Raw genomic sequence first — 72,089 nt, forward strand, 5'->3', positions numbered from 1 at the left:
GGAGCTCTCTGAACACTGTCTGAAAATGAAATTGGATGTTAAGGATATTGCCTATAAAGGAATCATCTGAATTTTGTCACTGGACTTATGTGACTTAATTAATTTTTTTGGCAAGGTGTTAGCTGATGTAGAATCATTTGTAATGTTGATGTTTTTGTTTTCACAAGCCTATAAAAACCTACAATCCAGGTAGCTTAAATCGCTTAAATCAAAGGCATTAGGCATCCCCTTCTGAGGATGGTGTGTATGTTAAATGTCTATACTCATACACTAGATCAAATTTCATAATTAGCAAGATCCAATATGTTTTGGGAAATATACTCACTTAGAAGGGTGTACAGAAGCTTGCAAAAATATATTCCTTGTCTATATGTTTAAAGACTGCCACAGTGAGCAAAAAACTCCAAATATGGAAGTTTAAAGGAAATCCTGTCTCTACTCTTCCCTGTTAAGACCAGCCTGTTCACAGTATGGCCAGAACAGCCAGCATGCCTGAGGTGGCTGATGTTCACAGGTGAGTGTCACTGGCAGGAAACCTTCAGGTGAACAGGGATACTTGAGCCCCACTCTTGATGTGAGGAGGGACCCAAGTACTCCAATTACTACTGTTGAGAGAAAAAATAGGGTACAACAAACAGCATTTCGCTGGTCCCTGAGGGGTGCTCCTTGCAAGGATATTCTCAATTCTTATTGATGTCTTCATAAAGCTGATGTCTTTATAATGCTTCAGGAGTCTCAGAGGATGTTGGGAAAATTGCCTTGCTTCCACTTTCTGGAACTGGTAACACTGTATTCCTTGGCAAAAAGCATTTTTATTTCTTTTCTTCTTTTTTTAATCTCTTATGGACAGAAACAAATGCTCATATGAGATCCTAGGGAATCACAGCCCTTAACATCTATAATTTCTGTGGATTGCTAACACTGTTTACACTTACAACAAGGATGGGAATTTTGGAGAGAAGGCTCAGCTAGCACCATGCAAGAGCAGCAAAAAATTATACAAATCTGCTCTGCGAGCGTCCTGTAAAGCACTAAGAGTTGTTGATACTAAGAGCCTTGCTGACTGCTGGCTCCAGGACACTCAGCTCTGCCTTTGTGCAACATGGCTCTTTTTGGTGTAGTTGCTGGTGTTTTTTCATTTGGGCTTTTTTATTTTCTCAGGATAGATTCTTTCCCAAGTTCTCTAAAATAATTTCTTCTAGCTCTCTAAAATGGTCTGAAAAGCACTAGCCAAAGACAGTGTAAAGAAGACAGTGGAAGCACAGTAGTTCTGCATGCTGTTTAGTAAAATGAGGAAAGACAGCTCTGTTGCTAGAGTGCTCACAGCATTTGAAAAAGTCTTCTCAAAGTACCTTAGTCTCAAGAGATATACCCCTAGGCTACTGTGAACTAGTACCGTACCTGATCCACCTTTATCATGGATCTCTGTATTACAGACATGAATATTTTAAAATTGTCGCTCCTCAAGAAATTGAGCACAGCCTGTCCCAGCGTTTATCAGATCACAGCAATAGCATGTGTTTGCTGGATGCAATATAATTCTAGGTTTTAAATTAAGTATACCCACTGTGGGAGATAACCCATAGCAACAACAGCTTTTGATAGGGAATGGTGTTTGCCTTTGGAAAATTACAGACTTTGTTCAGCTTTTTTTCAAATCACATTGTGAAAATAGTAAACATTCCCATTTAAAAATACCTTCACTCCTTTACTGCCTAACTCATTCTCACTGTACTCTTTTTTGTTGGATATCGATTGTATACTTTATATAGAAAGCTGTGCTCTTCAGGAGAGGAAGCAATTTGCAATTACATATTCGTCATAAGAAAAATATTAGAGTGATAATGGTTCCTATATTTAAATTGTGAAATAATTTGTTTGTGAGATTAAAAAAATCCCCATAACAATGCCAAAGGCAGAACATTTCCAAAGAATCTCTCTAATAACCCGACTGTAAAACTGAGGGATGCTAACACTTGACAGTTATCGTTATCTCAGGCTGGGTGTATAGAACCTTGGTTAACTATAAGGAATAACGACAACTCCAAACATGTGCGCTCTCTTTCCAATTCTCTCCATGCTGTTGAGGGTTGAATATTTGTAGTGAGACTCTTTCCCTTTCTCATATAGTTACACTTAAAATACTCCAGGACACAGTTTGGAACGTGTAACATTTCAGAACCTGCATTTGCCTTGTGCAGTGGGCAGTGGTGGTGCTACAGGCTCAACCCCAATCACATCCCACACTGTCTTCTGCTGCCAGAGAACCAAAGTTTTCTCTCATGTCTCTAGAGAACTATGTTGCCTTCTTTATTCTTCCATCAAGTGCACTGTTTCTTACAAAAATGCAACATCTATTTTGGATAACAATATTAAAAATGAATAAAGATATAGCATTTGAAGTTCTTCTGGTTTTCCCAGCATTAATAGTAGCAGATGGTGGAAATCAATTTGTTATTAATTTACTTTCATGTCAAACACTCAATATAATTAAGCAAAGTGTCATCTAAATTCTGATTACTTACTTTCAAATTAAAATGATATGTAAAACAGACTCCTAATTATCACGCTAATACCTATGAAATGCTGTTTTCAGTTTCCAAGCTTCATAGGCCTTTTAGTATAAGACTTCAAAGTCTCCTGGGAGGAATTATGGGTAGGAAGGTCAGGACTTAAAGCTAGATTTGTTTAATACTATCCTTCATGTGGGAGTGCTCATTTCAGTTGTTAATTCCCTTTGCTAAATTTCACACATGCAACAAAGCATGACTATCAGTGTTATATTTGGGTACCATTTGCTCCAGCTGCATACACATAAAAAAAAAAGTGGTATTCTCCCTGATACTTATAGAAATTACCCAAGTGCATCACAAACGTGATTTAAAACCTTAACACAGTACATATCTCTACTTATATTTAGAAAAAAACTTACTTGTGTTAGTGTTAATTAAAGCCAAATTAGAAGAAGAGAAAAACAAATCTGACTGAGGAAAACATCATCATGCATGCCATTTGCTTTGTAATTGTGCACATACCTAATTACCCTTCCATAGAGATGAAACATCAGAGAGGACTCTCAAGCCCTTTTCCTTATTATCTATTTAGTACAACAGTTTTCCTCTACAAGCTATCGCATCCAACCTTGTTTTCAATGTTTCAAGTTACTCAAAATTCCTCTTCTTTTTTTCCCCCTGGGGAAAACTCTGTTTAATCTTTTGCAGACTGACCATGAAAATGTTTCCAGATACTCACCCAGCCTTTTTCACTCCTACAAGTCATCCAGTCCCTCCTATGTCTGCTGCAGGACTTCAAAATAGGATTATTATATGTGGTTTACAGCCTGCAAACTGGATATAGGATTAGCCATTTTAGCTTGATCCTACCCGATAAACTGTGAAATAGTAACAGGAGAAGAAACCTTTTTCCAAGCTTTAATTTTCCACATAAGAAATGTACCTTTAGAAATATTGTTGCCTCAAGTAACAGGAGAAAATCACAATTGCTGTGAGTGGGAGGGAGGATGATCCATGCAAAAATTCTTTCTCGTTAACATTTCTCACAAAGGTTTGAAAATCAGCCTCAGATGAAGAACAAGGAAGAAAATCAAGGATCAGTGCAAGGATCAGCAAGGCTATCACTATACTTCATTAGCAGAAAATACATGTGCTTCTGTAGCATAGCAAAAAGCAACCCACAGGCAGAAGCTCTTTTCAACAAGAGGAAGAAATAAGGAGATGCCACGTTTTAAGAAAACCAACCATATAGGGCTTTGACCTGCCTGCAGTGGGAGGCTGAGAGCAACCTATGTAGATGGTACAGAAGCAGCTCTGGAAAAATTTTCTCGAATATCTCACACAGTGTTGGGTGATTTGCTTTTATACAGCTGGTACCTGGGACTCCTGACAGTCCTACATTCAAAAAAATCAAAAGAACTTAGCTTCTACTTTGGAGATTAAATAATTTCATTTTTGTCATTAGCAAAGTTACAACCTCAGTGTACTGTGGTAAAAGCTATGCCGGAGGCTACCAAGAGTCCACCACACATCCTGTATATTGTAGTGCAGCTTATACAGGGGCAGATCAGCAGATGGAAGGCTCAGAGCACATCACATCCAGGCATCTTCGCTATCTCCTTCCAGGCTTTTATAAATGACTCTCAGCAAAACAAACCAAGTTTATTTTAAACCAATCTATAGTCAAACAAAAATAAAACAGAGCCTGCATTTCTTCAGTACCATGAAAATGATTCACATAAGGACAATGCTTTTTATTAGAGATGTTAACATTAAATATAAAAAATATATGATGGACTCGGGAATGGGACCAAAATACCTCTCTGTCAGAGCAATAGATTTCTAGGCAATGAAGACCAGTATTACATCTCCAACTTGCCTTTGTTTGGGAAGGCACTTGCACAAAGAGATCAAACTGATCACAGTACTCAGAAGTGGAGAAGAACATCAGGTCAAAGGTATTACTTAAATGACATAGAATGACTGAAATCAATGACTACTTGAAATCAAATGACATTGAAAAGATGGATATGCTTTTGAGAGCTAGATGTGGTTGTGCAAATTCACGTTATGTGTGAGAAGCTGTATAAGTATTGTGATACAGTGGCCCTGCCAACCCATGAATGGTTCTCAAATATCTGACCATTGAATACAAACTGGATGAAAATACAATATATATTCTTCACGTCCACTGTTTGTCAACAAGATAGAAATGGAAACAGACATATGACATCATACTTTAATTGAAAACATAACGGTACTTGCCTTGAAGGAACTCTGTTGTTTAGTAAATATAGGAATATCTCAATATCTTGTGATAAAAGTTCCATTATGTAGCTGCTGAAAAAGAAAACATGACAGAAAAAAATAATGTCTCTGTGAGATAAGAAGCATCCTTGTTTGTTCATGTTGTCTTTTGTCTGTACCATTCATTCTAGGGGTTGAGGAGATTGATAAAAAAATCCAGGCAAAACTTGTTGTAGCAATTTAGGAAATAACAAAATGTGCTAGTCCACTCTGTGCTTTGGCTGTGCTAACAGCTCTCTAGCACAAAGCTGGTAGGACAGAAGTGTTTGCTCAGAAATTCAGTGCAAAACCGGTCATCTTAAGCTGAGTTCTGGATACTAAACTTCGCCTTCGGTCTTGTGGGTTAATATGTATCCCTGGCTCCACAGTAGGGCTGGACTGACGTGGTGGGGGAAGATGGAAAGAAGAAATAAGTCACCTTCCACTGCATTCCTCTTTCTACAGAAAGAAGGGGATGAGAAGGATGAATGGTGGCCCAAAATACAGATAACTGAAGCACCAGAACTTAGAACTGCAAATGACCAAACTTGATCAGATTTGCAGGATTGTCAGCAAGTGTCACGCATTGAGGCATGGTCTTAAACACATATTTGCTCAGACATAAAAATCTTTCATTGTCTGGAATAAATTATTGTCTGTGAAGAAAGAAAAATGCGAAATCTCATTATAGAAACATAATAATGTAAATCTCTAAGTAGGGCAGGAGCAGGGGAAATAATACACCATAGGAAAAATGGGGGAATAATATATGAAGAAAAGGTCATGGTCAAGGTTTTATTCAGTGTCTTGCCTTTTAAAATTATGAATGGAATTTAAAATTATTTATAAGCATACACAGTTTTGTTGAAAGGGTTTAAGGAGAAAACAGGTTTGAGGAAAAAATTTGGGGGAAGAAAATTAGAAGGAATGTGTGATAAGAGAAGACATGTCACAAGTAACAGAGAGCAGACAGGGCAAAACATGAGGATTTCAGTGGGATAATATTACGAGTGAGAGCAACTCATGTCCACACCAACTGGGATTCAGCACCTTTGCAAGGTATGCCACCTCTGGTTTACAACGCTTAACCTGAATTCATAGGCCAAAGAAATGAAAACTTTATCAGATACCTTCTTGTCAAATGAGATATAAATCAATGGAGCCTTCCCAAAATGTAAACACTAAACCAGATTATCTCTGGCTCCAATGTTCAAGAGGATTTTTGCGCTTTAATATGATTCTCCTTTTATGGCTATTATGGATATAAGTACTAAATGATTGCCATATTATTAAATTCTGTCAGTTAATCTATTTTGTAGCTGTGTATAATATTTTGTTTACTACTAAATCTTATTTAGAATTCAGTCATATTTAGAAAGAAGCAGATCACTTAGCAAAACAACAGCTAAAATATTTATGTCTCTTAGACACAAAAATAATTTCTAAAGTTTTGAAAGGACAAAATATATACAAGCTAAAAGCAGAAGGATGTCTGTGTACTGAAAAGTAAAATATTCATGTAATAATGTGCTTGTAAGAATCAAGGTAAAACTTAAAGTAACTGAAAAGAAATGAAAGAAAGGGAACTACTATATGAGAAAATTATTTGAATAAACCAATAGGCTGTTAATACAGATAGCATCCTAAAATATAGGCTGATGTTTTCACTTGGACATGAACAGTGACGTGAAATAGCAGTAAAAACCCTATTAGTCATTTTTATGTTTATCAGAGCTTCTTCCAACATATTGTCAAATTGCATCTAATGATCTCTTTTGAAAAAGGAATAGTTCTGGACAAATAGAAATAACAGAATGTGGAATGATATCGATGAAGAAAACAGAAAAAAATCCCCACCAGGTATTTTACAAAGATACATGAAGATGAGCTATTTTTAATATCTGGAAAGATTTGGATGCAATTATCTATGATAAAATAGAGAAGGTATATCCTATTTCTATGCCATAAAAACAAACCCACAAATACAACAGAAAGGGAAAAATCTGCCTAAGAGGCCTGGGATCCTTTTTTGTCTATTTCATCGACACCCACCTAAAATTTATTCAAGTTGTTTTTAAGCTGCAGTCCTGAAAAAGGTTGAACAAATTTCCAACATTCAGAAGATGATTTTTATAATGTATTAGGGCTACAATAAATTGATTCATGTCACAGTTTACTGGGCATAGTGAACAGTTTGTAAAGTAAAGAATAAAATTCCACTTTCTTTATCACAGTTCAGAAGAGCAAACCCTGAGAAGATGCAGACAATCAAAGATTTGCTCCAAGAGAAGTATAACAATTTATATCAGCCTTGGACAACTCTTGTAATGCTTTTCATGTCTTGAGAGAGGTTATATTTATTCTAGGAATTCTCTGAATCCCTGGGAGTGTTCAAGGCCAAGTTGGATGGGGCTCTGAGCAACCTGGTCTAGTGCAAGTTGTCCCTGCCCATGGCAGGGGGTTTGGAACTGGATGATCTTTAATGTCCTTCCAAACCTAAGCCATTCTATGATTCTGTGATTAAATTAAAGAAAATATAATTTTCCTGTATGAGATGGAAATAGCAAGAAGGAAAACATATTCTATTCACAGATCTCAGGGAAAAAAAGGATCGTGTTTAAAAAAAAGATAATGTTTAAAACATTTTCTTAGCATTTTCTAGAACATCAACATCTTTTATACAGTACAAGAAAATCTGTGTTTACTTCCTAACAGATGTTACATATTCAAAAGAGAATCAGAAAATATTGTTTTGATATTAATTTTTATACAGAAAGTTACAAATATACAAGAGAAATCATAACTCTATTTCTATTCATATTGATGACTTTTATCAGGAATTTGGAAAAGGTTGTGATAAAAATTCCATTGGTGTACGTCTGGAAAAATACAACAGAATTATTAGAGATTATATCATTTAAATATGACCAGAAGCTGGCTCTATGGTTTTAGAGCTTACCTGCTAATATTGTAGTTAGTTTTTTACTGTCTTATAAAGTAGGAATGTTGGTTTATTATAATTAAATTAGTAATTCCTTCTACTAAAAACTCTATAAAGATTACTAATGTTTGATGCAGGCTGTAATAAAGTCCAAGTAAATAACACTTTTTTTTTTGGCTCCAACATGAATGCATCTTTTTTAGTTTTCCCCAAGGCTAAAGGTTTATCCTTTTTTTGCCATCCTTATTATTACACCCTGGTGTTCAAAAGGTAGAACAGTCCTCAGGGTAATACCACCACCTATTAAGTTCATGGCATGTGCAGACTGGTACAGACCCTCCCCCAGGGCTCATGCTTTTCCCTGATACTCATCTAAGGTTGTCCTGCCGCAGTGACCTTGGGCTCACTGCAGGCTCAGGGAGGGAGAACTCCCTCGCTGGAGACTGTGGTGGAAAAACTTCTCATTAAGAATAAAGTTTTGCCATCTGTCACAAGCCTCGTGTAAACAGCTGAACAAAATGCCTTGGCTTCTCCAGATCTTAAGCACTTCCAGTACAAGTCAGGTAATGACTAATGACAGTCAGGGAAAAAAATAGGCAAAGGCCCATGGAAAATGGAATAATTTAAAGCCAGTCTTACAAAGAGCTAAACAAAAACCAAAAAAGTGTGCAAGCAGAAGTCATGTCAGCAGCTCCCCTTTTCCTTGCTTTCTTGCTATATATATTTTTGGGTGACTTGGTAGCATTATCAAGCACATGTGCTGTACCATGTATAGACTGGGAATAATACACAGTTTCCAAGCTCCCTGTAGCTGGTTTCTGCATGAGGCATGTGTGCAACTCTTCAGTGCACATCTGTCAATTTCTGTAGCACTCATTTTTTCTTTCCTTTTTTTTTGTTTGTTTTTGTTTGTTTTTTGTTTGTTTGTTTTAGTAAAAACAGAACTAATTTATACAATTTAAGGAACATGTTAGAGTTTGAGAAATGTAAATGTAGTGCAAACACGCTCAGGTAGGTGACAGAGTCATTTGGCCCCCGGTACCTGGACTGTACGCTGTTTCCTGAGCACCTCAAAGTCTTTCTATGGGCTGGCTCTCAGGGCTGGCTCTCAGGTGGGAAGTGAGCTAATGGTGCAGAGACACAGTGGGCCAAGGGGGCAGGGTTACAGCACCCTAGGGCACCTGGAGTGGGGAAAAGGCAGAGGAGGTTGTACTGCACTGGGCAGGGGGTGAGGTGAAGGGGGAGAGGGACGGAGCAGGGCTCATTATGGATATCAACAAGAAAGGCCATAAACTAAAGAGCTTAATAAAATAGCAGATTTTGTAAGATAAGAAAAGAAGAGGAATAAATATAGTGAGTACACCTCATATCCCTTCAGATGCTGGGCATTCTTGTGCTTGTGCAGCATTGGATGGATTTCCCCAAGGAACCCTGTCCATGGAGAGACATTCTCCCACTCTCCCCCTTTTGATAATTTGAGCTAATATAGGAGTTTCTCATGAGAAAATTACTCTATTCCCAGAGGACTCTCACAGAACTTTTTGCTGTTAGATAAAGGCAAGGCCACGTAGGAGGCAAAATTTGCAGTACAGTGTGGGAACTGCCCACAGATAGCTCTGTGACCGTGATGCAGCTGAGGTGGCTCCACAGCCAGGGGACCTGTGCAGCCTGGCACAGCCCAAGGACCCTTCTGGGCAGGCAGCCCAGCACCCACCTGCGCCTGCCTGGGGTAACAGTGACAGGGGTCACTCGCTCCTCCAAAGGCAGCTCTCTCCCAGGCAGGAGAGCTGTGCTCCACTCCCTGATCCAAACAGAAGTTACCCTTCTCAACCATTTTGTAAGTTACAGATTATCTGGTGTGGCTGTGTGTGGGACAGCAAGCTCCCTCCTAATGCAGCTCCTCACACTAAAAAATGGGCTGCTCAAGCCCTGTGCATAAGGCCCAGCAGAACAGGGATATTCAGGATTGCTGGCTCCTTGAACACTGCAGAAGTTAAGGCAACAGGGAAGTGAATAGGAAAGTGGAAAAGGAGGTGAGAAGGAGAAAAGTTTCTGGTATGTAACGAGAGACTAGAAAAAGGATCATAAAATATCTCAAGTTGGAAGAGACCCATAAGGTTCATTTAGTCCAACTCTCTGCTCTTCGCATGACTACCTAAAATTACACATATGACTAAGAGCATCGTCCAGATGCTCCTTGAACTCTTACAGGCTTAGTACTGTACCACTTCCTTGGGGAGCCTGTTCCAATGACCAGTCACCATCACAGTGAAGAATCTGAACTTCCCCTGACACAGCTTCATTCCATTTCCTCATGTTCCATCTCTAGTCGCCAGAGAGAAGAGATCAGCACCTTCCCCTCCATTGCCACCTTTGAGGAGGTTGTAGACTACAATGAAGCCACCCCTCAGCCTTCTTTTCACAGAACTGAGCAAAGCAAGTGATCTCAGCCACTCCTTGAAGGCTTGCCATCAAGACCTTTCATCATCTTGGTTGCCCTAGTTGGACACACTCTAATAGTCTGATGTCCTTCTTACATTGTAGCACCCAAAGCTGCACACAGGACTTGAGTGAGGCTGCACAAGTGCAGAGCAGAGCAGGACAAACACCTCCCTTGACTAGCTGGTGATGCTTTGCCTGATGCACCCTGGGACAATGTTGGCTCTCCTGGCTAGGACCCCAGTGGCCAGGGCACAGTGTTGACTCACATTCAACTTGCCATCAACCAAAATTAACAGATCTCTTTCTGTGTGGCTGCTCTCCAGCCTGTCTGCCCCACAATTTGTTTGTATAACAAGGATTACACTGTTCCAGATGAAGAATCTGGCACGTGCTCTTTTTAAAATTCATACAGTTGGTTGCCCAGTTCTCTAGTCCATCCAGATCTCTCTATAAGGCATCTCTGCTCTTGAAGGATTCAACTTCAGCAAGCTTACTTAGTTTACATTTGGTTCCTGTAGCAATAAACAGCACTGGCCCTAAAACTGAGCCCTGGGGAACTCCACTGGTGACTGGCCACCAGCCTGATGTAACACCATTTAGTACAACTCTTTGAGCCTGATCCATCAGCCAATTGCTCACTCAATGTGTTACAGACTTGTCCACATTTTGTACAGAAGGAGAAGAAGAGTTGAATAGACTCAGAATTCAATGTCTGTTGAAAATATGATCACCTGTTCGAGCAAATATGCAACTTACGCTATGGTTTAGGCTGGATGGAGTCTCTGAAGGTCCAGCTCCTGCTACTGAAAGAAACACTACTGAAAGGATAAATTGCAAAAGCAGGAAAACATTTCATAAAGGAGGTGACTGAGGGAGCAAATGGATGCAGCAGTTTGTTTAACAGTTTGTGCAGAAGGACACAGCAACTCTGCTCCGAACCACATCCATGTCCTCAGCAATGGTGGTGATGCATGGCAGGATATAGTCCCCAGCAGACACTGGAGCAATTTCCCTGTAACAGATCCATAGAATCACAGAACAGCTGAGTTTGGAAGGGACATCTGAAATTTGTCTTGTCCAACCTTGTAAGCAGGGCCAGAGGCCACGACCCAGAAAGAGCTCCAGGAGGATGCAGCTCTCCACATCTTGGCCTGTAGGGAATGTCTAGGGCCTCTCACTGAGGCTGGGGCAGCAGGAGACGGTCTTCTAGCCTGTAGTAGATGTGTCCTCATTGAAGATCTGTGTCACCAAGTTAAGAAGCTGCAGGAGTAGGTCAGCACACTGCAGCACCAGGGGTGATGAGAAAGAGAGGGACTGGATCTTCTCGGAGACACTGGAGCTTCAAGAGTCTGAAGTAAGACACGAGGTCAAGAGTCTGAAGTAAGACACGTGGAAGAGTGTGGGACTGAAAGTGGGTGGATGAAAGTTTCTTCACCTGTTTCTCTGATGCACAATACAAGTTTTGCTGTAGCTGATAATAGGGATGAAGGACTATTTGGATGGAAGAAATGGGAGAGTTGGGGAAGGAACTATGAAGAAAGTTGCAATTTACCTTGCCAATATTCCTTTGTGAAATGAGATTTTTTCATGCCCTCAAAATGATGTAAAAATTCACTCTAGTCCTGTGCAAGTTTGGTTTTGTTGACAGTTTATGCAGCATGAAAGGTAAGCATCTATTGTCTGAGTATTATTATTGCTGAGTGTGCAGAAGTTTGATTCTCATGAGTGAATTTCAGTGTGCACTGCAGGCTTTTGGTAGGTGCCCCTTCTGCCTGGTTCTTTCATGCAAAGCTATTTGCAGAATGTCCTGTAAGGCTCACTGGTGCAGAGATTGCTTTTGCCCTCATTCTCTAGACATGCTTGCTTCAGTATTTTACTTCTTTAAATGTTCTGTTTATGACTGGAAACAAATAAAAATTAAAACAAAATAACTTGTCTTAAAACACTTTAGCACATGAGAGTTAAAACTCATGTGCTTGGAAATGCCAGATTGAGTTATGTTGTATATGTTTTTCCAAATGGTTAAACTAATGTAGCTTTTCATATTTTCTCCATTTCATGGTGTTTTCCTTATGCAAACTAATTTTAATTTTTTTCCATTTTATCCACTATGTCAATTTTAACTATCAAAATACTAACTCAAAGTCCAAAGAGCATGTTTTTTAGAATTGTTATTTAGAAGAAGGAAGTTGAACTCTAGATTTAGGTGCAAAGCAGCTCTCACTACCTTAAATCTGAAGAGGTATTACAAGTTCCTGTTCAGTACACTGCAATTTCCTAATCTGGAATACTTTGATTGATTTACCTTTGGGATTTTTTTTTGCTTGTGTTCAGTCAATTTTTTTACTTTCTGAATTTCTTTCCCATCAACTATTATTCAGCCTTATATCTCTGTAGGAAACATCTTTCTTATTAACAATGTTTTCTTAATGGTAGTGTGGTATGAAGTCTTCTTCTGAGCCGCTTATATAAGCTGAGTCATATTAAACAGAAAGCATATTTCCCCCTTTCAAAATAAAGTTGTTTTTATTTCTCCTCTGTCGCCTGTGGCATTTGTCCAAGTTGTGTCCTGCTGTGGGTGACAGGGGAAAAACAATAGAGTCACCTGTGATGCCAGCTCCAACTTAAATGGCACAGGGCGCTTTGTGGCCACTGCATCAGGACGGGTTCAAGCCTTTCTTACAACGTCATCTATAACCTGTGGTAAAGCAGTTTATCAAATACTCCAGAGAAGTTGTTGTCTACTAAGGAAACTTGATACACCAATACACACCAATAGCAAAAGGAAAAAAAAACACACACCCCTCCTCCCCCAAATTTTTTAAAAAGCCCTGTATTTTGACAGAAATTAGAGAGTTTTTTGTTACCTTTCCTAGAAGAGGAAGTATGACCCAACACAAGCAGGTTGCTGTATGAGTATTGAATATGCTGTGGCATGTTCCTCTTTCCCCTGCAGCTCTGAGACTCAGCAGATGTTTGTCTTTGAGAACCTAGCACTGGAAATGGGGATTTCCTCATACAAATTTGTAATGCTGTTTGTGCTTTCTCCTAGCTGAAACCCATGACAGCTCCAGATGGGAAGGTTAGAAGGTTATTAATTTTCCTACCTGTGCTCACCAAGGTACCAGGTGTGAGACAGTGAAAAAGAACAGGGAAATGTGGCATTATCATACAGTTAAAAAAAGTTGCCAGATCCCTGACTCACAGCCTCATCTAATACTGGGAATCTGTTTGACTGCTGAAGGCTTTGGATCAGGCTTATCCTTCCGGAGATTACTAAATATCATATAATTTGTGGAACAACCTTTCATGATCAAATCCATTATAAATATATATGCAGTGGATGTGGTTCCATACATACATATATATGTGTCTGTGTGTATATATATGTGTGTGTGTACAAATAAAATAATCCATTGACCATAATTCAACATGTTAAGCTTGGGTTTTTAAAAATGAAGAAATGTGTCAGGAGATTATTACCCAATTTATTTTTGGGTTTGGAAGATATTATTCTGTGGTATGAAACAATATCCTATAGAAGCCATACCAAATCTACATACAGAATGCAAGTGTAAAATATGATTTTAAGTATTCCAGATGGCATTTCCACATACTCTTTCTTTTGTGTGTGTGTGTGTTTATACACGTACGCCCTCTGGAATGAATGCCTATTATCATGTCTCTTTTTAGAGCTTCTGCTTCAAAAACATAATGCATAATCAATTGGATTATGTGACAAGCTGTTTCATCCTTTTTCTCTCTTTTTTTTTTTTCCCTAAGCAATTTTCTAGGTCATGTTTGCGTTAGGTCTTCCTTTTAAAAAAAAAAAAAAGAAAATCAGAGAGATTTTCTGTGGAATTTCTTTCAGCCAGCAATTACAGTCATTGTTTGGAGAACTAATTTTGAATGATATTTCTAAATAATTAATTTATTTTTTCTTTAGAAAATCAGAAACCCATTTTGGCAGTGGGGATGTAAGCTATTCATAAAATAATTAGAACACAGCCTTCAAGAAAAATGGAAATAGCTATAGTTAAGATTTGTTCAGTTCAACTTCTTTCACCAGCATCATTCAGATTTCGGTCTTCAGTGAGATGAATTAAAGGAGAACTTGTTTCTAAAAACTTATTCTAAACATTTTAAATTAAACCTATTCAAGTGACAATATCTGCTTTTTTCATCCCAGCGAGCCCATAAGTATTCCTCATGCACTGAAATGCCTTCCAAAGAAGATCTCACAGCTGGCAAAAAGGAAGAGGCTGGATCTGTACTCAAGATGTCAAAGGCAAGAGAGTTGTTCCTAGCCTCTCTATGTTGTATGGGGTATCCTCTGTGAAGCTTGGAAGTAATTTAAACTCTATGGGTTTGGTCACTATTGTTTATTATTTATTTTCACAGTGCTCCTGCTCTGATCCCACAGATGAAACCTTGGCCCCAAGCAAGCCATCAGAAGTGCCCCAGTGCTGGAATCTGATTTCCAAGTTTCAATTCAAGCCTCTCAATCCAAGCTGGAGGCAATGGATGCTGTGGGTGGTTTGCCCCTCTCCTGGCTGCTATTCTTTGTCTTCCACAACAGGCACTTCATCACTGAAGATATATGGTGCTTGAGAGATTTGGGGTTGTTCCGCCTGGAGAAGAGATGTCTCTGGGTTCACCTTAGAGCAGCCTCCCTGTACCTAAAGGGGGATTTCTACAGAAAAGAGAGGGAGGGACTATGTATCAAGGAGTGTAGGACGAGGGGCAATGGCTTCAAACTGAAAGAGAGTAGGTTTAGGTTAGATATTAGGAAGAAATTCTTTACTGTGATGGTGGTGAGGTACAGAAACAGGTTTCCCTGAGAAGCTGTGGCTGCCCCATCCCTGTAAATGTTCAAATCCTGGTTGGATGGGGCCCTGACCAACCCGGTCTAGTGAAAGGTGTCCCTGACCATGGGTATTGGAAGTAGATGAGTTTTAAAGTCCCTTCCAACCCAAACCATTGTATGAGTCTGTGATTTTATTATGAATTCTGGTCTATGAAAAAATTGTCACCCAGAAAATGAATATAATAATACCCCTCTGCCTAACAGTTATCTTATAAAGAAAAACGTAACTCGTAAATTTTTTCCTGAGACCTTCAGGTTCTGTGGCCGTAGAAGAAGACTACTAGGAAAAAGATAATTCTGGGCTAAGACTACTATACCGCCATGATATAACTAATGAGGAGAAATTAAAATACTGAATAGCTGTCTCTTTCTCCAGACACTATTTGTCCAGGTTGATATTGGAGGCAAGCAACCTACAGTAAAAATAGCAAGCAGTAACTTGTATATGAGGCAACTGCATTAGGAATTACTTCATAAGGCAAGTATACAATGAAGACACATAAAGATAGGCTAAGGTCAAAAACTTACAAGAACAAGGCCTCCCAACCTTTGAGTACTTGGCTTTGCTCATTTAGCAACTTTTGAACATTCTTCTATAGAATAAACCTCCATATAACTTTAAACCTAACATGCGATTGCTGCTTTTCATAGTATCATGTATGATGACTCCTGTCTATTAATATATGTTCCTCTACATCAAGACCCACCCAATAACAGAAAGCATAAAACTTTGATTTGACCTTGCAAAGACTAGAGTTCTTCTCAACATGTATTCAATTAACAATACATGCAATATATATCCAATACCATATTTTCCTCAGAAAACAAGAAAAGAAAGATGAGGCTAAACATGCTGTACAATAATTTGGAAACATTCTGCAGGAAAAGAAAACACATTTGCAACGTTATTATATTTTCATCTCAATGTTTAGACATAAATAAATACATTAAATACTATATATAACTTTTTGACTGGTGTATTTTTTCAGTCTCTATCATAAAGCTGTAAGCATAACTGAGTTGAGTAAGGAGCATGTGAAGAGCACTAAGCCACCTCTGCCTGCAAAACCTGTCTCGCAGAGATGAGTTTGCCATCAAAATTACTATTTTGCTACTATTTTACTATTAGAACAAACTTATTCCAATAATGGAATAACTGAAGTTACTCCAACATCTAACTAACTGGCAAATTTATTTTAAGTTCAAGAAACCTTTTGTCAGTGTAAGTACAAACTCCCTTATGGGAGTTTGTTGATGTAACTCCATTGGCAGAACCAAACTGGGACATGTAAAAGATGTGAATAAAGCTATGGAGTGACTTTTGAAGTCTGCTTAGGCACCACAGCAACTATTTCTGATGTTCAATGAACTGAGCTCTTCCTATGCCTCAAAAATTACACCAAAGGTGGCAAAAAGCAGATTATTTTTACGAATATTTCTGAAAAGTGAAGAAGTTATTTTCTAGGACTATGAAGGAAAACAGCAAGGACAGATTTTAATTCAGTAAGGACATTAGCTATGAATGAAGACTGGCTGTTGCTGACTAGTCCTTTTTCATCCTTGTAACATCACTGACCATCACCATTAATTCCTTATAAAGCACATTTCTAAAAGGCATATTGGTTCTGTTATAATTATCCAATATTCTGAACTTCTCATATACTATCCTCAAGATATTTCAGTTTTCAAGAGAATTCACAAAAAAACTTTCTTGGGTTAGACCCAAGGCTCAGGGTCTCAGTCTTGGTCAGACTTGGTCAAGGAGGACTTGGTCAGACATAATACTTACAAAAAGTAAGAAATGAGGCTTGTCTGGGCTGATCTGTCCTGACACAAATCCAGCTTCCTGTGCTTTTTGGCCATGCTGCCATGGTGCTGTTGCAGCACTCCTCATGGTACTTTCAAGTCCATAATCCGTGTTGATTTATCCCAGTTCTCGCAGTGCTGGGCAGTATTGGAGTGACACAAGGTTGTAGTGACAGACCTTTATTTGGAGAAAGGAGGCAATCAGTGGCAATACTTGGCACTAGCAACCCTCTACAAAGTGCTCTCTCAAATTGGCTGGGAAAGCACCATCCTCGAGGTGGTGGCCTAAGAATGAGAGGACCAGCTCCACAAAACCCTGCAGGATGGAGGCACAGTGCCCTTGCATCCTCCGGCATAATGTGCACCTCAAACCTCTCCAACAGGACAGCAGCAGCAGTGTGTTATCTATCAGTTGAGTTTAACTTTTTGTATCACAGAGGAATCCCTCACTCAATCCATCTCGGAAAAGCCTACACTTATGCCTACAATCACAGTCAGAGCCAGCTTTGTTCCCATAGCAACAGAGGCAACTCCTCTAACATGACCCAGCTTTTTGGCAGTGCCCTACCTCCTTCTGCCGGAGCCCTGACTCCAACCTTGGCAGGGCATGCTGAGAAGAGGGTTGCTGTGCAACCTGACTGCTGTACAGCCATCCTTGGCACCTCAGGACAGCACTCCTCAGTTAAAGCATGCTTTGATTACTAGATTCATGCATTTTTCTGGAAGGAGTCATTTGTTCCCTTAGCAGCTAACATTTCTGGCTGTATCTTGTGTGTGATCAGGCACAGCTTCCTTCCTCTCATACCCTCTGGAAAAAACTGTGCCTAGCTGGAACATTTTTGTGTCAGGTTACAGTGCTGCTGACAGCCAGCATTCAAGAACACACAGGCACATGGGGAGATGAAGGCCTGGCAGGAAAGTTTCAGGGCCCAAAATGTTCCCTATGATATGCAGAGTGTTTCCTCTGGACGCCTGCTTGTTTTCTGCTTTGTCTTTCTGATCCCTGCCTCATTCCCTACACAGCCCCGTAGAGCTGACTTCTACCTCTAGCCCAGGCTTTCCAGCTTTTCAGTTCAGTTTCAATTATTTCAGGATATCCCAGGTGCGATTTGCGGACGGGAAGCACATCTCTGTTTCTCTGCCTTTCCACACTTTCATTGCAGAGTTCTCCATTTATACGTCTGCCTGGCCTCTACTCCAGGGCCCTCTGCATGTGTGGCACAGAGCATCTGGAGGCAGAGTGGAGGTCTTGAAGGTCCTACTGAGACTCCTACGCAGCCTGTGGGGCAGCAGGTTGCACCTGTAGCTACTGAGAACTGGCAAAACCCTTGAGCCTATGAAGCCAAATGGCTGATGCAGTTCAAGCACATCCTTTCTTGAAAAACAGAGGCATTGAAACATATTCAGATCACCTCGTCTGGGCCCTGGCCATTGCTCAGTTGCAAATTCTCCTGCTTTCTGTGACACTAATTTTAGGACATCATATACATGGTAATAAACACACCCCGAGGTCAGTGACTTAATTTAAGCATGACTCCTTATCAGAAGGTGGCTTCACAGGTGACTGAAACAGTCTAGAAATGGCTAACAACTACATGATCTCTGATACTCAGCTCAGCTCTTTCCTAGTACCTGTGGAATCAACTTGGTGAATGGTCTAGAGGCTAAGTCCTGTGAGGGGCACCTGCGGGAACTAGGGTTGTTTAGTCTGGAGGAGACTCAGGGGTGCCTTTATCACTTTCTACAACTACCTGAAAGGAGGTTGTAGGAGGTGGAGATTGGCCTCTTCTCCCAGGCAACTAGTGACAGGATGAGAGGACACAGTCTTAAGCTGTGCCAGGAGAGGTTCAGGTTGGATATCAGGAGGAATTTCTTCACAGAGTGATTATATATTGGAATGAGCTAGCCAGGGAAGTGGTGGAGTCATCATCCCTGGAGGTGTTTAAGGAAAGACTGGACATGGCACTTAGTCCCATGGTCTAGTTGACAAGGTGGTGTTCGGTCACAGGTTGGACTCCATGGCCTCGGTCTTTTCCATCCCGATTCTGTGATTCTGCAACTTCTATACACACAAACACAATCCCCCTCCCTCCAGCCAAACAGAAAAGTTTTAAACCTTTTACACCTCTGAGCGCTTGGCAAAAGGTGCAATAAAGATTAAAACTAAGACCTCCCCCCAAAACACGCCAAGCATCCCACACTGATCCGCCCGGAGCTGCTCAGGCCGCTCCTCCCCCGGGCCCGCCCCTCGCGGGGTCGTTGCCAAGGGAGCCGCGCGGGGTCGCGCACGCGGCGGTGGCCAAGATGGCGGCGCCCGTGTCGCTCTGTCATGTCGCCTGCTGCGCCAACCGGGCAGGTGGCGGGGCCCTGTCTTGGGGCCGTGGCGGCCTCTTCGCCTTCGGCAGCTGCCACGACGTCGTCCTCTACGACCCAGCGGTTAGTTGATGGGGCTGTGGAGCGAGTGGGGCCGGGGTCGGGGCCGGGGCCGTGCCCGGTTTCAGTCGCTCACGTCGGTGCTCTCTGTGTCTCGTAGGCGAGGCGGGTGGCCGCCACCCTCCGGGGCCACGCCGGCAGGGTGAACTGCGTGCGCTGGGTCCGCCGGCGGGACCACAGTGAGTAGCCCTCGTCCCTTCGGGTGTGGGATGCCGCGGGCGGCTCGGAGCTGGTTCCCCTCGGGGCCGGGCAGCTGCTGTCCTCGTAGAGGAGGGTCGGGCCGGCAACAGAGGGGCTGCGCTGTAAACTGAAGGAAATGGGGAGTTGCAGCGCATCCTCTCGCCTTAAACTAGGCTTTTCAGTAGGTATTTCACAGAATAACAAAGTCAGTTAGGTTGGAGGAGACCTTTCAGATCACTGAGTCCAACCTATGACCAAACACTATCATGTCAGTGAGACCATGGCACTGAGTGCCATGTCCAGTCTTTCATTAAACACCTCCAGGAACGGTGACTCCACCATCTCCCTGGGCAGCCCATTCCAATGTCTAATCACCCTTTCTGTGAGAAATTCTTCCTAATGCCCAACCTAAACCTCCCCTGATGCAGCTTAACACTGTATCCTCTCATCCTGCACTAGCTGCCTGGGAGAAGAGACTGATCCCCACCTGGCTACAGTCTTCTTTCAGGTGGTTGCAGAGAGAGCTAAGGTCCCTCCTGAGCCTTCTCTTCTCCAGGCTAAAAAATCCGAACCCCAGCTCCCTCAGCTGCTCCTCATAAAGTTGTGCTCCAGATCCTTCACCAGCTCCATTGCCCTTCTCTGGACTTGCTCCAGCACCTCAATGTCCTTCTGGAATTGAGGGACATAGAAGTGGACATAGTACTCGAGGTGTGGCCTCAGTTTGACATCATTCCTCACAGGAATGTGACTTGCCAAACCCAGGTGAGCTTCCCAGTGAGTGTGGGGATTCGGTTGGGCTGTCTGCTTCCAGCCTCACAGCCAAGGGGATGATTGCCCAGGGCTGCGGTGTTCCTGAGAGATTGGTGGCTGTGCTGCTTGAGCTGCCACCAGGCTCTTTAGTAAGGATTTGGAATCTTGCCTGTTTTAACTTTGTAAACTGATTCTCAATGGCTTATGAGCAATCTCTGACTATACAGCTCTAAGTTGCATAGAGTTCATATCCACGAAAAACTATGATCTTTAGATGGATAGGAGTCTTTGAGACACTTAGGAGGCTTTTGTTTGATAGTAATTCCAAGATTTAGCGTTGCTTAGTACAGACTGTTCAAAGGCACTTATTCTTGCCCTTAGGCATTTATGGAAAATTACTGACAAAGAGAAATGGGGCCATTGATTAGACTGTTAATGTAATGTGCAGGTTGCCTTTTTGGAGGAGATGTACTGAGGTGAAAACATTAGTGTTTAATGGTGATAAGACCTGCCATCCTTCAACTGATTGCACTAAAACACATTCTTCTTAAAACTGATTAAAAAAAATTATTTTCAGGGAATGTGGGAGTTAAATTTTCATGTGGGACCTTTGAATTCTGTTTGATTAGATTTCTCTTGCTGTATTTTCCTATCCTCCAAAAAGACCAAACAAAAGCCCAAAATATTAATTTACAGTGTTGGATCTGAGATTCTTTTGGAAAGATATTTTTATCACATTCATCCAGAACTTTAAATATTCCTGTGACTTTTCTCTTTATGCTGTGTTAGGTAATGTATTTGCTCTTAAGCTGTTCTGCCCAGTGCAATTCCTATTAGCCATACTTTATTTTGATGGAAACTTTGGTTACCAGTGATATTTTCTGACTTGTAACAAATGTAACTGCTTATGTTTGTTGTCTGTTGTTACAAAGGTAAGGGTTCTCAAAACTTACCAAAACGTATTTTTTAGCTTCTGAAACAGAGTTAATTTCTGGTGGATCTGATAAACAACTTATTCTTTGGGATTGGAATGGTGTAGAAACATGGAATAATCAGGTAAGCTAGAATAACCCCTTTTCAAAGCTCCCTCTTCACTAGTTTCTCACATATCTCAATTTATCTGTTTTGTCTGTATTTCTGGTTCATACCTCATTGTTTTACTTTGACTGTTGAATCCCGTGTGTGTATCCTTGTAATTGTTGGTATTATGTCGTGCTATGTTTTACTATAAATGTTGTTTCCTCTTTTCTATAGTTCATCTTTTTCCAGTCAGAAAATTAAGTGACTAATCAGTCATCAGGTGGATTTGTTTAGCATGTCTGAAAGATCTTGATTGTCTCTTCTTTACTCATCAGCTTTTCTGATGTCATGTGGCTCTTTTTTTTAAACCACCTTAAAATCTTCAAACTATGAGATCCATTCTGAGTTGACATTTTCTGTACCCTCCTTCCTCATTTCCTTATATCCATTTCTAGTGATTTCCAGTCAATCTGTGCAACAGTGTAATGTTTGTTTGTAGGTAGTCTTAGAAGGATGGTATACAAGTTGGGGTAGGTGCTTAACAAAAATAAAATTAAAAAATGCATGGAACAATTGAGTTTTGTCAGAGAAATTGAGAAAAGAAAGGAGACATGCTAACTTATTATTCATACTGTAAAATAAAAGGCAAAAGATGGAGTATTGTGTAATAGAGCCTTCAGAATGAACTGAAATTTAGATTAAAAAAACCCTCTATGGTCTAACTTTTAAAATCCTGGTTATTAGGCATTGTTTTGTGAATGGCTGTGTAGGTAACTCGTTTCACTGGCTGTCTCAAACTAGATTAGGCTTGGCACTTTAAAGTGCATGAGAATGCATAGTAGGAGGAAATGCATAGTAGGGAGAATGTAATTGATGTGGGAATGTTCTTGGAAGTAGGTTATTTCTGATCCTGATCCATTGTAACTATTTATGCATTTATTTAAGATAACATACAGACTTCTTTATTAACTTTTTATGCTGATGTGGTGCACAGCCTTATGGCAATCATTGCAAAAGAATATGGCTAAATATACACATTTTAAGGACAGTTCTAGACTAGTGTAAACTCTTAAAAACAGACAAAATTCTATATCAGACCGATCAAAAATTCTTGCTGGGGCCTACCAAGCTATATTTTGGAAAGAGATGTCAGATATGTTTGTGATAAAATTTGTATAAATGCTGGATGATTGCTAGTTGCAGAATTAAAGTCATTTTGGTCTTTATCAGGAACAGATTGCAAATTGAATCACCTGTATTTATTCATTTAGAAAGTAGATGCTTAAGTCTAGACTTAGAGGTTTTGTTTTTCATGTTGTCATTTTGAAGGAATAAAAAGCTGTTTTGATTTGTGAGAACACACTAAACATTGCTGCTAGAGCTGCTGTATTGCTACTATTTCATTATGTTCTCTGTTCTCCTTCACCAAGGTTCTCCAGACTTTTGTGAGATGTTCCTTAGGGTAAGGGACAATAGAAGTAGAAAAAGGAAGGAAAACTGCTCTTCCTAACTTCTGTGCTGTTTCAAACTTTCCTCAAGGAGTGATGATGCTTTTATAGTGTACACAGCAACATTTAATTCTGTTCAGCTTTGAGCAAAATCAAGTTAATGTTCATTATGTTCTGTATCCTTTCTCTGGGTTTCTTAGAATATGCTATAGCTTAAGCATAGTTTGCAGATGCTCTGCCATTGCAGATACACAACTCATTTTCAGTATTAAATTCTCTCAGATAAGTTACTGGAATTTAAAAATTTGTAAAATTTTCTTCTCTTCAGCCTATCAAAAGCATTCCCCTCAAAGGCCACACGGAAGCCGTTTGTGCTGTGGATGCTGTCTACCAGTCAGATGAACCTGACCTAAACCTGCTAATAGCTTCTGCAGCTTCTGACTCCACTGTGAGAATCTGGTCTCGGCATGGTTCAGAAGGTAACATTTTTGTAACATTAGGGACAACATACTGGCTGAATAAAAGTGATGAATGCTTATCCATTTAAGTAATAGACTAAATACTAACATCTTTTAATGCAACTATGTTGATTTCTCTTAGACTTTGGTACATCAAAGCACTGTATTGCTATTTTAAAGCCTTGGATCAGATTTCTTCTGCAGAATGATTTACCTTTATTTTTCATCAGTTGGCTAAATACTTTTTTTTAATATGTATTCAGAATCTGATGATATGAGCTGTATGTGCATGTGAAGTAAAATTATGTAGTACAATTATTAATGCTGGCATTTAGAAAGGTGTTACTTGTTTGTTACTATTGAATTGAGTCCAATGAAGTTTGGAATAACAGGATCTTGACCTTTTTGTGAACTAGACTCTTGCATGGACACATGGGAAAAGAGCTTTTTAAAATACATAAGAAATAATTAGGGTAGATAATTTAGATTTAAAGTGTTATTTGCTAGTTGAGTTGTAGTGACTGCATCTCTTAAGGTACTTTCTTTCTTATCTGGTGTATTTGAAGATTTCGCATTCCCTTACCTGCGTAAGAGAGATAGGTGGGAGGTGCCAATCTTCAGTCCCATGTACTAGAAGACATTTCTCATGTTCCCAGAAAACACTGTGAAATCCTGTCCTTTCCATTTTGTATTGCTGTTTTGGGTTCCAGAGATGGAGGGACAATTCTTTGGCTGTAGAGAGGTTCTTTTGCTATCCTGTTGTTTATTTTGATCTGGATGGCTTACCAGTTTAGCCATTTCTAGATCTCAGAGGTGTTTGCAGGTTTTTCTTCTAGCTGCTCTTCTAGCAAATGGATTCAGTTGTAGCTGCCTGTGTAGTGAATGTTGTTGCCACAGGATATATTTTGCAATATTTATTGCTTCTGATGTGTTATCACAGTGAAGCTGTATAGATCTAATATGCAGTGGAGAATAGTGACTTATCTTCTAACTGATTCTGGATGTATTTCTATGGCCCCACAGAAGATAATGTTATTATTTAGGCTTCTAAAAAGTGTAGAAAATTTTTAGCTCCTTAAAAGAAAAATGGATGGGAAATTTTAACTATATAATGTATTAGGAAAGGACAGTGCAGCTGTAATACTTACAGTGAATAAGATCAACACTGTCTGTTCCTGTTTTCTAGCTAAATGCATTGAAATTCTGCAGTTTGGAAATGGATTTGTTATGGATGTCTGCTTATCCTTCTTGCCTGGCAGCAATGGTAAGTACAGCTGCACATCTTGAATATCAATGCAGGAAACATAAAATCTAAGAAATCCCCCAAACAAATTTTCACTTGACTGACTCCAGACTCTTATGCCGCAGTTTTTGTTTTCTATGGAATAACCTAAGCTGATGTTTGTATTTAAAGATTTTTCAATGAACTCTTCTTAGTAATTAGAAAAACACTGACTGATTACAGTGTCTTCAAAATGACACTGAAATGGAGTTTTTAGTTGAACTGTTGAAACGGAGAGCTTTAAAGGAGGTAACGATGCTGTATGTGAATAGGATAGGATGATCATAGAATATGCTGAGTTGGAAGGGACCCATCAGGATCATTAAGTCCAGCTCCTGGCCCTGCACAGGACCATTCCCAAGAGTCACGCCATGTGCCTGAGAGTGTTGTGCGAACGCTTCTTGAACTCTGTCAGTCTTGGTGCTGTGACCACTTCTTAGGGGAGCCTGTTCCAGTTGTCAACCATCCTCTGAGAGAGAAACCTTTTCCCAGTATTCAACCTAAACCTCCCCGACTCAGCTTCGTGCCATTTCCTCGAGTCCTGTCACTGGTCGCGAGAGCGAAGAGATCAGTGTCTGCCCCTTCTCTTCCCCTCACAAGGAAGTTGTAGACTGCAATGAAGTCTCCCCTCAGTCTTCTCTTCTCCAGGCTGAACAGACCAAGTGACTTCAGCCACTTCTCGTATGGCTTCCCCTCTGGACCCTTCACCATCTTTGTTGCCCTCCTTTGGATGCTCTCTAAAAGTTTAATGTCTTTTTTGTATTGTGGTGCCCAAAACTGCACATAGGACTCAAGGTGAGGCTGCACCAGTAGTTGCACTTACTCCTTATGGTGCTACTGTGTGTGTTTGTTCTTGAATTGAAGGGCAAGAGCCAGAAAAAGAACTCTCAGGCCTGCATTGAAAATTACAGATTAACAAGCAGTGCTTATCACCTGTTCAGTCTTAAATGTAAAAAACCCTGAGATGCTGAACTAGTTTAACCTGACTGTTCAGTATGGTTTATATAGTTTTCTATTAACATAAATGCCCAGATTTTGTAGCCTGCCACAGGCACATTCTTATGTTGCAAATATGTAGAAGCTTTTTTTTTTTTTTTTTAAGCTACATGTATCCTCAAGCCAGATACACAAGTTAAGTTTTTGTTTAAGTATCATTACCGTCTTTCATGTGGATGGAGATGTGCTGGGGTCCCAAGAGAAAAAGTACTAAATTTTCTTACTGTATCTAGAGTTTTCAACTATTTGCTGAATGCATTTCACACTGATATGTTGTTTTGATAATATGCCTCCAGAGTAGTTATTGACCAGCTTATTTTATTCTTTGACTTGTGATAATTCTGGGAGATATGAAAGCTCTATCAAGATATGTTGTCCCATTTGAAAATACCATTCTCTGTTTTCAGGGTGTGTCTGATACCAAAAGCATCGTCTGCACCAGTAAAGAGCTTTTAAACCTCACTCTCTTTTTCTCCTGTGAATGTGCTAACAGATGGTTCTTGAAATGAAGTTAAAAGGCTTGAGGATAAATTCAAATCATTACCTCCAATATGAATTTTGTTAGAAGTGAAGCATCTGTGGTGCCAGCTTAATGAGTATATCATTCATATTGCAAAGCAATGGATTATGTCTTCATTTATGATACTGTACAGATAAGAAATAGTCACTAACACTCTAGAGTAGTGCATCTGTTTAATGTTGTATATAAGAGAAGTGACTATTCACTTTGGAAACACCTTAAATTAAGATTTATCATATTAATTCTTAAAACTAAATGCTTTTGAAACTGAAATTGCATAGGGTACTTGGAGCTTCTTTAAATGGTGGAATAGTAAGCATTTTCTTTTGCTGTGAAAAGCTCTCAGAGTCCCCCAAACACAATTCTGCTGAAAGTTATGTTAAGAGCTTGATGGTCCTTTACTATGGACTCTTTCCATCCCCATTCAAATTAGTTATCCTAAGTAACACAGTGCTCATAACATGAGAAAGAGTACTTTACTTTTCTGAAGAACTGAAATTATTTTTGAATGAGAAGTTATTTGCATAGGTTTTGTATGGAATTAGAAAAAAAATTCCTATACTTTGGTGTTTTTCGTGCCAATGAACTGTGTTGCTGTAATTGTCACAGAATAGTTTAGATTTGGAACCACAAATGTACTATTAGAAATGTTTCTTGGAGAAATCTATAGAGGGGCTTTTCATACAGCATAGCCATGTTCTCTGTTTTCTCCCTAAACCTGACATAATCATCCATATAACAGAACTGCTTTTATTCAGAGGAGTATGTTAATTCTGAAATCTAAATAAAGTAGCTTAAAATATGTTATTAAAAATATCTCTACTGATCATTTTCTCAGAAATGTTAATCTGTAGTGGCAATTTGGAATTTTTATGAACTTCAGGGAAAAACGATCTATGAAAACTTCAGGAGTTGCTCTGAAATCTTTATGAAGGCTGTGTTGTCAACTGTATTAAGATGTAAAAAAATCTTTTCTCTTGAGGAAAATCTTCATTTCTTAAGTCAGGAATTAAATACAGAATTATTTTTCTGAAAATCGTAAACTACACTTCTAAACTGGAAGCATTTGCAGTAACCTCTAATTTCACCAAGCAAAGAAATTTAAAGCTTACATTGAAATTTGATTCGTCCACAATGGATGCTTTAGCTTTCAGAAGGCATTGATGTTCATGATGCCTAGTATTTTAACTGATTGTCCTCAAAAATAAATTATTAAAAAAAAATTGACCCATTTTTGTGAAGAAGTCAAATGGGGAAAGCTGATAGACTTCTCATGAAAATCTGACCAGTCATTTGCAGCTGGAATACAGCTTAAGCACTTTACTGGCAGCCTCTTAGTTGAGTTTCTGTGCATTTGTTTCTGAGTCTTGAAGAAGAGCTTTGTGCTGTTTTGGTTGGTTGTCTGCAGAACTCTGCTTCTAAAATGCTGGGAATAGGATTTACTATTTTACAAATCTTGATCAGCTCTTTTGTCATGTTCTGTGTTTCTTCCTACCACTTGGATAAGTGCCATGATGTAGCTTGGCCTTTGACAGTAAATAATTGTCTCCTCAGAACTGAATTACAACAGGTGGAAAAAAGAGCAAGTGAACTTGAAAAAGCTTTGCTGATCCAACTTACTTTTCTTATTTCCTTTGTAGGACTTTTATCTCAGTCAGATTCTAATAACCTAGAACATTTATATAAGAAACTGTATTCTGGTCTGTTTTTACCAGTTACACATTTCCTGATAGAACTTTTTGAGTGAAACTATTTGCATTTGTCTGCTACAGCAACTAGATCATAACTCTGTCCTTGTTTTTATTAAAGTTTCATTCCATGGAGTAAATATATGGTTAGAGTAATGGACTGTTTCCAAGAACATCCATTGTATTGTATTTTGCGGAAGAAAACCTCATTCTTGCCCAATTTCTGTGGACCCGACAACCAGGTCTTCTTTCACAACAGCTCATTGCCTCCAGTTCAAAGGGGGATTTTTTTTTAGCCCTATGTAAAATGAGAGGGAGATGGAGGTAAAATGAGAGTTAGATGTTGGAAAAAAGCAGCAAATGATGGAGGTACAAGAATGTGAAATGCAACTTAAAAGTGCAAGAGGAACAGCAAATAACTAGGCACAGGTTTGGTACAAGCAGAAAGAGGAAATTAGCATACAGCATAAAAGTATTACGAATATTCAAGTTGATTTTGGTCTATCCACAGTAAAGGAAATAGTTGATTTTAGTGAAATTTAGTATGTTGTTTTCTACCCCGTCTTGAGAAATGCGAATGTCTAGCCCTGAGAACTTATTTCTTCATAATTTTATAAAGAATTCATTTTCTTTTGCTATTTCAGTCCCTAGCAGTAGTACTTCATCCTTAGGTCCTAAAAAAAAAGTAGAGTAAGGATTACCTGTTTTCCCCCATCATCTTCTATGGGAGAGATGAACTAATACACTGCCTAACTTCTCTTCTTTTACCCTTAGACGTAACTTTGCCTGGTGTGATTCAATAGACTTATGGGGTTTATGCATTTTCTAGGATAGCTGGTGGAAGTAAACTACTACTCAAGACTTGAGTATGTTTATAATAATGTTCTTTGCTTTCATATTCTTGGTTACAGATAGTGGTGATCTGTCTTCCTTTTTTGGTGTGTCTTTTTATTTGGTATATAATAATTGTACTAATTTCATCTAAACTTACCTCAGTTGATTTAGGAACTTGAACTGCACTAGTTTTGAGTCATTTTGTTTTGCTCCTTGCTTCCTCTTTATTTAGAGCAAATACCTGTTGATATCAATAAAATATAATTAATTAAAAACCTTGAACTTCCTACAGATATGGGAGCGTGAGGCGAACTACTCTTTTTGGCATCTTAAGTATTTGCAAGATATTATTTGCATGCTGAAATAACTTCTGAGTTTTGTGTTCTTGAGATACTAGCCTATTTCAAATAGTGTTAGGCATGTAGTGTAAAAAACATTAAAAAATGGTATCACACTTGCCTGTCTGTACATGGTAATATATTTCTTAATACTATATTAATTTTTAAATTAGCTTTATATTTTTTTCATATCTTAGAATATTAGATTTTATAAAAAATGAAGACTTTCTTTTCCTTTCCAGTACCAGTTCTGGCTTGCGGTGGTGACGACTGCAAAATAAGTTTGTTCATTCAGCAGAATGATCAGGTAATTGCAGTTTTTGTCTCTTGCTCAGAACATTACTTATTTCTTCTGCTTCTTTTAATATGTGCTATAGATTAAGTTCTTCATTAAGTACTATCTGTGTCTAGATAGCCCTCACATACAACTGCCCCTTTTCAAATAGTTCATCCATTTTTCTAGGTAATGGTGAAATGCACATACAGAATATTGAAGTTGGATTCAGTGTATGAAAGTGTTAGGTTTTCTTGACTTTTTTTCCCTGTGTGAAGATAGCCTGTGTTTCTATTCCCACTGATACAAAATAGCTGCAACTGTCCTTCTATATTAAGTATCCATGCATTGAGTGGTTCATATGGAAATGATATTACTTTCAGTCTATAAATTCTTATAATAAAACTGTTATTATTTATATCTGAGGAATTTTGTGGGTTTTTTTGTTAAGTATTTTATGCTAAGTATAATTTTATGCTAAATATGCTCTTGATGATTGAATGCGTTTGAACATCAAAAACCTTATTTTTAGGAGTATCTGATCTTCTAAAAGCACACAAATTTTTCATGTATTATTTGGAAGCTGGCAACTTTAATTTTTCATACAGATGAATGTTCCTTTGGAGCAGTAGAAAAACATTATGTCCTCCCTTGCATCTGTTAGATTCTAAAGCATGTGTTGAATGACTGTTTTCCAAAACAGAAGTCAATGTCACTTTTTTTTTCTCTCTCACTCCTTTAAAAAACCCCTCAAACCACAAGCACTGCCCCAATGCACCAGGGAAGCTAAGAAACCCCCATTGAAACTGGCATGTGTAGTCTTCTGGATCTGTGCAGGCCCAGTCCCCTTGGAGATTAAAGAATAGACACTCCTTTTTTCTTTTTTTTTTTTTTTTGAGAAAGATTAAAGCTACTTTATAGATAATTTTGCCAGCTCGTGTTGCCATATACAACAATAAGATATTTTGGTTACTGTTTTTATCAATAAAATAAGTACTTCCTTGTTTGTCTGCTATGTTCAGTGATTTCGTGACTGCTAAGCGGAAAAGAAGGGTGCTGTCTAAGATTTTAATTTATTTTTTTTTTTCTTATTTAGCTCGTGAGTTAATTTAGTGAATCTGTGGGAATTAGCAATGGCAGAATGCCACATGATTCTCAGTGTGCTAAAGAAAGACTTATCTCAGGGGCTGTGCAGTTGATTTTTCTCATTCAGAGTCTGTAACTTGTTTTCTTGTATGATTCAGATTAACAAATTGTATAGATTTGACTGCCAAAAATGTTCAGAGATACATGACTTATTTTGCCAATTGTTGGCCAAACTTTTGAGTACAGCAACAGTCTTAGCCATTCTTAAATGCAGTCAGTCTGTGGAGGATAAAGAAAGGTAACTTGTTTATTCAAGTTTCATCTTCATCTTCATGAGCAAGTTTGTGGTGTTTTCTTTTTTTTGGAAGTAGAAAACTTTATTTATACAAGGGATGAGCAATTTTGTCTTATTTTACATGTGTTATTTTTCACACCTTCAATTTTAGAAAGTGTTTTCACCAGCTGTTCTGGCAGAGTTGGTGTTCAGAGTATCTCTTGAATGAGGTGGGACTTCTTGTTGGTGCCTGTCTTAACTTTCCAGAACATCTCTTTTAACTAAGTGGACTGTGTAGGTCTCAAAGAGAAGAGACTAAATCTGATTCCTTGTAAAAGTGCTTGTGTGGTGCATTGCCAACAGAATTAAAACATCCTCGCATGTTTTAATTCTCTGACATAAATTCCTTCCTAGCTGCTAAAGGCAGGTTCTCCTCTTTAGTTAGATTCTCTCAGATCTGCTAGCACCTTTTTATATGGCTTCTGTAGTAGTCTTAAAGGTATTTGAAGGAAGTGTTACCATTGTCCTGCCATTTTTTACTAGAACTTAGCATAGGAGAGTCATTAGAATCTAAACTCTGTTACTCTGTCAGTGTTAAGGATCTGTGGCTCTGTCCTGTTAATTATGACTCTTGTAAACCAGTTACTTTAGTTAACACCCTAGAAAAAATTGCATGAATCCAGAGGTAGAATGTACATTCATGACGGGGCATTCTAATGAAACTTAAAGGGCACTGTTAGGTGCTGAGGGAGGATGAGGCATCTTCAGGTAGCTAATTCAGGCTACCTTTTGGTAAACTCATTAATTTTACAGTTGAAACATATTTATTCATTAACAACTGCTTGATTTTTGAAGTTGAATGGACAGGCTTTAAATCTTTTTAAGATTCCCTACCCATAGATTCCTTCCTGTGTTAAGTAGTAGAGAGAAAAATAAACTATTTACTTTTCTGACTTGTTGAAAGAGGGTATTGATTTATGAAAGTATGCCGGGAAAAATCTTTCAGAAACCATTATATGTCTTCCTGCTTGAGGTATAACATCTATGGATGTGGCCTATGGAGGGGAAATAAGTAAACCAGGGGATCAAAATAGAGCTTTAAACCCAAACATTTCTATATTCAGCTTGGTTTCTCCAAGAAGATGGTGCAGTGCATGTTTGACTAGGTTTCACCCAAATAATTTGACCTAATTGAAAAGTGGAGTAAGAGACTCAAAGACAATTTAGGCTCTTTCTAATCTGATGAGATATACAGATGCAAGAGGGATATCACATTTAGCATCTGCTGCAGAAAAAATGAGAAGACTTGAACCTCTGTTGCCAAATTTGTCAAACAGTGCTACTAGCCTGGTCCTGAAGAAGATGTACCCCAAGTGGGGGCAGAATTAGTTGTTCAGAGTGTGCTGAGCATGTCCACAGACAAACTGGCTTCATTAGTTTTGCTACCTACAGAACAGCTTTATTCTTTGCTTAAAAGAAAAGAGAACAGATTGTTGCTTAGCAGCAATGTTCAGAGATTAGTTAAGAGGCATGGAAAAGCCTGTGAAGTAGGTGAGTCAGACCATGAGGTTTTGTTAAATTTAACTGTTGGTACTCTAACTTCTTATGTAACCAGTGAAGACCAAGTGGAAAACTGAAATAGAGGAGAAATAGAAACAAAATCTGTAAAAAAGAGAAGAGTGACAGCTCAAAATACTGGTAAATATAACCTAGACAATAATAAAAACTTTGACTGAGTCACTTAAAAATAATGACCACAGGCATTTGCAAGGAACTTTATATTGGTTCGGTTTTAGAACAGAATACATCTGACAAACTGAATATGTGATACTAAGAAACACAGTCTTCAAAGAAAAGGGCAAAGACAATACAAGAAACCGTAGCAGAAGGCATAACAGCAACACTACTGGTTACTCAGATTCAGTGGACAATTTTTATTTTTATGGGAAGCAATATCTTGAAAACTTTGGGTGATTCATAGAATATCTCAAATTGGAAGGGACCCATAAGGATCATTAAGTCCATCTCCTTGCTCCTCACAAGACTACCTAAAATTAAATTGTATGAATTGGAATGGTCACAGTCATGCTTCGTGGCGTCTTCCTTCTGTACACGGTACAGGACCTTGTGTTCACTGCTGTTTTCCAACCACTGTACTGACGCTGTTCAGATAGGTGCAAAGTTGAGGATGATGTGATAGGAATGGGAAAGACAGCATCATGAGTTTTTCATTTAAGGGAGTGAACGTATTTACAGAGGTATGGGGGTATCCCTCCTCAGCAATGGGACCACATACACAATCTGGTGCTAGTATTACTGCTGATGAGTGAATATGAGGTAATGAAATTCAGAAACCTCCACCTTAAACCAGGTGAATTGCCACCAAGTTCAAGGGGACTCTGCAGTGTAAGCATGTAAAAATAAAAATTAATAGGCTTATAGCTGACTGGTTAAGAGTACTTGACTTAAAGCTAAGTAGTGCATAAAAGCCCATTTGGGAAATGACTTAGAAACCTGGGGTGGTATTAATAATCTCAAAGTAATTAGTTTTACTCTTTAAAGAAAGAACAAATGGCTGCTTTTTGTAATAGTTCTTTTTGATGTGAGATGATGAGGGTGATTAGAGAAAAAACATACCACAACACCTTGAAATTAAAAAAAAGGAAAATTATTAGATGTGTGTCTAGATTAATGTTAAAGTCAAGTTTTAGGAGATAGGCACACTGTTTAACATTAACAGAACCATAAAAGAGAAGTATTTTAGCAACAGTTCAGCCTGAACCAGTCTTTCATTTGGAAAAAACCTTACCAACTTACCTTGGTGAATATAAAATACAGAGCATTATGTCAAAGATGGTGTAAATGAATAAATAAATACATGTTTTATCTACTGTCTGAAATATGAATTGCTAAATTTTTTTTTTAATGTATTGTCAGAAACATGTAGTCTTGAGGAAAAATCTTAGGTTGCTGTTTGATCTTGCTTCCTGGGGTGTTCCTACCTTTACTTACACATAATATGTTGGGTGCTTAACATAAATATTGATCTGGAATGCCACATCCAGAAGTACCAGTGAGTCCAGAAGTGACTAGCTAAATGAGGCTTAGGTGGCTATGAGAACACATTCTTAAGACCAAAACTTTCTGATTTGGAAGTATCTGATCAGCTGTTCTAGCCTGGTATTTCATATATAGATTGTTCTGTAATTTTAGGGGCATTTTACAAAGGCATGTAGTGAAGGGCCAGTGGGTTTAAACCGAAAGAGGGTAGGTTTGGAGTAGATACTAGAAAGAAGTTCTTTGCTGTGAGGGTGGTGAGGCACTGGAGCAGATTGCCCAGAGTTGTGGATACCTCATCCCCGAAGTGTTCAAGGACAGGTTGGATGGGGCTTTCAGCAACCTGGTCTAATGGAAGGTGTCCCTGTCCATGGCAGGGGCTTTGGAACTAGATGATCTTTATTGTCTCTTCCAAAGCAAACCATTCTATGATTCTGTGGCTGCAAATGTAGAACAAGGAGAAGCCAATGACAATGATGGGAAGGTGATTTTGGAGAGTATCAGAAACTTTGGGTGAATGAGAGAGGCACCAATTTCTGAGTATGGTTTTTTCATACTGCAGATTTTTCCTTTGGCTGAGTTACTGTTGATTACCATCAACTCTGTAGCAGAAGAGAGAGTTTTTGAGAAAGAGCAGACATGCAATGAGAAAGGCTCTTGTTTTTGCTCCTAGATAGGGAGAAAGAGCTCAGTTGCAGAGTTGTGCTGATAGCAGAGGCTGTAATTTAATCTTAGCTCTTATTAGGCCTAGGTAAGGGATTTAGCAGAATATAAATGCCAGAAATAATGTGATATTTATTCATACTAAACTACACTAGTGTTTTAACAGTAAGGTTATTTCAGACATTTTAAGTCAACTTGAGATAAAAAAGTGTCATGAAAGTGTCAAAGAGCTGTTTCTGGGCAAAGAAAAATAGAAATGGTTTAAATGCTAAGTAAACAGTAAACACTTAATTGAATCAAAATAAAATGGTAACATTATAAGAGAAATTATTTGTCAGGTCATACTGGCATTATGTTATTCTTTGTGTACCACAGTAAACCTGATAAAGATAAAAAAAAAAATTTATCTTTATCATAGGGAGACTATAACCTCTTGAGGGTGTGCACCTTAAGTTCACATTCTTTCCTGCTCATGTATGGGTAATACCATAATGTAACGTGTTTATCTAATGGTGGCAAAACCAAAACGGCTTATGAGAATCTATCTGTAAACAAAAATGTTTAGTAGCAGCTGAATTTTTTCCAGTTTCAAGTAGTGGAGCTGTAAATATAAAAGACTTGAAAAACCAAAGCTTGTTGGTGATATGTGCATAGTAATTAAGTGCATTTCTGTGATATAACAAGAATTCTTGTTCAGTTTCAGAAAACATTAATACTCCCTGGACATGAAGATTGGATAAGAGGTGTTGAGTGGGCAGTCTGTGGTTAGTATGAAAGATGAATAAAGTGGAATACTGGTTTAATGACAGTACTACTTGTATTACCCCTCCAGCAGATGACTTTGATGCATTGTAGCACCTCAGCTCTTGCAGTTGTGATGTTTGGTTTCCTGAGGTGGTGGTACTAATATTAAAAATCAAGATGGAACTTTGTGTCATGTGAAGATGTAAACATTTTTCTTGCTTGCTTCAAGTATGTTTACCTGACTGGTACCTAAATGCAAACAAATTGGAGTTTTAGCAGTAAACAGATATCTGTATCTGAGTGAGGAAGAGTTGGCTGCTTTTTCAGTGGGGAGAGTAGGGGGAAATAGTCCTTTTCTCTTTTCTTCTCCTGCTTCCCCCTCTTTTTTTTTTTTTTTTTTTTTTTTTTTTTTTTTAAGAATAAGAAATTAAGAGGATAATGTTTTCAGACATTAACTAATCAAATAGCTGGCACAAATAAAATAGATGGAATTAGAGGAGCTCCAACCCTGAAGAAAAGAAAGGAGGAAAGGAGTTCTTGACAAGTATTGGGACTGATTGATAGAATTCCAACAGCAACAGCCATAAGTAGTAGGGAAGCATATGTAGAACAATATATGTACAGTATTTACCATGTTTTCCACATTTTGTAAGCAGGGACATGTTCCTAGTCAGTGTGTTATAAATTCATAGAGAGTTTGAAATTAGAAAGTGACTTGATGTTGAAATAAAACAACAACTTGTCATGTGTTGTATGATATTGTATGATGTTGTATGTTGTATGATATTGTACACAATATGTTTTGTATGATATTGTGTACAGTAGGAAAATTTGGATAACGCTGTAGGTGCGTTTTTGGAAAGAGGGTGGGTTAATCATGGCAGTGACTGAATGAAAAAGCAATGAGAATGTGGGTCTAATTTTTTCTTTGAAAACAAATAGGGGAAGACCTTTTTTTAGCAAGCTGTGCTCAGGATTGTTTGATAAGAATTTGGAAAGTGTGTACGAAATCAAAGCAACTTCCAGAAACTGAAGATGATTCCATAAGATTGAAAGAGAATGTTTTTACTGTCAAAGGTAGGTAACAGCTGTAAAATTCTCTTGCACAACTTTTCACTTGTGTATCTCTTCATGGTTTTACACGAGCTAACAAGGTGGTTGCCATCTAATTTGGTTTGTTTCTTGTATAAAAAGACTGTGAGATGGATTTGACTGCCTTATTTTTAGCTGTTAGAAAAAGCAGAGTTACAGTTTTAAAACCATGACTATGTAAAGTTAATGATGTGTTACAAGCAATGGTGAAGCAGTGTGAGAGCTTAATATTAACATGCACTGTTATGCGTATTCCAAATGCTGTATGTAGGACATGTGTTTGTCTGTGGGAAGTAAGCTGTTGTGCAGTTCTCCTCCAGTTTAATAGCATATCTTTAGTTTTGTTTCAAATGCAATTAATTAAAAGGTGCTTCTGTTACTTAAACTCTAGAAACATACTGGAGAGAACAGATAAGTATGTGCAAGCTTACTTTATGGTTGTTTAACGTACTGTTTGAGCACTGTAACACCAGAGGTTCACGTTGCTGCTAATTGTGGGATAAATCATCAGGCAACATAGGTAATGTAATGAAGTGTGTGTGATGTTATGTGTAAAAAATGCTCCTGCTACTTCCTGCAAATCCTGATTCATTGTCAGAAGTATCTTAATGCTTGTATTTTGAGTCATTTGGAGATGCAAATATACTTAAGACTATGGGTAGAGCAGGGTCAGAGCATTTATTTCAAAATTGCAGGAGAGTTCTCCAGGAATTCTGTGATACTGAGGCAATACACTGACCTCTTCAACCTGGTACTCAGGACTTGTAGCAAAGTAGGTTTTCAAGGAGCTGTTCAATGTCAATAAGCTGTTGAGATACTGGAAGATGTTGAAAGCAGTTGATTATTCTCACTGAAGATACCAGAAATGACCTGGTTTTGTCGTGGCTTTTAGAAAGCAATGTGCTTTTCTCTGATTTCTGGTAGATACTGACACATCATATGCAATTACTTTGGAGTCGGTATTGGCTGGTCATGAAAACTGGGTGTATGCAGTTCACTGGCAGCCTTCATTTTCCAAAGGTAAAAAGATACCGAAAACTTAGCAACTGTGTTAAGTGTTGTATACACAGTCACATGTCTTTGTATTGTGTTTGCATGTTCACTTGTTACTGTAGACTATGAAAACCTTTTAATTCTGCAAATAAGGTTTTATGAGTAAATGGATGTTGCCTTTTACTCAGGTTTTCTTTAAAAAATGTTATAAAATAACTGAGCTGTAATGACTTTACTGTAATTGATTTATTGGTTATGGTGTACAAATTAATTAATCAGTATGAATTAATAGCTCTAATAGTTTATTTTTATATATGTATTTGAAATGTCTGTTCTTCAGAAGGTAAACATTACCTCAAAAGCACTCCTTTCTTTTTTGTGGAGTAGAAAGAAAAAAATAGCAACATTCAGAAGATTAATCTTCAGTCTTCCATGCATTAAGATAACATGCCAAGGGTTCCTGGAGTATTGATTTTCTCTAGCCATAAAGCATTAGTGCAGATTCTCATTGAAAAAGTGTTATTTTAAATTGAATTTTGTATTTTATTCTAGTATTTATCTTTCTTTTAAAATCCTTACATTTTGACAGCCTGGTTTGCAGTACCGATTTGCTGTTAGGTGTCTACCTGGTGTATAACAGAAGGAGATTCTTGATTTGACATGCTTGCACAATCTGAATGGCCTTGTTTATTTGTACTAGCAAAGTTGCCTTTTTTTCTGATATATTTTAGAGTTACTGATGGCAGGTGACTGCAGTGGTATGAACAACATCTTTATTGGTGTATATGCAACACTTGAACAGCAGAGTGCCATTAGAATGCCAAAATAACTGTAGTGAAAGACACAGGACTTGCTTTAAAAATTTTGGCTTAGTTATCTGCTCCTTGAACTTTTCTTTTTTTTTTTTTTTTCTTTTTTTTTAATTAGGCACTAGTAAAAGATTTTTCCTCTTAGAGCACAATATAGGCCTGTCAGTCTTGTGCTGCAATTTGAAAACTGTCCTGTCAGACCTCCAGGTGTCTTACATCACGCTTCTGCATACGTGCAGCTGCTTACATTCTGTGGCCTGCCCAATCTTGGGTTCCCCAAAACACATTGTCAGTAGAGGCAGACTGATCTGAGAGACATATTCTCAGTGCTGAAGGTAAGAGGTCTGGTGCTGGCATAAGATATCACCTCATTATGAGATGCCCACCAACATCTCTATTATCAAGAAAAGTTCCGCAGTGGTTCTCCTACAGGTTTTGCAGTTCCATCTCCCCCATTCTGGTTGTGTTCAGCATTTTTCTGGAGTGTTTCACTGTATTTTGGGAAGCAGTCCTGACTGCTTTATGTATTACAAGGTGCTACAGTGTATTGAAATCTGTAATGAATCTAACAGTTTGAAAAAAACCACCAGGGAATACTAGGAGATTATTTTGTTTTAAACTGTAAACCTCTCAGTAAAAAATTACTTAAGGAATGGAACTGAGAACTGCTATGCATTCTCTTTGTGAAGCTCCAGCTTATCCTCCAAATTATATTTAATTCAATATCAGTTTGGAGTGAGTAAACTGTGGAATACGGTTGTTCTCATGTACATGTTTTGCATTTTCTTTGGGCGATTATGACTGAAAAATAGGATACCTCCTAATGAATGCCTGGCAAGAATGCAATGGCTTTAAGTCTGGCATGTAGGTACTGCATTGCACATCTCTGATGCTGAGCAATTTTCTTATCGTGTTTGGATTACAGTATGACCAAATTTTTTTAGTAAGTATTCTCCTAGGTTGTAGGGTAATAATTTTCCTTGTACTGTAGATGGCAGCATGCAACAACCAATGAGGATATTGTCTGCATCAATGGACAAAACTGTGATCATCTGGGAGCCTGATAAGGAATCTGGAGTCTGGCTAGAACAGGCAAGTGTTCTCACAATCTTTCTCACAATATGTACTGTATTCAAGTTGTGTTTTCAGTATAGTGTGTGTACTGTAGGGAACAAAAGCTTTATAAAATTCTGGCAGAGAAAGGCAAAAGCGGTTTCATGCAAAAATACTCACTCTGATGCTGTGTTACAAGTAAAACCGTATTTAAAAAAAAGTAAAATACAAAATGATTTTTATTGCTTCTTTGCTTTCTTATTACTGTATTGAAGAGTTTATAAGGTGTATTTGTGCTCAACTGTCATTTGTAGTAGAGCAAAACAGGTGCTGCATAGTTACACATGCTCTGCAGTCCTAGTAAGAGGAGGAAGAAACTTTCCTGAACTATTTGCAGTTAATCCCTGTGGGAATGTGACCCAAGCAGTTACTACAGAGCAGCTGACACAAAATTCACAAGCTTGGTTTTACTCACAATAACTTGTTCATGGGCTGTGTCATTAGGTTTTTCTTCCATTTGAGCTGAATACTTATGTCACCGGAGTATTTTGAAAGTTGTTCTAATGTGGAGCATCTGACAAGATTTCTCTAGTGCTTTAATTGATGTCTTTGTTTTCAGTTGACCTGCTTTTCCAAATTGCAGTAGTTCAGCTGAAATTGTTTCTGTTGGGTTATGCCAACCATTGTTTGTGATCTTTCCTGTCACAAAGGAAGTTCTAATCCTCTCTTGGGTGAAAAAGAGAAAATTACAGTAGTGTATTTATTTTTCCTCTATTTCACTGAAAAGTTCTTGTGCCTTTGTACTGAAGTAGAAATTAGTTCATAATCAAGTGATCACATGGAGATGCCATTTAATGTCCTTAGTTGTAATGCTTAGTTGTGGCTAAATTTACAGGCTTCTAAAAATGAATTGTGCAGTAAAGCTTGTTGCAAGTTGTTATTCTTTTATTCTTTCATTCTTTCATTTTATATTCTGTTTCCATTGGTTTGACCACAGGTGTGCAGCTTGAAGTTCAGATCAGTTCTTTACATTTAAAGAATATTTTAATTGCAAAGTTTTTGTGTGCATAATGTGAACTTCTGTCTATAGGTAAATTTTCATCTCATGAAATAAGAATGATTTCCTATGAGTGGAAGACCATTTTCATAGATATTTCACTTCTGTTCATTAATTCAGGTACGGGTAGGTGAAGTGGGTGGCAATACTCTTGGATTTTTTGACTGCCACTTTAGTCCAGATGGTTCAATGATCGTTGCTCATGCTTTTCATGGAGCTCTACACCTTTGGAAACAGGCTACGATTAATAAGGTATGTTGGTTTTTTATTAGTAGTATTACTTAAAAGAATTATGCTTTTATGTCACTTGAGGTAAGTTTCTGTTATTAATAGAAAAGTGTAACGGTACAATTTAAAATTAATGGTTGAAATAGTCCTTCTCTGAACATAATATTATAGGAATCTCACTCCTGCACAGAAGGGAGGTTGAAATCTCCCACGCTCTAAAACCTGTTTCTTACCTGTGGGAATCATGAAGTCAGTTGAATAGACTGACCTCATTTGTGGTTGTGCTTTGTTTACAACTGAACCAATAACACAAGTTTCTCTTAGATTGGAGCAATAAATCAGTATTTGTATCTCTTTAGTCACTCTTGAGTTCTAATAATTTGCTGTTTTCAAATGTCTTTTTCTTGCTTTCTTAGAAAGTACATCAATTCTTTTATTTTGGTTAGAATATGCCAATCAGTCAAGGGAAAACTCCTTGCTTCTTTGGGTGACTTTTTTAATAGAAAGAATGGACTCCAGAAGTTGTGATTTCAGGACATTTTAACAGTGTAGAGGATGTAAAGTGGGATCCAGAAGGAGAGTTTATCATCAGTGTGGGCTCTGATCAAACTACTAGACTCTTTGCTCCATGGAAAAGAAAAGAAGAGACACAGGTATGATCTTCAAAGATTTTGTGAGTTTGGTTAAGAGGGCTTGTCTGTCCTGAGTTTGGAACAAGTTGCCTGAATATAACTCAAACCTTAGATTTCCACAAGAGGCGATCTGTTCAAAATTGCTTAGTTTGACCATTCGATGTGTCCTGTTTTCACTGTAAAAATATTAAATGGCAGAGTTTTTGCAATCACATATGACTGCTGTTTAATCCTGAGTTCACCTCCAGATTACCTTCAGTTAGTCTTCTCCCAGGGTCTTGGAAAAGGCTCTGCAGTATTTCAGAAGGAGGAATATATGGCTCAACTTTGGTTGTGGTTGTTTTTACACAAGCTTAATCTAAAAAAAGTTCTCACTATGTTTTTTTTTACACTAGTTTGTTTATGACTGACTGTTTTACTAGAATGATTATCTGAACTACATGAGTGCAGTCAGAAACTAAGGACCACAAAGGTGCTTGCTCATGCCTCCTGCACTGGGCTGGGGGAAACCCTGTCTAGGAGTGCAGAAGTGTTGTGTTGTAGGAAGGGCATTTCCAGTTTCCTTCTCTGCTTTTTTCCCTAATCTCCAATGTGGAGGGTACAGCAGCTTTGCGAAAAAGATAGTACGTTGGATTTGACATAGTGAAACAAAGTCCAGGACTAGGGCATGATGTAAGTTGGCAGCCTTCAAGAATTGTCAGTATCACTTTCCCTGTGACCTACTGAAGTACCACTCTTTGTTATGTATGCTGCTTGCTAAATTTTAATCCTATTTCTGAAAGAACTGAGCTTTGTATGATTTACCTGATCAGCTCTCCCTGAAACTGTTGAATCAATTGATTTAGCAGACAGATTGTGATCTTCATATCTAAATCTGGTGTGGACTGAATTCTTATACTTTCTGTTCTGACACAGAGCAGCCACCTGGCTAATTCGACCAGGTGTAAATCCAAGTAGTGTCAGCATTTGTTGCTGCATGGGGTATGGGAGAAAGCTATAGTATTCTTTTGGTGAGATGAAGTGGAGGGTTGACATAGAAATGGGTCATTTGAAGGAGTCTGTTCAGGACTTCTGAACCCTAAAAACCAGGCATTTAGTTTTGCTGCTTATGAACTTGGGTAACACAGTCCTTTAAAATGCCTTAGTTTTTTTACTGAGTTTAGTATCTGAGAAATTAAAACAGGTGACATCTGATATTTATCTTAACAAGACACAATGAATGGTTCATATATCTATGAAGAGTTAGTATTACAGCTCAATATTCATGTTTTTCTTTATAAAAAGGAAGCTAAGTGTTAAATGCAGATAATTATCCCTTCTTAAAGTCTCAGTTCTGATAACAGAATATCAGAAATGAGGGATAATGGTCAGCTTCAATTTGTCATGCAAATTTGCATCCTGATTTTTCTGGAAGAAGCTTATTGTGTGACTTATGCAGCTGTCTCTTTCTTTTGGGGTTTGAGTTTTTTGTTGGTTTTTTGGTTTTTTTTCATTCCCGTTATGTGCTGTGATCTAAAGTATGTAAAGGATAAGAAGGGCTTACTGTACTGCTTGATTTTATTTTTTGTTTAAGAATGAATGCTTTTTCTTGCATTGGGAAGTAATCAAGCCCTTGTGAAATCATGAGGTTTTGTAGGATGTCTCAGATTCCCATTTAGGTCCTATTAGAAACTTGAGCATTCAAAACTCAATTGAATTTTTAGAGTGAGGCAGTTTACAGTCAATAACATGTCTTCGTTTATATTCATATGGTATCTAGTACAATGTAGATTCTGTCTTGGCTACAGGCATTGTAATACTGAAGTAGTCTAAATTAATTTTAATTGATGAAATTAATTCTAGTTCTGTTAGCTGTTAACTCTAAAGTGCACACTGTATTTTTCCAATTAAAGTATCATATAGGAGCAGTAGCAAATGACACTTCAGAAAAATCTCTTCATGAAAGTGTATTTGCTAGAAAACAAAGATGTTTTTTGAAAAAAAAATTTTCTCATGTGTAGAATAAATCAGAATTTTAAAAAAGCAATTTAAATAATTTAATATATTTTTTACTAATATTCTTTGTTTAGTATGACTATAAAACTGCCTTGTCTATCTGTTTTGGTTAGCTGTTAATTCTTGTTTTTTTGTGTTAAAACTTGAAGAGTGGATACGAATATAGAAAAGTAGGAAAAACTAATACTTCAAATGAAAACACTTCTATAATTTTCCAGATGTTTTTTCTACAAGAAACTATTTTGGTTTTGACAGTTTTTTTTCAGAACTTATATTAAATGGTCTCACTAAAATCAAGTATTTAAAGAAAAGAGGGAAGTAGGAACCTTTATCCTGATAACAGCAGTGCTGCTGTGCTTTGTGAAAGACAGATGAAGGAAGCGAGGTAATTATCACTACCTTTCTTAGGTCTTTCAGAGCTACAGTTTCTAAAGTAGTAGCATAAAATCCTCGTTTTGCTTAGGCAATTTATGTTCTATTCCTGACTGTCTAGCATAAAGAAGTCACAGTAAGTGCCTTAAACACATCTGTGCAGGGACACAGTTTACTAATTACAGGAATTGTGTGGTGGAAAACTAGTATTCAGCTAATGTTATGTGATCATACATCAGTTCTACAAACATCAGTAGAAGGCTGCTTTATGTTAATGAAGTTAGCAAGTAAAGGATTAGTACTTTTTTCAAACTTGAAATCTTGCTGCTTCTCTGGTTAAGGATTGTGTTTTAACTTTGTGTCTGTTCATTTAGGTAACCTGGCATGAAATTGCAAGGCCTCAAGTACATGGATACGACATGCGTTGTCTGGCAATGGTTGGCCGGTTTCAGTTTGTGTCAGGAGCAGATGAAAAAGTGCTTCGAGTTTTTCGTGCTCCCAGGAATTTTATAGAAAATTTCAGTAACATCACTGGTATTTCAATGGAGAAACTGTGCTCCCATGTAAGTGTGCTAAAGCAGTGCTAAATGAAGATGACCGTCTTAGATGTAAATAAAGTTAATGCTTTAGAAAATTTCAGATTGCACTAAACTCCGTAAAATTCCTTTAATCATTCTGAAACCTTAACCTTGTTTTTCCTTTCCCTTCTGCTTACTTCCATGTGTGTTGTTGCATATGTATTTTTGTGGTGGTGTCATATGAAACAGGTTCTATTTGAAACCAAGCAAGACCTAGTGTCAAAAGATTGTAAAGAGTGTGGGTGAATTTTAAATAAGTCAGATCATGTAGACCACTGTACACACTTGGGGATTAAGCAAACAATAAAGCTTGGGAATGTGCTTCTCCTTAATTTACGGGTGTAGTAGTCCTGGCTGGATATAATTATTGTTGTGTGGTTATGTGTTGGTATTATTAGTTGGGTTTTTTTTAATTGTATGCTTGGAAATTGCATAAAGCTTTCAGCGCTGTTGTTAGTTCTTATATATAAATATTTATAAAGATGCACTTGCTCATACTTAATTTCCTCTTGGCACTGAAAATTTTCTTGAGGCCTCTACATTCCAGTTCTTAGTTGTTGGTACCTATGCTGTCCTGTTTTGCTGTCCTTTCTTTCCTCTCCATTTGCATTAAGATCTTATTCTGGTTTTCCCTGCATTTTGTAGAGCAGACCTTGTTCAAGACAGATGCCTCTGTACAGTGCCTTGCATTCTCTTTGGATTTCTTGCTCAAAAGCAGTGTTTTCTGTGCAGTGTCTCAGAGATGGATTGGCCTTTCAATTTAATTTAACAATTGAAATATCTGAGAAACAAGTATAATGATTTTTGATACCAAGAAGTCACACAAGTAGCTGTTTAGTGCTTTAGTTCCACAAGACTTTGTAAGCATTTGCATTAATGACCGTTGTACAAAAAACTCTGTGCTTTTATAATGCTGGCAGATACCATTATTTTACTTTTATGTAGACTTTTCTTATCAGCTCTTCGTCTGAGTGCTGTTTTCTGATTCATGATATCACAAAGTGTTCACATGGGCTTTGGTTAAAGAGGAAGGCTTTGTGAGCTCTAATGATACAGCTACTCTTAAGTAGCTTTATTGAAATTGTTTTCTGTGAAAGCTTTTTATCGTTAAAGTGGGTAAGCTTTTTTTGTAATTTGGCTCACATGCCTTCCCCCAAAAAGTACTTAAAACCAACAAAGCCACCTTTATGTTCAAAAAGGGTTGAATAGGATTATATTCAGTTCAAATCCATTGGATTGTATTATACTTAGGGTTGTAATGAAGAACCATTTTTGTTTTAGGGGCCTTAGACTTGTATGTGTCTCTCATATGTTTTCTCATCTAATTATGAACATATAAATAAGCTTTAAGCTGTCACCTAAATTATTGATTTAATTCTGTAAAACAGTCTTTGAATTTTTCAGACACTGTAAGGAAGGGATTTTACAGCTATTAAATCTCTTTCATCTCTGCACAAAGGTCCACAAGTTCACTTACCCTTTCTAAATTTTTACTTTTTTCCCTATACCATTATAAAAGTATTTTCTGACTGATGATTTGTCTTTCCCCTGTGCTGCTTTAAACAGGCACCTATTCCAACCACATCTCTGTGCTATTTACTGAGTTGTGTTTGAAGTTGTGATCACAGGCACTCAACTCCCCCTCTCTTTTCCAAAATGCTGCTTTATTATTTCACCTCAGAACAACTATTCCGAGTTCTATTGTGTTAAAATCTGCAGTGCTCTCAGTTAATAGATTAATTGTCATGTATGTGCTAGAATAAATAAAATTGTCCAAGAAAACCTGTAATTAGGGATGAAGAAAACTCTTGACCTGAGGCCTAAGAAAAGGTATGTGGGGATTTTTTTGGTTGGTTGGTTGGTTTTGTTTGTTTGTTTGTTTTTTCCTTTTTTTTCTGTTGGAGTACTGGTCTTTGTTTTGTCCAGGGTTGGAAGTTTTTCAAAGTTTCCCCCTTCACTTCTCTAGGAAAGTAACTCTCAGATATTTCTTAAACTGTGGCCTTTGAAATCCAAACCTACATAACAATCTGTGTGTAACCTTTTTTTTTTTAATTCAGCAGTCATGTGATCTTCCAGAAGGTGCAACTGTGCCAGCGTTGGGATTATCCAATAAAGCTGTTTTTGAAGGTATGGCAGTGAGAAATAATAGTTATGATGTTTCATCTGGAAACATTTTTAAGTGCTTGTTTTAGTGTACATATTTTTTGTAGGTCTGTAAGTGCAGGCGTTACTGCAAGTTCAGAGTCTAGAAATAAAATTGTGCAAAGTGTTTAGTTCTCTGGTAGCACCTAAATATGGTGCTTAAAAATAAAAGCACAAGTGTGAGGATCTTTTCTCCCTTTCTCTGCCTTTGTTTTTTCCCCCTAAACATTCCCAAATGTCTTGTGCAAGCCCAAAATGCTTTCTCCGCTCTCCATACTGTGTCCTGCACCTCTGTAGGAATTAGCCCCACTCAGTCTGAACAGGGCTCCTGAGAGCCTCATTGCTCTTCTGTGATGCGTCTGGGAGTAGCCAGGGCAGGATACTATAAGAATTCCCCACCTGCCATTTTTCTTCTTTTTTCCATGCTCACTACCCCCCCCACCTCCCTGCCCTAAGAAGACTAATGACTTCTAGTCAAAAAATTAGTATTGAATAGCGTACTGTGAAAATTAGGTTCAGAGTTATTAAAGCAAGACTACCTGTTACTGCTTGCAGTTGCTCTGTAAAATACCTACCTAGCTACGTTCTCGAGTCCTTTTCACACTCTCCTCAAATGTTATCACCTTTGTAGAAGCTTACAGAAGTAATGCTTCTTTGAGGGGAATCAGTCAGATTTTCTCTCACAGTGGAAATAGCCATTTCTCCAGGTAAATGATGCTTTGTAGAAAGTATTGGAAAGGAAGAATTAGTTAGCCAACAGCAGGTAATGTTGTGTCTGTAAAGACTGGTGGAGCACCAGGTGAATTTCTTGGAGAGGCATTGGAAATTACATTGTGGGGTCACAAGGAAGGAGGGACAAGCACCTATGTAGGGTGATAAAAAATATTTTCTTGAGAGTGAGGATGAGACTGGTAGTCTGGTTTTTGATAAAGTCTCTGGTAAAAATGCACTATAGTGGAATCTACAAATTAGGTCAGACCTGTTTTTTCTCTGCTTAAAGCTTTTTCAGAAGGTGTGATCTAAAAAAGGAAGCATTTTAATAAGCTTTGTCTCCAGGGTCTCTGGTGGCAATAAGCCAAATTTTCCTAAGCCATTTGTGAGAGAAAAACCAGCTTTGTTGTACTTGAAATACAACTCATACTTGAAATAACTCGTAAAATATATTTTGGCAAAGGTTTTTTTCCCATGCTTTCTAATGAGTTCTTCTGCTGAGAGAGGAGAAAAACCCCTCCTTGACTATCGTCTCACAGAGAATAACTAATATCCATTGATTTCACATGACCCACCCAGAAGCAGCCCTATGAATAGAATTTTCCTGCCTTGTCCACCATTGCTCACCCAATGCTGTGAGCACTAATGGCCTGGGGTAAAGCACCACAGACCTCTGTTCTCACACTGCAGAGGAATCTTCGTGGTGACTGATGATCAGATAGTGGTCTCAGATAAATGTTGCTCATTTCATTTTCGAGGAGAAAGAAGACAGTAGGAAAGAGAAAATAATCTTTTTTTTTTTTTTGCTTTTTCTATACCTACTTTTTGAAACTGCTGTATTTGAGATGTACATTTGGCAAAAAGGTAGTTTGTGTCTGAGAGAAACTGTTGCTCAGCTCTGTACCTTTTTCTTAATACTGTCAGAGTGAAGGACAGAGTTGAATTTTAACTTAAAATTAACTACTTTCAATTACTTCTGGTACTTTTGCCTAAAGTTAAGGACTGAACCTTCAGCAGTTTTGCCGAAGTTTGCAAGGTGTAGATACTCTTGCTCAAGCATGGCTTTTCATTTAGTGATCTACATTAAATTTAGGAACTCATCACTTTTGTCAGAGATTTTTGTCTTAAACATTTTCAAATACAGAAGGAAAGGTTTAACAATGAGGAAACACAGGTTGAACTCCTGGTGACTACTTTGTTCAGTCAAATCAAATTTTCTTTAAGAATATCTAAAAGAATCTGTGCTGATAGAGAGAAGTCATTCTCGAAGGTTAGATTTTATCTTTTTTAGAAATCTCATTCTCACATGCATCAGAATAACTAGCTTCTAATAATCATTTTAGCTCTGCAAGCAGGGAAACCTGGTTTCAGGTACTTGTATTGTAAAAACAATACATGTTTTTTATGCGTATAATAAGTCCTCATGTTTTCCCTCCTTTCAAGTGTGTTCTCTAGCTAATGGAGTCCTTACTTTGAATAGGAGATATGGCTCTTCAACCAGCAGAGGATGAAGAATCATTTAATACAATTTCGAATCAGTATCCTGAGATTTATTTTCAACCCATGATCCTTACAGGTATGAGATTCATTTCTGTTGTAGGAAATAGAGAATGAGGTTCATTGGATATAAACTTGAAGCATTATTTAGCTGATTTTTAGATTATTTAGTACCAAATTTGAATACACTGTACAAATGTTTTTTAGAACCTCCATCAGAGGATCACTTGCTGCAGAATACCTTATGGCCTGAAATTCAGAAGTTGTAAGTTTTTTCCTTATTGAAATTACAAAATTTCCAGAACGCTATTGTAACATATTAATGTAGTATGGTCTTGTAACTCTTCCTATTTACTATCTGATTTGCCATGTCTTTACAAATACTTGTAAAATAAATAAATTATATGTGTATAAAAATTAGAAAATATAAAATACATACATGTATGCATGTTATTTTATGTATATAAAACATATATGTTATTATGTGTATATAAAATTAGGAAATTATATATAAAACTTAGGAAACAGTGTCACAAATGGCATTTAGAACTGATGTGTCACAATTTTATTTTACTAGTGGTTTCTTCTTAAAACCTTGCCTATGCTTAGAGTCTCTTCTCTGTAAGGAGTTTTGTGCTTTCTTTCCACTTCATGGCACAGGCTTGCAGATAAAGTTTGTCTTTCTGGTATGGAAGTAAAGGCTGAGGCATCAATAGAGGAGCTTTCCCCTAAAGCCTAACAGAGTTATAAGGTGAGATAGATGGAAGCAGCAGCTAAAATAGGATGTGCCTAGCGGTAGAGCAAAGTGATGAATGTTGAGTAAAATGGTTACAAACCCAGTTTGGGTACTAAATGCTGACAGGGTGGTTGTGGATTGCAGATATTGGACTTATATGGTCATAATAATTGTTTTGTGGTTAGAGAGTTTTAGAATTCTTCAGCTATGTTTTCTTCCTTTTCTGAAATTCTCAACTTGCAGATGAAGGTTGTCACCTAATTTGTTTCCTAAGGATCCGGGTAACATGAGGCTATCCTTTCACAGTCTTCAAAGCTTTAGTATAAATCTTAAAACTACAACATGAAGAAATGAATAATCTCAATCTCTTATGAGTTTTTTTTTATCTGAATCTCCTAAAAGAGTGGTCTCAGGCAGGAACAAGAAGAATGTTGGGCCTTTGCTGATGATTACAGCTACCTTTATACGTTACCAGTTTTGTGACTTCAGTTGGGGGTCAGGAAATAAAAAGCTTTGGAAAAACACTTTGCAGCTTGCTTTCATTTGACTGAGGGGGAAGTTCTGTGGGAGCTCATCTTTACCTTCAACTGGGCAGTAAATCTCCTTTGATTACTTCTAAGCTCTTTTACTATGTTTGTACTCAAAGGAGGGTTTCCTGAGAGGAAAGCCGGTGGATGTTAGACAATATCTGCACACTTTGTAATTCTAACTGTTACATTAACTGCTTCTTCTGTGCGTGCTATGGCTGCTAATGCACTCACATAAGAAGTTTGATAAGGGATGTTTAAGTAGTGAAGCGGAGCCAAGGGCAAGATTTTTCTTCATTTGCCTTTGACATTTTGCCAAGTCTAGTGGGACATTAATATTTGATACTCTGCTACGGGAGTACTGCCTATCTTCCTTTATATCCTGCATTCATTAAAATAATTCCATTTTATGGTGGTCTTCAGATGACTTATTTGAGAATTTTTTTCTGTTTTCAGAGACACAGCTAATGATAGGGATTATTTTATGCAAGAGTAACAAGATGTAAAGCATTCATAGACTTTGAGGTTTTTTGCTCAGAATAATCTTGAAAGGAGTAACATGAAAACTCATAATGTAGATTTCAAGTTGCCATAGCAGCAGAAAACCAGTGTGAGGCATTGACTTGCTAAAAATAGCTTGTTTGTAATTGACATTTGTGTGTTCCTAGTTCTGACTTGACACCAAATTTTGAAGGATTAATGTTGAGTTTTGCAAAGTGTTTGCTTGAGGAGGTTTCAGTATGAAGAACTTGCTGAATTTTTTACATAATCTAATAACTTAAAAATATGGTGAATCTTGTGAGAATGTGCTAATCTTTATCCTCTTCGAAAATTACTGTAGAGAGTTTGTAGGCATCCTACTGAGATTAAAGTGTGAGTGTTGACATAAATATATGTGTTTATCTGTATATGTATGTACATTTCATGTAATACGCTTGAAAATCTAAGAGATCCTTTTTGACACTAGAAAATTACTGTATTCATTTGTCTGGACACTTTGAAGGTCCAGTCAGTTTACCAGTGCCTAAAAAAATGCTATGAACTGCACAATGCTAAGGCAAAATGGTTTGTGGTTGAAAATATCATTTCATTATTCTTTCATGCAGTTACTTCTCTCTATTGTGAACCTTTATTTGGTGGTGTACTACATAATGAAGAAATCAAACTGTGTGTATGGGATCAGGGAAAAGAGTGGTACTAGAGCTCCTAGACTGGCAAGGTGTATACACTCATGTAGACAGCATCTCCTATTGCTGCTATCTTAATTTGCTTTACTGGAGACAGCACTGGCCTGTACAGGCAGCCAGTCTGACCTAAGACAGTCCTGCTCATGTGACTTTGCCATAGACAATATTTTATGTTTTCTGTTAATTTAACAAGAAATGTTACATTTTGGAGCTTCCATTTAGCAAAAACAAAGTTGCATGCAGAAGCTTGAAGTCTTTCTGTCAAGTCCTCTTCAGTACTACTTTTAGGAGATAAAACCAAAACAACCGAGGACTTGTTTCATGACTTGTTCCACAGGTTATTTTTCCTTCAGGGAATTTCAGGAAATTTATACTTTTGATGGAATAAATATTTTTTAGTTTTAGAAAATTGACTTTCAGTGGTTTCCACTACAAAATAGTCTCCAGGAATGTGCTTTAAAGTTAAGCATTATGCTGAAATTCCTGCTAGTCGCAAGTTAAGAGTAAGCCATGCAGTACTACTTTCATCATGTTTTCCTTTTCCAACATGATTCTTGTCCTTTAGTTCAAAAATCTTTCAGTATTTCACAGAACAGACTGGGTATTTCTGGTATATTTCTTCAATGGTATTCAGATATATGGCTTCTGATTTTTATTGGTAGCATTAAAATTGTTTTTCAAGAAAATCAGGGTACATTAAATGCTGCTTTAGTTTGCTTTGTTAATCATTAGTGTAGCTTCTGCAGGACTATGGAATGGACTGGAGAGATTTTTCTGTAGTCAGTTTCTAATTCTGAAAGAATTTATGCAGATGTTTAAACTGAATGCTGAACATTATTAGGAATTATTTGGGATGTAATACTGAAAATGACTATGATGCGTTAAATATCTTTTCACATGTATTTCAGATATGGACATGGATATGAAATATTTTGTGTTGCTTGCAATAATTCAAACACTGTAATTGCTTCAGCATGTAAGGTAAGAAAAGATTCTAGCACCATCTAGTGAAAAGTGCCCACCAGATTTCTAGGGCTAACAGAGCAAGAATCAGAATTCAGTTTTGGCTGAATTCTGTTCTTTCACATAAATGTGAAAGATTTTTTATAGATGGCAGTTGCCTTACAAAGGTGAGAGCGAATGCAAATAAATTATTCCTAAATTATATATGATTCATTTGAAGATACTAGTAAGATAAATTCTAACAAATATAGGTCTGAAATATTTTCTTGCTGATATATTGTCAATATTAGTAAAAAATAGTGAAATAATCTTGAAAATTCCCAGAGGAAAGCTGGATCTTACTTGATTGCAAGCCTTAAAACAAGTCCCCTAACATCTTAGTATTTTGAAATGTGTGATTTTTATATTTGCTTTCATTAATTCTCACTGATATTTTTTTTTCCATCTATACAGGCTTCCAAAAAAGAACATGCAGCAATTATTTTGTGGAACACTACTTCTTGGAAAAAACTGCAGAGTTTGTCTTTTCACAATCTGACTGTTACTCAGCTGGCATTTTCTCCTAATGACAGATTTTTACTAGCAGTTTCTAGAGACAGGAATTGGTCACTGTGGAGGAAAGAAGACTCCTCAGAGTCAGGTAAGATATGCAAAGTGACTATACACATTTGAAGACTTTGCAGTTTGTTCAATATTTTTGGCTGCAAAATATTTGAAAGAGAATTGATGTAATATTTTAACAGACATTTTCCTTACAACTTTGAAGAATTAATTGTTGTAGACTCTTGTAGTTTTAAGAAATTCAATTAATAATGTATGGCAAGGTAGAAATTAAATTAAAATGCAGAGAAGAATATAATCAGGCTTTAAATGCTGTTTTTCTGATGGATGTAATGAAGTCTACTATTCTGCCTTCTGCATGTGATTGTATGTTTGACTTATTGAAATCAAGTATACAAGCTGGCGTGTAATGCCTGAACTTCCAGTTGGCATTCTGTCAAGAAACGCCTTCATCACGGTGTTCTGTGCAGGCATAGCTGGAAGGTTCATTGCTACACGCATATCCTGCATAGAGCTGCCTTGTCCCTGTTTGCAGGGCATGGCACTTTGAGACTCTTGACAGGATTAATCTCTGTCTTTGGTGTGGCTTTCTGATAATCCTACACAATTGATTAATTTGACTAGGACTGTCTCTGTCTGGAAAAAATGCTGATAGTAAGGATTCAGTTGACTCTCTCATTAAGACTTTGAGCCTTGCAAAATCATGAGGAGATTGCTGTTGAACACTTTAATGGAATCCTAGACCAGATGCTTGTGCTGAAAGTGATTATCGTTGCACTGTTGGCTTAATAGCATATAAACACTGCTGGGCTCTATAGAATGTTCCTAGAGACTTGGCAGTGAGTTTTGGCCCCTTCAGACACTGTCCAGTTGTATCCTGGCTTGAATTTCTGTTCTATTCAGACTTCTATTCTAAAGCCTGGCATATTGTCCACAGTAGTTACACAATGTTTCAGAATAAGGATCATGAATACTCACAGCAAGTAGAGGAAATCCTCTTTTCATCTCTTCATCAATAACCCTTCTGTCTACAAATAACATCATTATCAGTGTAAAGAAAAAGTGCTGGTATTGGCATCCCAAGAAGTGGTTATTCAAAGTCTGTGCTCCAAAATGACAACCTTTCCTACTTAGGAAAAGCAGTTCCATTTAATGATCTGCTGATCAGATTTAGTTCTTAATTGTATACATGCTGAAATGGCAGCCTGTCTCTTTGGGAACACATGAATCTTTACAATTAGACCATTATAATTTCAGCTCTTGGGGCTTTACTGGTAAATAAGAACTGTGGTGAAATTACTGGGAATACGTGAACACATGGTAAATGTTGCACTATTCAAAAACTTCTGAAGTCAGTGTTCTCACAAAAAACTTGATAGAAATAACCTGAAGGTGTTATACTTGGACTTAAATTCTTCTGAAACAGAAGTGTATGTAAAAGATTGAACTGTTCCTAATGTTTTAGGGCTATAAGGGCTGACTGATACTGTCCTGAACAGCTACTCGTTATCACTAGTAGTAGTAAGTATTGCAAAAAATACCCATATGGTCTTAAGTATTCCCAGTTGCTTTAAAGAGGAATGGAATAATATCCAAGTATTCCTGCAGTTCTTACATAGAGTTAGGTAAGAGTAACATTTACTTTTAATATGTAAAGTAGTTGAAGCAAGGGTTTTGCTCTGTATGTTTTATTCCAGGAGCAGTCTTCACTTGCTGTGCATACACAGACAAAAATACAGCTGTTCACAGTCGAATCATTTGGTCTTGTGATTGGACACCAGATAGCAAGTATTTTATTACTGGTAGTCGGGACAAAAAGGTAATTAATATTAAAGGTTTGGAAAGCCCAGAATTATTTTAATGTATTTTAGATTAGCAAATGCTTTGTTCTAATGAGCCCTTTTTCTATAAATACACAAAAGTCTTATTGTGTGTTTTAGCTCAGAAATCAGTGATACTTTCATAAGCTAAATAAAGTGCTTGAATATATATATACAAGACTGTGGGCTGCCAGTTGGACTTTCTCCCTTCTTCTTTCATGCAGTAAGACAAGCATATGTCGCATAATTCTGTGGGTCTCAAGTTTTTCTTCAACTTTCATAACAGAATCTGTTTTTGTTGTCGGTAACTTTAATGATATCAGACAGGCTGTCTACAAAGACAAATCTTTGCAGATAGAGATTTTTTACTATTTTCAAGGTCATCTACTTTGTTCTATGTCCTAGAATTCCTTTAGTTAAGTTATTCCTTATGTTTTGTAAGTGCATTTACAAGAAGTTCAGTGAAAATTTCTAGATGACTATTTTCTTACAGGTCGTTATCTGGGGCCAGTGTGATTTATCTGTGAATACTGAAGGGAATATGCTGGATTTAGTCAAGCCTTGTTCAACAGTACTGGATGCTGGGGATTCTGTAACTGCTGTTAGTATCAGCCGTGTGCTTACTCCTGATGGAAGGTATTGCTGGTTTTCTGTAGTGTCATTTTGTATTTAATTTGAAATTAATATTTTCATAGTCAACCAATGTTCTGTGGCTAAACAGCTCCCGAAATCTACCTGTCAATTATTTCAACCATTCTTTAACTGAATGACCTCTACTTTTTTTTCCTTCCTAGCCACCTTTTCAGCTGTATAGTGACTTCTCCAAACAGTGTAACAATAAAAAAAGGAAGTGGGAGCGGGAGGGAGAAAGGCATGAACACACCTGAAATGCATTAATTTTTCCAACAGTATTGACTGATCCGATGTTGTAATAAGCTCCTTACTTTTTCCTAACCAAATATATTTTGCAGGTTTCTGCTTTGCTGGTTTTTTTAATAAAGTAGCTTTGATTTAAATTGTGATGTATTAATTTTCGTGGAAAAGTAAATACTGATTTGAAGGGCAAGGTGCAAAACAGTACTTGAGTGCTACTTCTTTCTATCCTGCATTAGAACTGGCCTTGCTGAGCTGCCTACTGTAATTTCTGTTAACTAATGCTATTATTCTCTTGATAGATATATTGTTGCAGTAGGCTTAGAGAATGGGAAGATTGTCTTGTACGCATGGAAGCAAAGTGGACAAGAACTGGCAGTAGCTGACTGGACCACATGTGTTGAGATAGGTAACAGGTATGTCTTTTGAAGAAAGTTAGGAGCAATGAAATATTATTCTTGAGACTAATAGTGCTGGAGTTATGTTCTTGTAATATATAAAATGATATGAAACTGGTTTATTTGTATACCAAAATTGTTATCCTTTGATCCCTGAAAGTCTAAAGATACCTTAAAGCAAAATTCGGAAAAAAAAATATTGGTTATTTAGATGTATTAAAAAACCCACCCACGAATGTGAACAAAAAACAAGAGGGGGTTAACCCCCAAAATAAATACTTCATGCTATGCAAATGCTTTGAGAAGTATTTCTCTTTGTTGGCCCTACTTAAAAAGAAATAAAAATAAAAAAGTCATAAAATAAGATGATAGAAAACACTGAAGAGACGGGGGAAAGCATCCCTGTCTGTATACATAAGCAAAACATTTTGGAGTGGATGACAGCAAGCTTTCAAGAGCAGCTTCTACCAGAAACCAAAGGAATGACAAGATCTATGTGGTGCTGCTGCGGTGACAGCTAGAGAGACTCTGTAGAAAGACTTTGAATGTTTCACTTGAAGCACTCTCCTAGATTCTTCTGTCACATACCGGCATTGATGGTAACAGAAATGAAAGTTGATGGTGACTTTGGCCTATATGTGTGTGAAGTGAATTGGAAAGGGATACCAGATAACAGGAAATTGTGGGCTAAAAGCCAAAAATCTGTCATATCTCAGTAACTGAGATGCTAGACCTGTAGCTTAATGTGGTAAAACTGGAAATCAATAGCTGTTTGAATTATTGATGAGCGAGAGGATAAAATGTCATTAGTGTTAATGGCCCTACTTATTTTAAGAATTTAATACCTGCTGGTTGTCACAAATCAGTTTTTCCTCAGTTGGTAGTGTTAACTGAAGAGTACTAATTATATGAATGTTGATGTTTACAGTCACATGCCCAACTGTGTTTGACATTTTGCAGTTATGTGTGGATTTCTTTTTGTTGCAGCCAAAGTCATGCTCTTGCTGTGAAACGTTTATGTTGGAGACATCATGCAGGCAGAGCTGGACATAATGATCAGAACAGCAGCGAGTGGTTGCAGCTTGCAAGTTGTGGAGCTGATCACTGTGTTAAAGTATTCAATGTCAACAGATTTGCTCTTTAGCAAAGACAGCAGGCCTGTCTGTGCCAAACAGATTCACGATATTTTATGTCAACTTTTAGCCATTTTGATTGTTGAATTTTCTGTTTTCTGCTCTGGGAAGTGAAACATCTGACATGTAACTTATTAAAGCAACTTTGGTGGAAGTTTGAAATGTCAAATATTTTTATCATCTTGCAGTTCTGGGAATATGAAATATTTTATGTTTTGGTTGGTGGATATCCTGGAACTGAGGCATGGGAGGCAGGTAGGGTATAGGAGAAGGATAATGAGACAGCTTTAATCACTGGCTCCAAGGATGGGTGGGAAGCTGGCGACACTTGGGTTATGTGCTTGGGATTCCAAGTGGAGTACTGAATTTTTTTTAAACTCCTATTCCTATCAAACTTTTACTGTCAATTGGCTTGCCAGTGCTGACGTGTTTCAGGATGTGCAGTCAAACAGAGATCAGAGTTAAACGTACAGCTTTCTCTGATTGTCTTCTGAATGTGTATTACAGTCTTGTTCCAAGTCTTGGGCCACCTGACGTTAGAAGGAGTAGTTGTGTCTGTGTGCTTGGACAGGCCCGCATGTTTGATTTTATTCCTTTATTCTGCTGCGCAGAGTGCTGAGCTTGTGCTTCTTGGTCACTTGGGGCTTAAAGCCAAACTCACAGACCACTTAAATCTTCTGGTGTCTCCCCTGTGTACCAGTGAGCTCTCTCTGAAGAGGGTGCTATAGAAGAGCCACCTCATATCTCTTGGAGGGCTGTCCTCTACAGTTTGGACTCGAAAAACTTACAGATATCACTAGGCAGGAGCTAAAAGGAGGCAGCCATTCCTTACCACTGCCTTTGGACTCTTCCTGACTTTTGACGGCTCCTTATCAGTTCTGGTGAAAACAGATTAGCTTAGTTGTCCAGTAGTGTTGTAATTTAAGTAGAATGTTACTAAGACAGTGAGTACTTCAGAAAGAAGCCTTTACCTATGTATTCCAAAGTCTAATTCAGAAATTAGTTAAACTTTGAGAATGAAATTCTTGTTATTCCAGAAACACTTGCTACCCAGAACTGGTAGTGCAGAGGTAATTGGAATTGCATCTAACTTTTTGCTGTGTTGCATCTTCGAATTAAGAGTACAGTTCTTTCAGAGTGGGCCATGCTCTTTCCAGATAATAATAGTTTATGTTTTAAACAATTTTGTATTTTAGCTTTTCATTTTCAGTTTCATTTTTCAACAACTAAAAAATCAACTTTTAATGTGGGGGCAGGGGAATAAAAAATTACTTGTTAATAAAGGTGATTTGCTATATTTTACTTGTGCTTTACCCAGTGCTTTCCTTACATGTGTGCTTTAAGCATTTAAGCATTTGAGTAGTGTATTTTACTTGTCTGGGAATTTTTAAGCAGTTGTGTCCTGGCAAGCAAAAGATATCACTCATGAGGTTTCAAAAAGCTGCCAAAGGTGGAACTTCATTCTATGTCACAGTTGTCATTTGGTGTCTTACGATTTGATGATCGTACCAGATAATTCTTTCCAATACTAGTATGTCTTGCCACGTGGCCACTCTTACGTATAGTTTAAAGTGAAACATCATATTAGTTGTCCCTCTCTTTTTTTTACTGAAATACTGTCATTTAACAAGCATCAGCTGTTAGTTGATTTAGTAATCCTTTCCATTACCCCTGGGACTTTTGTGACTCAATCAAATTAAATACCTCGTTGTTCCAACTTTAAATACATCAGATTAGTCTGTTGGTCTCACAAGTCTAAATGTTTATAATAGACACTTTTAAATTTGATTAAGCTAGAGATTGTCAAGAGAGACCTTGACACATTATTAATATTTTATGTACGATATTATCTTTGCTTACATATATCTTTGCTAAGCATTTAGTGGGCATGACTTTTACATACACCTTTACCTTCTCAGTAAGTCCACTAAAGTGTTTTAAAACCAGCATGTAAATCAGCATTTTAAAAAACATTTAGAAATGAACTGCTGGCCATGTATGTGGCACTCAAATTCTCTGCTTGTTGTACAGTGCCATTGAAAGTAGAGTTGAGAAAACTGATGGGATAAACTAAAGTTTCGCATAGAATATTCTAATATCTTTTGATACGTTTGAGGTAAAACCACTCCATTAATCTTTTGGATGCACATTATCAAAAGTATTTTACTGGCTTTTTGCTTGTTCTGAGAAGACTTTGTGGCCAAGGATATGAACAAACTGTTTTATGTAGTCAGACTTAAAGGAGGAAGATTGTCTTGTCTTACAGGAGAGATATCTATGAAAAAGCAAGCAAGAAATGGCATGGATCTTGTTATTTATAATCTGAGATCTGTAACTAAAATCAAATGGTTATTGAGGTGATCCAAAGCAATCTTAAGTCTTTCAGTCCAGGATGTAGGCATCCTCAAGTCTGTGTTGGACCAAAAAGGCATGCAAACAGTGACTTTAGAGGTGAGGATGCTGTGGTGTCTACTGGATTAGAAGGACAAAATATGCTGTTTGTGTAAACTGGGAAGATGAGAGATACTGACATTCAGCTGTAGGAACTGCGTGGGCTCCACATGGCAGGCTCCCTACACACTGCTGCTATTGATTGTGTTAATTTTTTCTGTTATGAAATGGGAAAGAACAAGCAGGTTACACATCATGCTAAGCCTTAAAAAAAAAAAGTATCATTTTCTGCTGTTGTCAGTCTTGTGGGTTGGGACTTCAGAAGTAACTAGAAGCTGTTGAAAATTTCAAGGAAGTCAATTATTGAACTCTCAGCTATTGAAAACATCACTTTGGTAACTCTGAGTAATCTCTGTTTTCCAAAATATTTAATGGGAAGAAATGAGAATGCTCTGAGGCTCACTGCCAACTGCAGCTAATGCAGAGATGAGGAAAGAGGAGGCAGCAGCTGTGTCCTCATTTAGAATCGAATCTTTAAAGAAGTGGCTGTTGCAAATAAGGAAACTTTAAAATAACTGAAATGGGAAGCAAAAATATTACTTGCTCTGTTTTAGGGAGCATCTGGAGCTGTACAAAAGATGAGACAAAATCACTGACAGGACAGAAATCAGAATTTGCCTTTAGTGCCTTAGGAAGCTGGTGGAGGTGGGAGTTGTTGAGCACATTTTAATGATGCTCTACTACTGCTATTTTAGCAGCAGTACTGTATCAGGATTTATAGTGATAGTTTTGAGATGGCAGGGTAGTGTGTTTACCCCATGACTTTCCCAGCCCTTGACCCTCCAACCATTCCTGGTTTTGCCCTGTGTACTGGCACATCCTCAGAGAGTTGTGGGACATCCCTTCATACCCTTCTTTTCCCCAGCCAGGGGCTGCCTTTTTGCCCATGCCAACCATCCAGTTTTCCTATCCTGCTTCTGCTTTTGCTGGTAGAGAGCCTGGAAGGCTGTGGGCTCCCTTTGCCAGCTCCTGAGACTCTCACTCAAGCACGGCTCCTGCTCTCACCTTGTGCGACCAGCTCTAGTGATGGTATGCAAGCAGTTTGTCCTCAATGGCACATACAAACTTTGTTAGCAGGATCACTTTATTTTCTGCAGTAACTGATCTATGCTGTAATGCAATAATAAAATAATAAATAATGCAATAATAAAACTAGAAATGATCACTTGCTCTTTCTGGAGGGAAAAGGGTAGACCATGTGACAAAACCCGATGCTGTACCATAATAATGGGGTTAGCTCCAGTACCCTGGGGTAACTATGCCAACCACATGTGCCCTGGACTTGACCTCTAAGAAAGCTGCACCATGTAAATGGTGTTTGCATGATTCAGCCAACATTACTGCTGCACAGATAGAGGAGGTGCTATGCTCAAGGTAATCACCATGTTACGATAGACTTCAGCATAGACTCCAGCAGATCCCAACTGAAATAATGAGGGATGCAGCAAAGAGATTTTTTTACTGCAGAGGAGCTATTCCCCTTGAATCAAGAGCTTGTGCAAACACAGATCTTCTTGTCTTGCCTCATTTTGTTTTTTTTTCTAAGCCTTTTCTCTCTTTTCTCTCACCTACCCTTCTTCTGAGGAGATGTTTTGCCTTCTTAGTCCCTTCTCCATTCTTGCTGGCCCCTAAATCCTCATTTAATCAATCCTTATTTTCTCAACAGCCTCGTCTCTCTTCCTATTGTTCTTGTAAAATAATCCTATCCTTTCTAATACATGATCCTAAGAGAATTCATGTATAGTATAACATCCTCTTGGTATTTTCTGTTCTGCCTTCTATGTCCCTGATTCTTCCTTTGCTATGTTTTGGGCTTTTGGTATTTACACAGTCTGTCCAGTCTCATTACCTTCTTTCTCCCTGATGGCAAATTGCTGGCATACGTGTGAGCAGCACGCTCTTCCTCCCTTGCTGAAGCATAAGCTATCTACCTGCCAGTGGGGAGAACTTTTCTCCTCCACAAAAATGAATTGACTGCAGTCCCCTCAAGGGAAGATTTCCAAGTGCTTTTCAAGTTGAAACAATAGATATGTTTGTCTTTCCATTTCATAATCTTGGAGAGTCTCCTTCCTATGAGTTATCATATAAAGATGTACTTCTGAGAGAATATCTGTACTGCATAGATGCACTTTTTAGAGCATGGGAGTTTTCTGCTGTTTAAGTTCTTTGCTTTGACATGACAGGCAGTTCTGTATTCATATTTCTGGATGCTACTAGTTTTCACCACTATTCACAGAGAGCACTGAGCTGTACCACACATTTCTCTTTCTCTGCAGAAGAGGTTCAGCCAGGGAGGTTGAAATAGCTGCAGTTCAGGGAAGTGCCTGAGATGCCTGTAGGTTGCTCTGTGTAGGTCTACAGGATGGGTCAGTCTGACCTACACAGTTGCTAAAGGTGCAATGTAGAAGCCTGCCAGAGATCCTTTGGTCAAACTTCTCCTTCTACGGTGTGTGCATACAGTCTCTTTATATCGCAAACATTGCTGTGCCTTCAGTGACAGTTCTGGTTCACTAAACCCAATGGGACTAGTTGAGGTGGGAGCCCCTTTACAGCTGGTGAGCATTGATTCAGGCTGGTGGACCTCCCCTATAGTTACAGGTACATGAAATGTAGTCTGTTAAAGCTAATAAAAAGGTATAAATGTTGGGTTTGCTTAGCTACTGCTAGACAAAGGCTTGCTTCAACTTTTTCTACCCATTGAAAAGAAGTCTGGTGTGTTTTTTTGTGTAAAAAGTATTGTCATAGCTCAAAACATAGCTCTGTGATGTGAAATTTTGCAATTCCTCTTAATTGCGCAAAAGTGCATTTCCACAGGTTAATAGTCCTGAAAATTTTTCGCTCAGACCTGAAATAAAAACAGATTGTGTTTCACAGAGCAATAGGATCACAGGATTATTAAAATTGGAACGGAGCTCAGGAAATCTGTAGTCCATGCTTCTGCTCCAGGCAGGTTGCTCTGAGCAACCTGTTTGACTGCTGACTGTCTTCATGGTGAAAACTGTTCTTCTCTCAGTTCTGAACCTCTCTTATTTCAGTTTATGCCCTCTCTTACCTTCCTTCAGCTCACCACTGTGTAGAGCTGAGCTCCATCATCTTCACAGTCTCCTCCTAAGTATTAAAAGGCTGCTAGAGGTGCCTACAAAGACCTCTCTTCCCCGGCTGAACCTGCCCTATTCTTCTACCTCCCCCTACAGGGCAAATACTCCCTGCTCCCTCCACCTTGGTGGCCCTCTGCCGCACTTGCGACAGTTTAACATCATCTTTCCTGTATTGGGAAACTCCAAGCTGGACAGGTACCCATGGTCTCATTACAATAGCGTCTTATTACAATGGTGTGTCTAAAGTCTGTTGTACAGTTTCCTCCCCTACGAAGTTCAAATCTATAACTCTCTCTTCTTTAAACTTATCATGTCCCTTTCCTACACTATTCCTTTGCATGCACTTGACTGTGTGTGGTGGTGATGCAATCCCATGACCAAGAGCAGCAGATTTTAACATTGTGTCTGCAGAGCTGGGGCCTTTCCTGTACCCACTGTGCAGTGTGCTCCAACATCTCTGCCGGATGTGAATTCAGACATTGCTCTGACCATGTGGCAACACAGCTTCTGGGAACAAAAGAGCCCCCGTCACACTATTGAGTGTCCTTACGCCACGTTTCCACCACTGGCAAGGTGGAAAGGGCAGAAGAAAGATAAGATATTTTGTGCGTGGCTGGAAGCTGTGCTTGTTTCCTGCCTCAATCTGAGCATGGGGAGTCTGCCAGTAGGGAGCAAGGCAACCAGCCCAAGTGTTTGTCCAGAGCCCACAGCAGAGCTCCAATCCTTATTAATTGTTTCCCTGTGACTTGGTGTGGCCAGAGCAGCCATGTGTTTAGATAATTAGGAGCTGACTGCACTACAGACAGGAGCTGTCGTGTTGGTTGTAAACCCAAACAGCCCCTCACCCCTACAAATTCTATATTAAAAAAATTACTTATTGTCTGTCTCAGAGGAGAAGAAATTGATGCTATTTTAAATGCCTAAACTGTGGTCATTTCACTGAAAAATCAGTGAGTTGATTGCTTCCACATGCCGAGGACCACCAGGTGGCAATATAAGAAAAAAGATGTGTGAATTTCCAGCAGCTGTCATATATACCCAAAAAATCAAAATAAATTAGAAATTTATCAATCAAACACAGGTATTTGGTCTCCTCTGAGATGTTTAAATGCAGTGGTTCAGTGATAAGCATTTCTCATGAAACACTGATTTTGAAAGCATTCTTTCTTCTGTTTTTGTCCTGCAGTCAGGAAACTGACTGTAAACTTCAGAAAATGATGAGCACCGCCTAATCACACAGGGTCTTATTGTCTGCTATAGATATTCTCCCTCACTGCAACGTATCAATTTGAAGAAGATTTTTAAAAATGATAATTTTCTTATTTTACCTTGTTTAAGTGTAAAATGGGACTTTTTTTCCTATGTGTGTTTTGTTGTTTGTGTTTTATGTTCTAAAAGGCTGCCTAACCATGTGGATGCCCCTGGGAAGGGTTTAAGCTAATGAAGTCTCATGCACTTCCTGAAGACAGCTGTGATTAGATTAGAGGGTAGATTTAGATGAGATATTAGGAAGAAATTCTTTACTTTGAGGGTGGTGAGGCTCTAGAACAGGTTGCCCATAGAAGTTGTGTGTGACCCATCCCTGGAAGTGTTCAAGGCCAGGTCAGATGGGGCTTTGAGGAGTGTGACCTGGTGAGAGGTGTCCCTGTGCGTGGCAGGGGGGTTGGAACTTGATGGTCTTTAAGGTCCCTTCCAAGTCAAACCATTCCATGATTCTTTAATTTGTAAGTTAAGAGTCACCACATTGGATCATATGATGAAACTCTCCTGGATTCCAGTGACTTATGTTTCAGGAACATTTTCAACCAGAGGAAGAGCCCTAGTGCCTATTAGCTGTTGAAGAATTTCCTTTTCCTTCCATATATTTGTCCAACTGCTTTTTGAATCCATGCAAACCCATAATTCCCTTAGTGATTAGTGAGAAATCCTCAGGGAAATTAGAGGGAAATCCTCAGTCTCTACTAATAAGAAGATGCATCTCTTGTTTGTTTTGAACATTTAATGCCTCCTTGTTTTTATACTAGAAAAGGATTAGTTGTTTTTCACTGTCTTCTTGTTATTCCTGATTTTATAGACCTTTAGTATATTTCCCATCCATAGATTTCTTTTCCAGTCTGAAGAGTCCTGCTGTAATTAAGTGCCCCTTTCATGGCAGCTGTACTCTTTCTTTCATTGAACTTATTTCCTCTTCCTCAGTGCTACAAAATTTCTACCAATAAAGAAGTATTTATTACTGATTTTGCACCTTTTTATTTATTCATGTTTGTCTGGGAGCCTAGTCAACAATACTGTTTGTGCTGGCAAATAATTTTCTTTTTTTTTTGTTCTGTTATGGTTTTTTTATTGAAACAAGTCAAAACTTTCTTATTTGAAGCATTTAAGGTGCATGATGCTGTCTTTTGGGTATTTGTGACAGTGTGTAGTATCTTATCTTTGGACTGTTTTGTTCTTACATCGTTTAAGTCATAAATTGATTTTTCTAGTATCATTCTGCTCTGCAGTGACAAGTTGCAGAGGCCTCAGAATCACAGCACGGTGTGGAACGATTAGCACTTGCTGCTAAAGGATAAACCTAATACTAAAATAACAGGGTAGCTGCAACCCAAGACTGAAGGTACTGGCAGCATATGTTTGGGACGTCTGTGCAGCAGCTGATATTATGCCTCCTGCGTCTTTGCAGCTCCATCAAAGAATCAGTCAATCACGGTGGTGAGAATTTCATTTATTGACTCAGTAAAAATAGAGGAGGCTGGTGAGTGACTTTCCAGCCACGTCAGGAAAGGGGTTTTCACACTGTGTGGAAGGCCTCCCAACAGACGTGGCAAATGCCAGAAACCTTTTCCAGCTGACCTTGCTAACAAAATTAGCAGAGAGGGAAAAGTCTCCATAGGATTTTACAGATTTAAAAACAAAGAAATAATTGATTGTTTTAAGTCTAGAGGAAAGTGCCGTTGCTGCTCAGCTTGTCCTTTTGCATAACATAGGAGGGAATTATTGTATCCTATTGAGTTACTGAGCATGCAGTGACTTGTGGTTAACCAGGTTATCCAAGAAGATCTTTAAAAAAGCAAAAGAATTTGGAAACATCTCCTTACTCCTCCACAACTCGCTCATTATAATGTGAGGCTAAAACTCAGTATAATGTGAGGCTAAAAGAGGTTCTCCAAAAGCAAGGAAGGGCTTGCAAGGTTGTGCTGTTGGTCTTAGAGTCTTGTTCTCTTACAGTGGTGGTGGGGTTAACTGATCATCTGTGAGACACCAAAATGAGGTCTATTAACCAATAAGAGAAGTCATGTAAAAGAGTACTATCCACTTTTCTCCATATGTATTGAGGAAACAAATCAAAATTTGGGTTTGATATTCCTCTAAGAGGAAACAAATGTCAGAAAAATTTTACCCAGACTTGCCCCTATCCCCTCCTCTGATGGCTGTTTGGTTGAGGGTTAGAACTGGTGCCCCAGACATAGGCAATGAGCCAGCCCAGAGCAGGCAAAAATGCCTGATTTCATCCCGAGCATAACTTCAGCATGGCAGAATTGCAACAAACAACGACACTAGAGAGTTTTGAGATTTGCCTAAGAGCGCAATGTTTGCAAAACCCCTGCCCCTCCTGGGAGCAGACTGTACTCTGCCATGGTGATGACGATGGTGTCTGCGTGGAGCCTGTTCTGCACCTTGTGCTTCTGCGTAGGTGTGGGAGAAAGGTGAACATATGCTTTTGAAGAAGCTGTCGTATCCCTGTTTCCTTCTGAAGGTGCCATATGTGGCTCTCTGAGTCACCAGGACGTAGTTTACCCTATGATAGGAGTAGCTCTTGACAGCGCTGCTGGTGCAGTGGGCTCTGAGGTCAATGTAGAGGCTGATGTGCTTTTGGATCTGAGATTCATATTCTACATCATCCCTTCAGCTAGCAGTGGTGACAAGCCTAGTCTTCCTACAGGTGAGCTGCAGGGGCTTGGGATCATTCCTCTTTGGGGTCTTTTTCTTACAGACATCTTCCCACTTTGTTCTGCAGCCTGGTGGAAGCCCTTTTTTAGGTATGTACAATATTTTCTCAACAGGGTGGCATCTGAAACTGGCCAGTTATGACTTTGGCTATGATGCCATTCCCATGTTCAAATCTCGAAGCTGTCTCATGGCAGTGTGTCGGCAGACAACCAATTCACCTCAGCTTCTGAAAGCACACCGTGTTCCAGGCGGACGTTCTCTTTTTTTGTCATCAGCTCTTGGCTAATATAAACAATATTCACTTCCCAAGTGGCACATATATGCAAATGAACCTTTCATAGGATAATGGCCATATGAAGCTTTGCTAGCAGGCATTCACGACATGTGGAGGCATGTTGGTGCCAGATGCTTGCAGGGTTTTGGCTGTGCTATTCTCTTTTCCCGTAGGATGGTCAGTACCAGGCTATTTTGGGAGATCCACTGCAGGCCCAGATCAATGATTGGTGCTTCTTTAACAGCTTTAGGCAAAAGCACTCTCCAGGTTGCCACAGGATTAGCTGGCCCCTACACAGTGTCGTTCTGCTTCCTAAAGCCCTTGGCTTGTCTAGCTGTTGTGGAGTCCTTTACAAATACCAAACCAATGTCATGTTGCAACATCTCTGAGATGTGACCCTTTTTCATGACACAAACAGAGTGGTTCATCATTCTTAGTGAAACCTTGTAGTGGATTAGAAGACAGAATGGGAGAGATATGTTGCCTGGAGAAGCATAAATGGAATCTAAATGGACTTGTCACTTACTGGACAATCCACCCACCAGAGTGAAAATTTTTCCCCAGTTTATTGTTGTGTGCTTATGAATTCTTGTGCACCCCAGTTTATTGTTAAATTTCATGAATTCTGCTATACCTCCATATTGTCCCCATTTCTCCCTCAGACTTTCCCTCCAAAAGTTGTTTGTCACCCTGTCTCCCCTACTTTACCGCTCCTGTGCCACTGACTGGTTGTCGTTTGCCACAGTGCAGGGAGAGCTACCGTTGGCCCATTCCCTCGGAGTCCCGGGAGTTCCACCCACCTTTCCCCTGTCCCCCTACCACATTTTTCCCTGAGCTGTCAATCTCTTGCGCCTCCCCGGTTTAGAATCCACCCCTCAAACCTAGTTTATTTAAACCCTTGTTCCCCCTGAATAAACGGCATTGCTGCACTAACCCTCAACTGTGCCAAGGACCCTTATTGCAGTGCTCGGTCCCACCCCCCTTTTCCACGCGGACCGTAGCAAAACCTCCTGGGGAATCATGTTGTGATGGGATGAAAAGTAACAAAATCATCAGATTCTTCTGTCTTTTCCAACTGGAGTTAAAACTTGTACCACTGTATACAGTCATCTACAATGATGTAAAAGCCACTCATACTGGTATACATGGAACTCTATAATTTTTGCTTCTTTGTTTGTCAGGTTAAAATACTGCGTGATATATTGAGGTCTGTTGCTTTGTCAGATAGAGGAGAACATCAATCTGCTTGCCCTTTTTCTTCTTTGAAGATTAAAGCTCACCTAAAATAGCTGAATTCAGTTTACAGCTTGGCTAGCAGCAGCAGTAAAATTGAGATGGGTCAGGGACTGACCCAAGTCAAATTCATAGCCTTTGCTTTCATTCACGTCAGTTCAGAAAATGACAGGCTTGCACCCTAACCATGGAAACCCAGCGCTTCCACTACAGGGCAGCAGCCATGACAGAACGAGACAGCTCATTGCTTTGGGAGACCAGAAACTGGAACTAAACTCAAATGTCCCCTTCACAGATGATCTCGTAATGCCCTGTGTTGTATAGTGGGAGGAAGAAAGCGGTAGCAATTGTAATGCACTGTGGTTCATATGGACTTCCTTGGAGTGGAGACACCTCCCAAGACGTGTGACTTTCAGGAAGTTTGTTGTCAGGAGGACAGGTTCCTTCTGACCCATTGTCTTACTATTTGAGTGGCCACAAATTACTTGACCTGGGTTTCGCCTTGGCATTCTGCTCTGAGCAAAATGGAATTACGAGAGGCAGCTGGAGCAGCAGGAGAGCCAAAATGCATTGTTGATGGCACAGTGGTTTTCAGTGTCCAAAGCTATCTGGAGCTTGGGACTCTTCTTCATTCTGCTCACCACAGAGATAACAGTTGCAGGCTAAAGCATCAAACTTTTTTCCTACACAGAGGAGATCTGTGCAACATCACTCTCTCACTGGGAAGATACATGTCCTAACCCCTCTGCCCATGGAGCTGGGTGCTTTGCCTCTTTGTATGTGTGATTTTTAGGGACAAAGAAGAGCCCTGACTGGTGTCTCCTCTGCCTGATCCCCTGCATGTCCTGCTGTTGGGCAGCCAGCCTGTTACTGCTTGTCCCATGGTGGGATTCTTCACAAGTGCTTGGCTAATACCAGCATTTTGTGATTACAGTTATTCATTTGTGCCTCACAGTGTTGCTTTTTACTAGATCATGTTTGCTCCATAGACATCTATTTTAAATAAGCCAGAGTTGATGGTAAGTAGACAGTATATTTGAAGGGCCTTTACTTGCATTTCTGACAATGCATGTAATTATTCTAGCACCAGCAAGACTGTTTTGTTTGCCAAATGCCGATCTGATTTATCGCTATAGCAGCTTGAAAAGTGGTATAGCTAATGACAGTCAGCTCCAACATCTTTTCCTGATTGCCTATTATTGTCCTGAACCAGTTTAATTTTCTATTTTCTTTGTTAAAAATGTAGAAGGGGAACAAGAGGTTGTTTTAGTCCTCAATATTGAAATATTGAGAATAGCCAGAATTTAATCTGCCATCAGGAAGGCAGAGCTACAGCCTTGCTTTTTGGTAGTGACTCACTACATAAATTAAGCAGGATGGTCTCCAAGGCTTATACTTCTCATGCACTCTGCTTCATGTTAGAAACATTAAAATATTAACGAACTTTGGTCCCAGGGCAGCTCAATGCTCACTCAGCTCTGTTTTCAAGCTAGAATGCACTCCTTCTTTGGAGTCTGTAGTAAACTTCAGAAAACTTAACCTGAAAGCCAGAGCATCATCATTCAGCAGCACCTAAACTCCCTTCAATTATTCAAAAGCCACTCTGAGAGACTCTTCGGAATCATGTTACAGATGTTTGGTGGTATTATCATATATTTCATTAAATGGCATATCTCTCTGGCCCTCACCCTTCTTGTGAATGAGATCATTACTATTTCTACACAACAATCTCACCTCCTCATTCTCCCTAACACCTTGAAACTATCAATGTTCTTCTTATGTTTATGTCACAAGGGTAAGACCTTAAATATCTTGAAGTCATTACTAGATAGCTAGTGCTCCTAACACAAGAAAACCACAGAGATCAAGTTTCAAGAAGCAAAAGAGAGGAGGCAGTTGAAGGAATATACCTTTTTCTTCACCTGAATATTTTAAGAGGAGCATTAGGTACTGGCCAGCTATCAAAATCTGGCTTTTTTTCTCACATGCACTCCTCCCTTACAGCCCTTCTTCCGGGAATCTCAGTGGTGGCTGTAGCAAAGAAGCTCCTGTGTGAGGAAGACAAAATTAAATCACTGACAGCTCTGCCTCCTCCACTGAGGTGCCAATTCAACGCTGATGATGTTTTCTTCACAGGCTCCTGCAGCTTTGTTGCGTAAGGCTATCATCCCAACCAGATCTAGAGGGCCAAGAAAACTGGATGCTTGCAATAGCAGCAGTCTTAGCATTCCTATTACCTGACAGGTGGGTAGTGAAAAGATAGAAAGCAAAGGGGGGGGTACTGGTCTGTGTTCCATTTTTTTTTAATTTTCCCCTTCTCTTCCCTCCACTCAAGGCTGATTGAGCTTTGCCTAAAGAAGTTCAGAGTATTTCCAAAACTTACTTTGTTTTGAAAAGGTCTTCTGAAAATTTTCTGCCAGTTAAGGCCGCGTGAAATCACACATCAGAAAGAGCTCCAGTGCTGCAAAATGACATGCCCGTCATCTCTACATTTCTCTCTGTGAATGTCTTCCAGCATTTCTCCTTTAAACTTCAGCAATGCCCTCACCTATTTTTAATTGTTACTTCTCTTTGATCTTTGCACAGCAAGTATTTTTCAGTCGGCTTCACCAGAAGAAGCTGAAGTATCACCTAAGGGTGATGGAAAAGGGGGAATAAGTGCACATCTGGAACAGGCACTTTAAGGAGGAAATAGCTCCTGTTGATGTTTGGGTGTCCTTGAGTGACCAATAGCTCTGGACTTTTAATCCCTTCTAAGTGATAGCTATTTTCACTCACTGGTGTGAGTTTCCAGATCATGAGACAGACATTAAGAAGCCCTTCTCACTCTGGGCTGACTGAACTGAATGAAAATTAAACAATAGTCAAAATAGGGAATTCTAAGTCTTTTGTTGTTCTTGGCAATTAGGTTACTAGCAAGTAGCTTTGGTGACCCTGAGACTGATAGCCACTGAAGCTGGGAAGATAATTGAAAAGGGAAGGACATGTAGAGGATAATACATGGAGACCTCTGGTAGGCTGAATTGAATACATATCACAACTTTGCTTTATTTGTCTTTTTTCCATCAGAAATTTTCAGCATGCCACTGAAATTCTGTTCCACAGTTTCCCTCAGACAGTTTCCCTGTTTCTCCATCAGATTTCTACCTCAGTAAAGGGACTAACTGATTGCAATTTCAAAGCACTTTATAAATTTATTTTCTAAATTATTATAAGATGCTTTACTGAAAACCTATGAGTTTTCCTTGCTGTTTTTCTTAGAAACAGACTGGATTGTATTTACAAAGGACAGCTCTAACTTGCAGAGGGGATGAACAAGCATGTTAAAACTGCCTGAATAAACCAAGTAACAATAATTAAAATATAAACCAGACCTTAGCAATTAGGCTAAGGAAAAAGCACCTGAAAGAATAAAATATCTTTCTTGCTGGTTAAGCCGCTAGTCTCCATTCAATTTCCAGTCATGTGAAAAAGTATATTTTCAAGGCTGGCTTGGTTTTATTAGTAACTAAAATCTAATCACAAAAACACAGGTGACAATGTCACGTTTCTGTCATGGGCAGAATAATGTTAATGGCAGCAGATGTATGAAAACAAAGGGACCTGGCCCAGATTGGCAGCAAACCTTGCTACATACACACCATAATTTGCTGACAAGGGTCCTTGACACGGAGGATAACTCCAGAAAGGGCCAGGTGTACGTGCCTGATGAATGAGTGGCATATAGAGCACGGCAGACATTTAAATGCAGCACCAGGGTGATCAAGAAAGGGATAAGGCTGTGATGCAGAACATTCATAAGGAAGGCTGTGGTTCGGGTGCTCAGCAGCCTGACTGCAAGGATGCCAAGTGCCACCTGACCAAGTGCCACCTGACCATGTTTGGCCAGCAGCCTACCTGCCCACCTGCCACCAACCTGCCTACCTAGGTGAAGAAAACCTGAGGATGACTCAGGTACCGAGCTGCAACCAGCAGGTCTGAGGATGCCTGGCTGTGGGGAGAGACAGACCGCACAGGAAAAAGAACAGACGTAGAGGCAGCAAAATCTGACATGTGGCTGAAACATCTTCCCCAGGCTCAGCTCTTCACAGAGCTGTCCCTACAGGGCCTCTCTCTCTAGTGAGGAGTAGTTGCTTCTGCTCCCCAGAGGATGGCAAGGTCTGTGGGCTGAGTGCACCTGCTGTGGAAATTCAGCTGTAATTATCTTGAAGTTCTACACAGAGTTGGATTACCTGGCTGCAGGGTGGCTGTGGAGGTGTTGCTTTCCTGGGAAGACTCTGGGGGCTGCAGTGGGCTTTGAAAGAGGAGAAGTCTTGTTTATCTACTGAGTAAAGCTACCAGAGGGTAGGTAAAAAGCTGTATGTTCATTACGAGCACAGGATGAGTAGGGTATTCTTGCTGAATGGTTTTCTGTGCCTAAGCATTGACTAGAAAGTCACTCGTGCATCTGAGAAACCCAATGGAAACTGTGAAATGAGATTTTGAAAAAAATATTGCAGCAATGAATTTGGACAATTCAGTGATTTTGAGAATGTCAGGAGTGGACAGAAGGAATACATCTTGACATTCTTATCTTATTTGTTCTAGAATTAGGATAGTTGTTAAAGTCCCTTCCTTATTGTATTAGGGATAGTTGTTAAAGCCCCTTCCTTATTGTATTAGGGAGGGTTTGAAACATACCAAATCTTGAAACCATGACACCGTTAAAAGCTTAAAAAAACCCCAATATTTATTACCAAGAGGTGGCCAACAAAAATGAACAAACCCAAAAGGGAGGAAGGAGGAGAGAAATAAGCCCCCAGCATGACCTCCCCAGTTACCCAGTTGT

General features: G+C 38.6%; 1 protein-coding gene and 1 long non-coding RNA gene across 6 annotated transcripts; one reads left to right on the forward strand and one right to left on the reverse strand.

Annotated features, from left to right (window-relative positions):
- Positions 1-14,543: 14,543 nt before the first annotated feature.
- On the reverse strand, positions 14,544-18,665 carry LOC113947386. Of its 2 annotated transcripts, none has more exons than XR_003527698.1 (3): positions 18,607-18,665; positions 16,839-17,033; positions 14,544-14,875 (listed from the first exon to the last, which is right to left on the reverse strand). It is a non-coding gene; the product is annotated as an uncharacterized LOC113947386 (long non-coding RNA). The 2 variants fall into 2 exon arrangements; XR_003527699.1 differs by lacking the exon at positions 18,607-18,665 and adding an exon at positions 18,488-18,600.
- A 477-nt stretch (positions 18,666-19,142) lies between these two features.
- On the forward strand, positions 19,143-56,419 carry ELP2 (elongator acetyltransferase complex subunit 2). 4 transcript variants are annotated; one of them, XM_027643891.1, is made up of 22 exons: positions 19,143-19,291; positions 19,389-19,467; positions 21,189-21,274; positions 23,000-23,165; positions 24,331-24,408; positions 29,045-29,109; positions 34,854-34,920; positions 35,843-35,977; positions 36,917-37,012; positions 38,786-38,886; positions 40,025-40,156; positions 40,636-40,785; positions 43,506-43,694; positions 45,767-45,836; positions 48,043-48,138; positions 48,267-48,324; positions 51,418-51,490; positions 51,926-52,112; positions 53,731-53,852; positions 54,347-54,489; positions 55,029-55,142; positions 56,112-56,419. In XM_027643891.1, the coding sequence occupies exons 1-22, from the start codon at positions 19,160-19,162 to the stop codon at positions 56,266-56,268; spliced, it is 2,496 nt and encodes an 831-aa protein (XP_027499692.1). In that variant the 5' UTR covers positions 19,143-19,159; the 3' UTR covers positions 56,269-56,419. The 4 variants fall into 4 exon arrangements, with proteins under 4 accessions (XP_027499692.1, XP_027499693.1, XP_027499694.1 ...); XM_027643892.1 differs by having other exon boundaries at positions 45,770-45,836; XM_027643893.1 differs by having other exon boundaries at positions 19,144-19,291; positions 23,015-23,165.
- The last annotated feature ends 15,670 nt before the right edge of the window (positions 56,420-72,089 follow it).

The sequence above is a fragment of the Corapipo altera genome, unplaced genomic scaffold (genome assembly GCF_003945725.1).
Source record: "Corapipo altera isolate COAL_440 unplaced genomic scaffold, ASM394572v1 24b, whole genome shotgun sequence".
In the NCBI taxonomy this organism is placed as follows: domain Eukaryota; kingdom Metazoa; phylum Chordata; class Aves; order Passeriformes; family Pipridae; genus Corapipo; species Corapipo altera.

Bases quoted from the DNA above. Each gene is read 5' to 3' on its own strand.
- ELP2 (XM_027643891.1), top strand. From the start codon at position 19,160: ATGGCGGCGCCCGTGTCGCTCTGTCATGTCGCCTGCTGCGCCAACCGG. The intron at 19,292-19,388 runs GTTAGTTGATGG...TGTGTCTCGTAG, and splicing joins TCGTCCTCTACGACCCAGCG to GCGAGGCGGGTGGCCGCCAC. The intron at 51,491-51,925 runs GTAAGAAAAGAT...CCATCTATACAG, and splicing joins TAATTGCTTCAGCATGTAAG to GCTTCCAAAAAAGAACATGC.